Genomic DNA, 59590 nt, shown 5'->3' with positions numbered 1-59590 from the left:
TCCGCTGACACCTGTTTTCCAGCACTTTCACTATTTTCATTTCTTTGTAGCTTCTGAGGCTGTAGTGACTTTCGCCGTTCTCTCCGGCAATGTGTCCATGTGTTCTCAAAGGCTGTGCAAATGGCTGAAAAGTTGTCCTCAACTTCCTCTGATTTTGTTTGATCCTCCCCCTTTCTAGCATCAGAGTTATTTCCAGTATTATCACAATTTTCTGTGGAGGTCTCCACAACACAGTGGGATTCCTGTGACATCTTGGCTGGTTGGCTACCCTGTGGCAAGTCACAATCCTTTCCACTGTTGCATAGTCTTTTTGCTAAGGACTTTATTTCACACTTAAATCCAAATTCTCTTTCTAACGTCTCTACAATAAGCACAAAAATTCCCCTGGGCGTGTCCAGGATGACACTGGACTCCAGCATGTCGCTGCAAGATGCTTGAGGACTAATTTCTTGATACTCCACAAAGAAACTATGGCAGTGTGAAATCTTTCTTTTCTTGGTAGATCTACAAACTGTGAACAGGTCAAGAAATTTGCTTGCATCATTGTTTGGGTTGTCACTGCAGCCATTCAGATCCTTACAAATCCTATGAGCAGTCTTCATTAATTCAATGATATGTTTCAGTGTTCGTACAGTAATATTCTGCGTTAAGTTGTGTACAAGTTCAAATGGGTCCTGAACACACAATGGGGACACCTTAAACTCAGTGAGCTTGCTGCTTCCTGGAATGTTTTGAGAACTGGCAGTACCAGACTTTGGTATGGCTCTCTGCTGTTCAGTGATTTTTTCTGTTGACGAAATAACTTCACCAGTAGCCTTACAGCCAGTCTTTGTTGATTGTTTTTCACATGTTGGTTCATCCTTGAATGTGACGCAGTTCGTGTCTTTTTCCATTTCTGAATATCCCACACCCTTTAACTCATCTAACACCGATGTGATACTTGTCTTTTGACCATGTCGTATGCTGACCACACAATTGGCAAAGTCAAATTCAGTTGAAAAGAAGAAAAAGAATTCCTCCAGTAACTGACCTATTGATAAAGAAATAAAATATAATAAAATAATTTAATTAATACAGTGGTTAATAAACCCTAAATTCAGTGACAGAATTTTAATTTTGACACTGAAATTTAGAAAGCTTTTTTTCTTTAGTTGTTATCATTTTTCATGATAAAAGCAAACAAGATCAATGAAATTATTGTTTTCTTAACATTTATTTATTGTGTGACTGATTCTATGGCAAAGTTCTTCTCATCATCAACAGACACATGAAATGCCTAGTGGTTGCAAATTGCTTGCGAACGAAGTGGCGTGCTTCAATATTATCAATCTCTTCAGATTTTTGGTTTGTCAGGATAGTAGGAAGCTGCTTTGTTGCTAATATTTAGCCATTTTTTCTTACACGTATTAATTTTGATCAGTAAGATTGGATTTACCAAATGGAAACTGTTTTTCAAACACAGTAACGACACTGTACCAAAAAAATCCTAGGGCTTGGAAATATTTTAACAGGAGGCTCTGCTCACCAAGCTGGTTTTCAGGGAGGTCCTGACCTGAATTAATTACCACTTTTAATTACATTTACTTACTTAGACTTTTGGTATTCTGTGACGGAGTAAGTCTGGCAACATCGGCAAAGAATGAACAGTTCCAATTATCAATCATCTTGGATTCAAGTTCCACAGCACGTTGCTCACGGCAGCCGTGATCTTTTGCGTTACATGAATCTGATGGTTCTTTGATCCACGATTCAAATCCCTGATGTAACGAGGGAACAACAGAAGGATTTTGCATCTGCAGGAAGTATAACACCATCAGGGTCAGTGCGTAGTTTGACAGCTGTCGACCAATGGTGACGGCCTTGGCTTTTGCCCAGGCTCTCACAATAAACACCAGCTGAGGGATCCTGGGATCAAGCGACATGTAGCAGCGAAGGAGATCTGAATTTGCCACACCAAGCCTGTTGAAAATGAGAGAAGCGCAGGTGTAAAACAGATAGTTTATGTGAGCTATACAACCTAAGGCTTGGGAGGTCAACATGCCTGAGTACAAATCCTGATCACGGTCACTGCACTATGTTATAATATTGATATACCGTATTTATTCGATTAAGCGCCCTGGGCGCTTATTAAATTTTTGGACCTTGAGAGTGGGCGCTTATTTGAGGTGGGCGCTTATTCGAGGCTGGGCGCTTATTAAATTTTCGCGATTTTCAGCAAAAAGTAAGTTTATTTATGTAACAAAACAAAGCAAAATTTTGACTGTTTATTGAAAGTGAAAAAAAAAATACTAAGAAAACTCGGTCATGGGGGAAGTCTTCTTAGTAGTACTTAGTCAATTTCACTAATCAATACTCCTCTTGTGCACTTCAGTTTTTTTGTGGGGTGGGGGGTGGGCGCTTATTCGAGGCTGGGCGCTTAATCGAATAAATACGGTACATTCTAATGTACTTAATTGACTTCATGGGAAATAAACATTCATTCATTCATTCATTCATTCATTAAAATAGGATTAAAACACTTAACCTTTACTTTGCCTCTCTTCACTTTAGGGGAAGGGACATAACCTGTGACAAACAAGAATTCCATCTTACATAATGCATTGTAATTACATACCGGTATGCACCACTAATCCAAAACAGACTTTACATTTAGTAAGTCAGGTTGTTTAAAGGGTACTACCGGTAGACCCAAAAACATTTTCTCAAGATCGTCTTTGTGAGAAAATTTTAACTTTGACCAGTCTGTTAATCACAACTGGAGTCAAGATAAGAACATTTATTTAATAAATACCTGTTATTTACAGATAGGTCACATGACAGGCCTGAAGGCTGATGCGTGAACTTGATAAGAGGACATTTAGCAGTCAGGACTGGTATGATGTTTGTACAACCAGGTGCGAAACTGCGTAACATGTCAATAACTAAAGAGTAATCAACACCAGTGTCATTAGACTGCGGCGGTACAACACATTCATTTGTCAGTAAACAAACATCCAAGTCGCTTCCTTTCCAGCCAACTCCACTTACTGTAGAACCAAATGGCACCACTGACGAACCTGGATAGACTTCACTGAACACTTCCTGTAACAGCTGACAAACCAGTCTTCTCAACTTGATGTCCTCATCAGTTAGACACAATTCTTGCATCAACAAGTTGACTTGTTCTTCTACCTGTAAACAAACAGTGATAAAAGCCACATGTTACCAAAGGCACTGTGTAATTCAAACCACCGAGACAATCATTTCATTTGTGTTTTGTTTCCATCTTTAAACTTAAAGTCAGTGCATTGCAAATAGCAAAATTTATGTTTTACTATCATAACCAATTATTGCCCCCGATGTTTCACAATTTGTTTTCTACTAGTAGTCAAATACACAGTTATGATACAAGAATAGCCAAGTGTTATCGACCACATCACTGTCGTACAAATCTAAAGCAGTTTACAATACTTTTCCAGGGTCCTAAAATTTGGAATTCTCTACCAGAATCGATCACTGGTTTGAGTAGCTTCTCTTCTTTTAAGAAAAAAATGATTAAATTTCTAATAAAATGAGTCTGAAATTGGCCTAGCTGCACATTCACAGCGAAATTACTAACTTATTACTAACCCGAGGTGGCCTCCCCCATAAGCCTTGTGCTTTCTTGGAGGTCTCTTCGCGCTATCTTTTTAATTTATTTGTATTTGTAATTCTGAAGTGGCAAATAAATAAAATGATGATGATGATGATATATTGCATGTGATATTTAGCAGTTATTCCACAAGCGTGCAGTGGATATATGAGATTGTAGATAGCCATTGAGGCACATAGCACTGAGTTGGCTATAACTATCTCATATCCAACAAGTGGGAGTGAAACAATTGCTTTATTAAAAACACCCAAAGAATTGCAGCTATATTTTATTTTTTTCTGTTCTCCCTGACGCGTTCACCTACCATATTTGTGGTCCATGGTACATGACCTGTAAACCAGACAAATCTCAGGAATTGTAATACACCTTGGCTAGTTTTCAATAAAATTAATATGGCATATATATACTAATAGCTACAACTTCCACCTACCGTTAGACATGACTTCAGTTTGACAATTAATTCTTCAGTCAAAAATGGAGCCATCTCTTTGGTTTCCAAGTGTGGATCTTGGTTGTATTGTGAGTCGTCATGTTTGCGCTTCCTTGATTTCTGTGTCTTAAACTGAGGAGCTGCTTTATTAACAGTTCTTTCTTTCACTGTTAGTCGTTTTCCATTTAAAAGTGGTAATGACTCTTGAGTCAGTACTGTAGTAACACTCTCTTCATAACTGAACTCCACTATAGCAAAAACACCCTAAAAATAAAAGCAAACAAAAATATTAAGTACCTTTAGGTGGTTTTGGTTCCTAGCATAAGCCCATGCATTACTCTTTTAATATCTCTCTGGGAGGCGTGGTGGCCTAATGGTTAGTGCACTAGACTTTGGAGATCTCGAGCAGTCCAAATTCAAGCCGTGGCTGGGGCACTGTGTTGTGTTCTTGAGCAATAGACTTAACTCTCATAGTGCCTCTCTACCCAGGTGTATAAAATTATGGGTACTAGCAAATTTAATGCTGGGGGTTAGCCCTTCAATGAACTAGCATCCCATCCAGGGAGAAGTGGAAATACTCCTCTAGAGTCACTTCATGCTACTGAAAAAAGGATGAGCTCCAGCCTGTTGGGCCACTAGGCTCACACAGAGGTTCAGTGAGGTGTTTGTTTGTGTTTGTTAGTGCTAGAAATCTGCTGTGCAAGGTGAGTGCAGGGGTGGAAGTTAAAATAATTGGGCGACAGAAATCTCACCACTGTTTGCCATGTTGTCTTACACCTGCACTCACATTTATACTCAGTGGAATCTCCCCACACGAAAACCCCCTTTGAGCCTCCATGAACCCATTAAAGAACCTAAATAGCCTTACTTCCCTGAAACACCCATTACAGTGTATATAAAAACCAAAAGAGGCTTACTTGAAAAATTGCAGATTCTTATATGCAGGTTTTAATGAAAGTGGAATGAAGCTTATGCAGGTTTTCCAGGAGGGCTGGGTGGGGAGTTCAAACTTGAATCATCCATGCAAGGGGTATGAAAATCTCTTAGAATGACACATTATGTATTTGAAGTGCTGAAAAATTATATGACAAAGTGATTATCTACAAGACAGTATGATATTTGAAATACCTTGTCTTTGTCCAAGAAAACATTTGTGACCTTTCCATAAACACTGAAGTATTCAGTCAACTCTTCTTCAATGGATCCAGAGTTTCGAAACCCCCGAACATAAATGCTCTTTCTAGAGGAGTTTGTTCTCTCCTGTTTTAAGCTCAACAATCTTTGGTGCTTTTTCCCTTTATTGTGGGTTGGCAATAAAGAAGCTGCAAAACAAATTGAACAAAAAGCTACATAAAGAAAATTATTTCAGCTTTCAGGGGTTTCAAAATGTTTTGAATTAGGCGTCAGAAACTGAAAGAGTAGGTGGTTGTGACAATGCCAAGCTTGTTTGTAGTGAGCTGATTGCTAAGACCAGAGCAGAGTAACAGGCGACATATACTCAAGAAGCCAGCAGAACTTTGGTGGTTGCCAGCATATACCTGCCAACTCTCACGCCTTGGGCGTGAGTCTCACGCCTACGAGTTGAAAACTTCGATCTCACGCCAACTCACGCTTACGAACCAATTTCTCACGCCTAGTCAAAAAATGTGAGTTTTTACAATCAAAAACGACACATTTTCCAAAAAATGTAATCTCAAACCAGTGTTGGAAAATAAAACTCCATGTAAAATGAGTCAATGGCGATACCTTCCCCGAAATGACAGAGTTTTGACGAAAAAAAAGCATTGGGAACGAGGTCGTGTTTAGCAAAACCATCAACGCACTGGGATCGGGAGATGTTCGGAACGTCTTCGGGATACTTCGGACGTCATCGGAAAACTTCATTCAGATATTGTTGTATCGTCTTCGGAAATCCTGGCACTCTCAGGATAAAAATCTCACGCCTTTGACCAAGAAAAAGTTGGCAGGTATACCAGCATGTTTTGAAAACCCTGAGCTCATATGACAGTGCTTGGCTTGTTTGTACTTTGGAACCTTAATATAGTTAACAAAACTCTATCTTTTGAAGCCCCTGGTGCAATGAAGGTTATTCTTCAATCCCACCAAAGTGTTTCTAACAGTTACTTGTATGGAAACAGAATCTAGTCTAAGGAACCTCCATTATAACAAACACATTTTCCAAGTCCCTTGCAACTTCATAGTAATGAGGTTTCACCCATGGTGCAATCATGTACAAGCCGCGCCAAAGATATGCCAAGATTTTTTTATAGGTCTACACCCCAGGGGGGGTACTCCGGGGTCCAAGTGATGGGGATGTGCGAAGGATTTTTTTGGGGTCGAAATTTTCGATTCCGGGATTTTTTTGGGTAAGAGAATTTGGCAAGTATTTTTTTGGGTGACTTGATTTAAATAGGGGATTTTTGGGGGTATTAAAATCAAACTAAAGTGCCTTAGTGCGGCCTTGGCAATTTAGGGGTAATTTGACTAGGGATTTTTTTGGGTTTTTTTTTTTTTTTTGGTCCAGGGATTTTTTTTGGGTAATGTCGGAAGACTTAGGGATTTTTTGGGGTCCTGAGTTTTGCCTCCATTCGATCATCCCCGTCACTTTGATCCCGGGGTACCCCCACTGGGGTCTACACCAAAGTCCTTTATTATAATTCATATCTAAAATAAGTCATCTGTACACCAGTTCAAAGGTGCCGACTACAATCGTAGGCCAGTAAGCTGGGCAAATTCAAAGTCCACGCTGAAGATCTTTGGCATAACCTACGTAGAAAAATTTACAGGCTGGGGTTCACAACACAGTACTTTGCACCGATTACCTACTATGCAACCCCATTAATGTGACTGCCGAGAGACCACAAAAACTTGGTTACATCAAGGTATGTGACATTAATTTGTAGACTACAGACTGCAGATTTGCAGACTTTTCACTCCAGTTAGCCTACTAGACACTCCTGTACTCCATCCCGGCGATATCAATCAATGAAAATCGATAATCAATAAAATCAATAATAATCAATAATAATTAATTGATTGGTATTGGAAATCAATAAAAATCAATGCCTAAAAGTTGAGTGAGTATTGATTTTTATTGATTATCATTGATTGTTATTGATTATGAAATTTGTTATTTATTTGCAATAAAATGCACTGTATTAATTAACAAACCATTCAGTTAACTTTATTTCCTGTGACAAATCAAATGTTTCAAGTGTAGCATTTTTACTGCAGTTTATCATATTAAAGTGAACTAAAGCATTTGATTTTTTTGAAACAAGAACATGTATATTTTACTGTTAATTTCTACTTTCTTCAGTCCCGGTGGGAATGCAAGGAAAAACGTGTGCAATTGAATCATCCTAGACGCATTAATATGTCCGTGATTTGTGACGCACGTCCAACGTCCAAGCTACTATGCACCATAAAGTTGCATAATCAGTTATTGATTATCTATGAAAATCAGTAATAATCAATAGCAATTACAGTGCGGACACTCGAACCGTGAACACCAAGGCCTTTTTTCGCGCTTTTTTGCCATCATCCAATCACGAAGTGACTTCATAACGAGGCTCGTACATTTATTGAGAGTGAAACATACCGATCATGGCTGACAAGAGTGAAATTTATATATGGCTCAAATCATTATCTCCAAGCATGAAATTAGAAAGACTTTCGCTCCAGTTCGAAAACAGAGGGTTCCGCTCAAGAAGGTCACTGGCTTTAATACATGAAATCTGAGGATTTGGACTCGTTCTTCCGTCTCCTGATAAGCTGTTTTAAAATACTTGCAGAAAGACGCGTATTAGAGGCCGAACTCAACAACATCAAAAAGAAAAGCCCTTGTAAAGATGTCAACTCTTGTAAGCTAAAGGAAAAAACACCCAGAATTGATTATCGATATTCGCACCGTACAGCGTGAACTAAAGGAAGTTGAATAATAGTATACAAAAGCAAAGAGCGACTACGACGTATTTAGCGCTTCCCGCCAACGAACTAAATCAAGGTTCTTTGCTATTTATGCGACCACGTCAATCTAAAGAAACAGAACCCAGCGAAATATTTGGATCGTTCTGCCTTGGATAGAGAACCTGTTAGAGACTTGATGATTCTTCAGCGACGGGTTCAGCGAGCGCTGCGAAATAAACTTCTATTAGAGGAAAATTATGACTGGAGATTGCCAAGTGTTATCGAAGAGTATAAACATGGAATTGTTGACCCTCTCCGAGTGCAGTGAGCGGAAAAAAGGAATGCATGCAAATGGTAAAATTGTACTTTACTCATGTTCTGCTGCAGTAAACTGTGTTTGATATGTTCCCGGTTGTGTTTTTATTTTTGCGTGTTTTCATTTCGGCATCAAATAATGTGCCGGTACACTGTAATTAGTTCAGACATTAGTTCATGCATTTCCGGTTGTGATTGTGCTGTACAAAAATAAAGTTTGACTTTTAGACTACTAGAACGTGACAATAAGGTTGAATCAGAACAGAATCTATTTAATAAAGTTTAGTTTGTAACATACATTCTGTGTCTTATTGAGCTTGTAGGAAACTTACATTTGTGTAGCAACAAGAGCGAGTTTATTTGTTCCCACGGATAAGATAAAAATAGCAACAGAATCAGACATATCCGTGTTTTCTAAAGTATGCTATTTGCTGGACTTATTTTGAATCAGAACAATTTCTATTCTATTCAATAAAGTTTTGTTTTATCTTGTCTAATCTGCGCCTGCATTTGAAGAAAATCTACGTTGTTTAGCCATGTTAGCGGCAAGAGTGAGTTTATTTGTTTTCATGTGTAAGATAAAAATCTGAGTTGTCAGTCACGTAGCCGCATTTTCTGAAGTATGCGATTGAATTTGCTGGACTTACTTTGGACACAGCTTCGCTAATCTAACAACAACCGCTGTTGAATCTCACTTGTATACACGCTAGGTTTACATAATTTCTCTGATACCACATATTCGACAACATCTGTTGACATTTTATTTCGAACCGGTGTTTTTCGCGGCCCAGCCAGAGATGAGTTGCTGTCTTCGTAAGATTGAACAACTTTATTTACACATCCGACGCTAACTCGCATATTTTGTGAAATTCGTCTTTACGAAAACCCTTGATGATGTAGATCAAGCATTCTTTCCCGATAAACTTGAGGCAGAGCTTTACCATTGTCGTAGCGGTAGATCCCTTGCTGTCGATGAACACCGAGTTTGCATTCACCTTTGCCGAACAGGAATAAAAAAGTCTCCGACGGTGGCGATAAAATCTTGAAAGATAACTTGATTCTAGCGAAAAATATGTACTTTCCAGCGTAGTTAGCAGGCGCGTAGGCCATGTAACATTCGAAATATTGCCGAGTCGCTGACATAAAAAAAACTCACATTATATTTTCCCGCAACCGCTGTGATTGGACGGAGCTTAAAAAAATGTTAATCCTTTTGTTTATAAGAAGAGCTCTCATTGGCTAACCGTCAAAAAAGGCCCAAAAAAATGTCCAAGTGTTCATGGTTCGAGTGTCCGCACTGTAAGACATGTCCAATGATTGATTTTCATTGATTGGTATCGCCGGGACTCCAGTTAGCCTACTATTCACTCCGGTTAGCCTAAATAGCACTTCGGCTAGCCTGTTTATGATTAGCTTTCAATAATGGTAATGGTAACACGATATATTCTCTAAGTCTGCAAATGTCAGACACCAGTTGCATCAAAGGTCAGATGTCACCAGGCTGTTCTTTAAATATTATTACAATATAATTTGGTAGTAATCGTGTACAAGTACAATTATTCGTAAATTGTATTCACAGCCTGCTTACCTGAAGGCAACGTGACTTCACAAACGTCGCAAAAGACTTGCTTTCCACGAACAGTTCCTTGATCCGCCATCTTTCTTCTTTGAATGACGCGGGCTCTGGGAACGAGAAAATAAAAAATCAGCGCCAGTCTCTTCTCTTCATCTTTGGCTTGTGCCGCCTGGTTGTTTTGGATTTTGTGTCAAAAATATGGATGCCTCAGCGAAATATCCAAAACACCGCAGAATTTCGAACAAATCTCAAAAGAGCAAGCGATACTGGAAGGAAGTGATGTACAAAAAGAAAACAGTGAAGCGAAATGGTGTGAAAAAGGTAAATAAAATCCAAGATTTCACAAAACTCCACCAAGTAAAGCTGAAGAAACTTCTGTTCAAGAGAAACAAGAGGCAAGAAGAACGCAAACTTCAAAGGAAAACTCGCACTGTAGAGAAACCAGAAAAACTGGCTCATTTATCGATGTGTCAGGCATTGAATCGGTTTGAGAGACAATGTAAAACAAAGGTTATGGAAAAGAGCAACTTTTGTAAAATTCATCAATTTAATGACAGCACTTCTGGGCTGGTTCAGTGCATGGGGACGAACAAACTAATGAAACGGTGTATTAAAAGTGTTCCAAAGGATGAACAATATTGTAATTATCACAAGAATAAGAAGACGTGATTATTAAAAAAATATTCAGTAGAAAAGGTCAGCTGATTTTGAATTAAAATTTCATTTACTTTTAATTATAATGGAAGAGTTAGTTTAAGAAACTAATGGCCAACAATTTCCGTATAATTAGAATTAGGATCGACACTGGAATTACAGTATTGAAAGACAGTATAAAAGCGTAACAATTCCAGCGGATTTCGAGCCTCGCAGATTTGGACCTCCCGCTACATTTCCGCCAGCGGATTTAGACCCCCGGACGTTGTCCGCTAACGGATATGTACCCCAGGGGGTAAAAACCGCTAGCTGATTTGGACCCCCAAGGGGTATGACCATAATTAAAAGATGCATTTGAAGAGTTTCTGTTTTGTTTTGCTTTTTGAGGATGAAATAAAGAACGTATGAAGAGTCAAATAAACTGATTATGTTGATTCTTTTATTATACCGCTTGGAAATTTTTACCCTTTGTTAACTGTACTCCATGACAGGGTCAGCCTGTTCGTGACAAACAGTGTAAAGGAAATGCTCTCCTGGGGATTGTTTCTCTACCCGCACAAAACAGCTTTATTTTAAAATCTCTTCTTTTGTTTAAATTATGTGCTGCATTACCATTTCCACTTTCATCCGCTAAAGAAACGACGAAGCTTCTTTAAGTCTGTGACCCGGGGGGGGGTACTCCAAAAAGTTTTGTACGGGGAGGCTCCGCCCCAAGTTCTAACCCCTTACCCTTTTATATACCATTTTTGACAGAAATTGTACCCCTTTCGTATACCTTTAACTGAAAAAAAGGTACCCCTTTCATATACCTAAGAGACATAACATGGCCTTAAAATAGGACGTTTTCTTGTAATTTTTATGTAGCGCTTAATAAATTAAAATAATACAGCCATAAATTGCGTCTGTTTGAAATATTTTAATTAAAGGCCCTTTTAAATAGCCAAATGACATATTTCCATACCCTTTCATATACTTAAACGCGTGAAATCCCTACCCTTTTATATACCCGAAGCCTGAAAAAGGTACCCCTTTCGGGCGGAGCCTCCCCGTATAGGCCATTATAGGGAGTACCCCCCCCCGGGGTCTGTGAACGCACCCTCAGCGATGTCTGAAACTAACGCGCACGACGAAATCTTTTACTATCTCCGAGATAGCCGATACCCTAATGATTTTACTAAAGACCAAAAGAGAAACTTACGAAAAAAGGCACAAAAGTTCGCCTTGTTCGAAGACGCGTTGTTTTTTATTGGACATGACAGAAGTAAACAACCAAAAAGATGGATACACGACATTGATGAACAACAAAAAATCTTAACTGCCTGTCATCAGAACGACAAAATCGATGGTGATCTCGTTGGCCGTGACAGGACAAGAAGAAAGGTAGGACACGGCAATTTGTTTGTCTTGTTAAATAAGAAAAAAGGTGTAGAAGACAGGGCCACTTTTGAAGACGGTGTATCTGGTGACTTGTTTGGCTCGGCAGTGGATGTAACTGCCTGAACGATAAATTATTGTAACGGGCGCTATGTCTTCGGTGTGTGGATTTTCTGGCTCGTTTGGCTCCGCAGTGGATGTAAAGAACGAGAAGTTACTGTATTGTGCGCTAAGTCTTCAGTGTGTAGATTTAGTGGCTCGTTTGGTTTGGCAGTGGACGTCTTGAATGTAGCAGCTCTCGCAAGGTCAAACCCTTCGAGAAAACAATAATTTGAGAAAACAATGCCCCTAGCCCCAAAAATAATAGCAACTGCTACACTAGAGGACCAGTAGAATTACAAGCTCTATATGAGAGCTGCTACACTACCGGAAGTCTTGGGCGTGTAGAAATAGTGCCTCGTTTGACCCCGGGGGGGGGGGGGACTCCCACATGAAACGGACGGGGATGCTCCTCGGAAATTTTGAAAAGAACCCCTAAAAGAGGCCAATCTGGGTGTGGCTCAAGCTTTTTTTGACCCCTAGAAGATACCAAAAAACTAAGAATGGAGTTTATATTTGTATATTTCTTCGTGTGTAACCCTAAACGAGACCATTATGGCTAAATAAAATATTGGTGTTTTGGGCGTTTTGCCCGGAACACCCTAAGCGAGACCAAAAATACGAAATTTACACCCCTAAGCGAGACGACGAGCATTCCCGTCACTTTCATATGCGAGTCCTCCCCCCCACCCCGGGCGTTTGACTCGATTGTCGTCACTGCCGAGCCAAACGCGCCACCAAATATATCCGTCTATGCCAAAGGTTTACGCAAAGTTTAATGCTCCTGATATTCCTCTTGAAGTTGTTATAATCATTTCCTTACCTATAACTGTTATTTTTATTTTAGGTTAACGCACAGTATTATTGGAATGGAGTCACCAAAGACTGCGACGAAACAGTGAAGAACTGTGAGGTCTGTCAGCGCGCGAACACTCGGAAGAAATTCAGATCCTCAAACTTCGAGCAGCAACAAGTCCTGCAAGCCAGCTGTGAAAATGCATTGCAAAGATAGCGATTGTGCCCGCTACGTCAAACTTTGATCATGAGCTGGTACTCAATGCTACGGTTTTCGGCTTCGTTTACTGTTTATTTTATGCCACCAAATCTACTTCTGGTGGGAATCAGATGATGGTACATTGTAATTGCGTAACGATTAACAAAGTTGCGTGACTATCTTACAGTTCAGATAGTTGCGTGATGGAATCAATCAAACATAAAACAACTGCACTTCAGTGTATCTGTGAACTACAGGCAAATCATATTAAGAGATCTACAAAGAGAAGGTTTCAGCAATATTATTTTAAATTATTTTTAATTTTGTTTTTATTTTTATTTTATTTTAATTTGTAATATTTGTATTTTTTTTATTTGGAAGTTCGTGACAAACTTTTCAAGTTGCCATCAGTAAAGATAAAACGATGTGCATTTCAGGGGCGTGAAAAAAGCATAGTGTTCTTGCTTCAAGAAAAAAAAAAGATTCATTAAAAAGGAAAAACAGTAAATGTAATTTGATAGAGCGTCGATTCATTCCAAGATCTACATCTGTATAGCTTGACACACATGAGAGTTACCGGTTGTGGCACAACTTGCAAAAAAACCGCTCGGGCTCGCCTGGCTCGCTGGCTCGCCAGTCTCGCCTCGCTATTTTTTGCAAGTTGTGTCCACAACCGGTAACTCTCATGTGTGTGGGGGTCGCAATGCCAAAACTCTCATGTGTGTGGGGCCCGCAAGGCCAGCCCTTTTGTGTGAAAGGAGGAAAATGTGAGTGGCTTTTACATTCCTAACTTCCTGAAGCAGATTCGCCGGACCCGACAGTGTACCAATCGTTGTATGGCGCCATTGTATTAAATTACAACCAACCTTTAATTGCTGTGCCAGAAATAATTCCTATTGAACAAATGCTCTTATTGAGTAAACGAAGATGGGAAGAGGGAGAACTGGAGAAATTAACTTGAATGTAAAGAAAAACTTGAAAAGATCTCGTGGAAAAGCGTTTACAACATACAAAAAAACTAAAGAAAATGAAAAACAAATAACAATCTTTTTAACAGACGAGCTGATTGAAAAATTAAAAAAATTAGACAGCAGTGTTGTCGCAAACGTTTTAACAAGCTAAACAAAACTTGCACGCTCCGGTGAGTGCATAAATTATTGAGTAACACAGGAAGTCATTGTTTACCCTGTGTCAATTACGTGGGAAACCCCCTTGACGTAATCTAATTGTTTTTTTTTTTCATTTTGAATATTTTTAGCCGGAAAACAACTCAAACTCTTTGTATGTGTGTTTTGAGAGCTATGATTTATTCAACAACAATATTTAATTTGACTAACATGTAAATATACCGTGAAATATTGAGCTAAGAACTTTCTAGAACATAAAAGAACAATATAAGATCACGGTAAGTTTATTCACCAGGCGTCATTACTATTTTTAGTTAATAGGTTATTTCCCGATGTAATGACGTCTTTTGTGACCAATCACAGTTAAAATTATAACTTTATATTATTCACATAAGCTTTTTTGTATTACACAAGCAAGTATGGCCGATGTATAAAGACGTTTATCAAACCTTCATTGAAAAAGAAGCAAAGACACAGCTTACGGACATGAATCATTTGGAAACGACAAACGAGGATCCGATTTTAATATTTCATATCAGCTATTCGTGCCGTCGCTTCGCGAAACCTAAGCAATTACGGACAACAATTACATGCTTGGTCGTGAAGTTTGATCGCAAGGTTAAGTATATCGGATGGCTTACGCCGTAACCTGAATTGACAAAATTATTTTAGTCACAGGCCTCAAAACGTCATCACTTTGAAATTTCAAATGGGTTACGCTGTAACCCGAATTGACAAAATTAGCCAAGTTCTCAACCTTAAATATTCCGCCGTTGTCAAGGAACAATTTACCTTGGATACCGTGGCCATAGATGTCCGCCGTTGTCAAGAAACAATTTACCTTGGATACCGTGGCCATAGATGTCCGCCGTTGTCAAGAAACAATTTACCTTGGATACCGTGGCCATGAATGTCCGCCGTTGTCAAGGAACAATTTACCTTGGATACCGTGGCCATGAATGTCCGCCGTTGTCAACGAACAATTTACCTTGGATACCGCGGCCATAGATGTCCGCCGTTGTCAACGAACATTTAACTTAGCAACTGAATAAAATTATTTTACTTAACACACTTGTAATGTTTATTGATTGCTTATTATATCATTAAAAAGCTGTTGATTTGCATAAGTCTGACGCTGTGGGACATTCACCCACACACACAAAAAAAATTTGCATGCATTGTTCAGACAAGCCCTTGACTGTGGGGATTAAATCAAGTGTTTATTTTTTTTCTGATTTCGACTCGGCTGAAAGTCACTTTAAGCACGCTTTAACCTTTTATTTTGCCTCGTTCAGGCAAACAACAACCTCTCTTGTGATGTCTCGAACATTTTTTTGCAACTCGAACGACAATGCTTCCATCACAAAGTAAACGACAAGATGAGCGCAGACAATCATTCTTTTATAAAATGAAAAAATGTTTTATTGGACTGAAATTTTATTTCGAAATGTCGGTGGCACTTTCGAGAAGTTTTTTTTCCAATCTTTTGCGTTCTTCTCTCTTGATTTCTTCCCGAATTTTTCCGATGTCTGGCTGGAGTGAATTTGTTTGTTTTTTTGCAAAGTTTGAGCGTAAAGTATCTTTAAGTTGGCGATATTTTTGCATTTCTCGTGTGATCAGTTGAAACTCTTTGTCAGAAACAAGATTATCATTCAGAGCTTGTGAGACAGAGCTGTTTATCGAGTCATGTTTTGCAACAGCCAGAGCGAGGATTCTTGAGTGCTTATTAACTTTACGTTCAAGCTTTTTGTTGATAACTGACAGGCCAGTGGAAGCTGCGCCAGATATACCTGCTACTGCTGCAACAGGAACGCCGATAACAATTCCAACACCAGTAAGTGAAGTGGCAACAGCTCCAGAAGACAGAGCTGCCGTCACGGCGCCAAGACAGACCACGGAATAGTGAATAACTTTCCGGACTTTTTTATATTTTTTTAACACAAGCCTGTAATGCTCAGCTTCAGCGGATATTTCTTTTTCAATTTTACTTATTTCAGTCAGCCAAAAATTCTCGGCATTTGTTGGGAGGCTTGGATAAAGTTGTGTTTCTTCGCGATCACCATAAGCAGGGGCACTCGGGAGAACATTAGCAGATGACATGGTCTCGTATACATAAAAGTTATTTTTGTATTTAATTTAATTCAATTCCAACTCATATGTAAGATTTGTGCCGTTAAAATCGAATGGCTTTCCATTCTCATCTCTAATCGAAAGAGTCAGAGATGATACATTTTCTTCAGCAGAAACGCCGCGCAAGACGTTAAAATGTGTATTTTGGTAATAAACTTTTTCATACGGTTTTCCACGTATGTCAAAAAACGCTAAAAGGCTTGATGGCTTACCATTTAGCAAGCTTTGTTGCTTGTCGATAAGGTCACAGTTGATGAAGTAATTTTTAGGATTTGAAACATTATTTACCTCAATTGTTTCAAAATATTCCTTTTCAATACTTGCGTAATTCTCAAACCCAGGCAAATTAAAGAACTTAATAAGACTTTCGTTCAGTCCAAAAGCTTTTAAATTGGGCTCTTTTGCTTTTATTATCAATGAACGACCTGCAATGCCTTTTGTTACAGAAAACATGTTTTTCTCTGGAAATCCTTTTTCAAAAATACTCCCAATGTCATCGAGTGAGAAGTTTCCTTGCCGTATATAACGCGCCTTCTCTTCCTTGTTCACTTGTTTATAAAAAACTATTCCATCCTTTTCCAAACTATTCCAGCTGTTGTAAAGAGAACAACTTAAAAGCCGGATATAGCTTGGTTTTGGAATAGGCTGGTCAAAATAAACAGTGTTCGGATTTTCTTTTGTGGTAACAGTCAGCACAACCATTTTTATATTAAATAAAAATAAAAAATGTTTAATATAAAAGAGGACCATGGATGCAAAAACAAGAGGTTTTATGAAGTGGATGAAAACCCCAGAAGCAACTACAATTTCTAAAGCGGCAAAAGACAATGCATGGAAACCTTTTCTTGCAAAATATCCAAACGCTGACCGAACAAAATTTGTTGCACAGGTTGAGTTCGCGTACAACCACACAGCAACGGCAGACATTTATTACAAGGCAGGGCAAGGCCATTTGATAAATGTTTTTGGCTCTGACAGCAAATATTGGAGCCCAGAGATGAAAAAAGCACTGGGGGTGAATCAAATTTCAGGCGGTTTTCCACAACAGCTGTCACCAAGCGGCGCAAAAGGCTCATCTTTGCCAATTCCAGCTGTTGGATTTCACGAAGCCGCACCAAGTTTGAAAAAAATATTTAACAGCCAAATAAACATCTACGTCACACCAGACCAATATTTCACAACGAAATTAAGAGAGATTTTTCAAAAAACAAAACTGAAGCATACATCAGGAAAAGAGTCAAAAAGGTGGCTTGCTAGCCAAAATATGGCCTATTGGCCACAGCAACTTAACTTTGCGGTATGGTGCGCGACAACAGGCTGCGGTATAAGTCGAGATATTTTCGATGAAGAGCACTCAGCTCTCAGCTTGCCACCGATTGTGCGAAATTTTTACCTTTTTCACGTTTATTTCACGATAAGGCGAATATTGTTTCAGATGGGGGGAATTCAGAGCGTAAGCGCCTTGCCTGGCGACCCCACTTTTAGCCAGTTCGACAACAAGTACGACGTGGCTTCGTACAAAAGAATATGTGCTGAGTTCGGTGTCGACCCGTCAAGCGATTTCCGTTTCACAACAGGCGCAAACCACGGACTTGGTAACGTTTATATCTGGATCTCAAATATTGGTCCGAAAAATTCTGGGGCAAAATACCCCGATTACGATAAATTTTCGGATGAAGGTGGAACTGCAAGCAAAGGTAACTTGATTCAATACATCGAGCCAGACGACGCTGCATATGCACAGGCAGACTGGTTTTGTCCTACCGGCACTGAAGGGCTTACTCAGGCAGGTTTGTCGAGAGTAAACCAGTCGATAGAGGCTTTTGTCTACTGTATTCTCGGTTCGCAGGTGAACGTTCGAAGTAGCATACTTGGAACAGGCGGCCGTGCAAAGGAAGCGCAAAGTGAGTTCCTCGTGTTGGTTGAAGACGCTATAAGGCAACCTGATCTGGCAAAGTCGGTCCAAAGATACCAACTAGCCATCGACGAAGCTAAGGTTCAGCTTAACCTAACAGTCTGCCCAGGTGCCTGGCTGATGCCCGCTCGTATGGTGATAAACACAGAAAGCGTTGTTGGTTACAATAACCAGCTTAAGCAGGCTGTTGTTGGGATGAAATTAGGAGTGAATGATGAGGTTAATAAAGCTACAAAAAAAGCAGCTCTTAAACTGATGGCGGGAGGAAAATCAAAAATCAACCCACCAAACAGCCACCCTTCAAATCCTATACACAAGAGCGCCACAGCAAAAAAAAATTGGGCACCCGCCGCAAGCGCTGCTGAAACACCAGCTAGCAACGCGCAAAGCGCTAAAGCTACGAAGGCCGTAGCCAATGATTCACACGAAATAAACAAAGCAACTGTCGCTGTTGGCGCGGTTGGAGCAGCAGCTTTGCTCTACACCCTTATGCGTTAACGTCTCTTTTTGATGTATTTTTCAACAAGAAAAGCAACCACAGCAAGGATAAGCAGCCAGGTGTGCTCTGCAAGAAATCCAATTACTTGACCAGCGGTTTTGAAAAGAAATTTCGCAATCGAGCCAATGAGACCAGGCAGAGCTGATGCTACCTTTGAGCCAATATCACTTAGGCCTTTCCCCAACGCTTTGCCGGTTGCCTTCAACGCGTTTGTAATTGTTCCAATAACAGAACCAATCGTGACACCAGCAGCAAGAAGTATTGCTGTTACTGTCACGCCATATTTTTTGAAGATCTCTTTGATCCTCTCACGAAGTGGAAGCGCCCTTTCTCTTTCTGCAATCTGCGTTTGCAAGCGTCCAAGTTCCTCGGTTCTTTCCGCAACTCTTTCTTCCGCGGCTTGTTTGTCAGTGGGGGAGGCATTCTCATTCTCTATAACAGCCTGATCTTCCTCGTTTTGGCGCTTCAGCTCGGCTTCTTTCTCTTTTAGATCCTCCAAAGCTCTTGTGTCGTTGAGCCTTTCTTGCAAAGTGTTTCTTTCGCTCTCTTTGGCAGCGAGGCTTGCCCTTAGTTGGCCGACTCGTGTTTGTTCTTTTGCCTTCTGCTTTGCTTGTTTTTCAAGAGCAGAAACTTCTTTTTTTGCGTTTTCAAAATCCTTTTCAAGATTTTTTTTTAGTTGATTAAGTCTGCGCAATTCTGATTCATTTTCAACATTTGACCCAAGTTGAACCATCTTGGCATTTGTTCGCTCGATTCTTATTCTGAGATCTTCTACTTCTTGGGTGGCTTTTTCTTTCTGCATGGCAATTGTTTCTGCCTGTTGTAGTTGACTTTCAGCTTCTCTTAATCTTTGTCTGCTTTCTCTTATTTCTTCATTGTCTCTCTCAATAAGTTCTTGTGCCATTGGTCCAAGTTCTTTCCTGATTTCTTTTGTAAGACTTGGATTTAGCTGTTGGTTACCACCTGTACCCCTTTTGGTGGTGAAAAGGTTATATAATTTTTTACCAGCTCCGGCCATTTTTACTTGTAATCTGCCCTTTAGACTGTAAGAGGCTTCAAGATTTGTTGATGAGCTTTCTGGAAACACCCCTTTTAGAGCATTCCATGCCTTTTCGCTCATTGATTGCGCACTGCCAAGCAAAGGTGTTTCATCATATGATGTGTCTGGCAGCCCGCTCTGTTCGTGCTGCATCGTTTGCATTTCATGTTGTTCACCCCCATGGTAGGGTGTGGATGCCTCCCCGGGCTGAAATGGTCGGGTTGTGTCGACCTCTTGTTCCTCTTCATCATCGTTATCACTGTTGTGGTCAAGATCTTGGTCCAAATCAGGGTCCTCGTATCCAAACTCACCACCACCTTCCGCCATCACGTAATTTATATATATTTTCAAATTAAACTTTTCAATTTAACAATAAAACCAATCGAGAGATGGCTGCTGTTCAAGAAAACCTTCGACCGGGACGCACAGAGAAAATACTCGGCGCACTGAAAGCCGAGCGCGCGGTAAAACGAATCACTTTTGACCGCACAGAAGCCAATCCAGAGGAAACGTTGTATGTTTCAGTGCCCAAGCTGAACGAAAACGAGGTCATTGTGCCTGGCTCGCTGGCGCTGCGCTTCAACATCGACTTGAGCGGAGGCCATGCCAACAACTTTCTGGTTGACAACGTCAGCCGAGCTCTGGTCGACGATTTTGTTGTAAAGTACGAAGGCACCGTCGTGCAGGACACGGTTGGCTATGACATCTACAAAATATTTGAGGACTTTTTCCTTTCGCAGGAGGAGCGCGACGACAGGGTGCCAGAGGGCATTCAGAGCGAGGACCTCAACAAAATTCGCTCAAATGCTGGCGATAAGAAAACTTCAGGTGTGGACGCAGAAAAAAAGCTGAATGAGATATATGGAAATAAATACCGCATCCGCCTGGATCACCAGATTTTAACTGACCATGGGGCATTTTATCCTCAGGCACTATACAACGATCTTGTGTTCGAACTGAAGCTCGCGGCAGCCGAACATGTGGTCAGAGGCTCAGATACAACAAAACTAAAATACAAGTTGACAAACATCCAGCTGGAGTACGAGATGATAAGAAGCGAGGAAATTGCAGATGAAGCGTTCAGCGCTTATTCGGGCGGCAAAGAGTTCGCTTACGACCACATCCAGCGTGTTAAAGTGGTGACTTTTGCAAAAGGCTCCGACACACGTCTGAATCTAAGGGTCAACCCGCAGAGGAGGTCCATGAAAGGTATCTTGCTCCTATTTATTGAGCAATATAACAAAGGTGCAAGGAGCTCGGAAAAGTACATTAACCCGGACCTTACAAAAGTAAGCATCACTGTCAACGGCTCGCCAAACATGCTGTACAACAACGGCATCGAAGGAATGGACATTTGGGGAGAAGTTAAAAGATTCTACATGAAAGAAAAAAATAAAACGCAGCACATGACTCTGCAAAAGTTTTACACAGAAGACAAGTTTGGCCTTCTTATTGATCTGCGTTCCATGGCTGACCACTCGATGCACGGAAGCGGCACGCGCCTTGTGAACACAAAGGACGGTGTCCAGCTTGAGCTAGAGAGGAAAGCAAGCGGCTCAGGTAATTTGAACTGCCACATTTACGTAATCAGCGACGCCCAAATGAATATACTTGGCAGGCAGTTAGAATCTGTGCTTTTATAATTTTTTCTTTGAAAAAGTGTACCTTAGGTACATATACGAACGAAGATGGATCCTGCCAATATACCCTTCAACGCCCTCATTGTGGGACCAACGAACTCAGGAAAAACAAGATACGTAGTCAATCAGCTTTGTGGCCCTTTCCGAGGCAAGTTTGACTACATCGTGCTCATCTGCCCGACTTTCGAGCACAACAAGACTTATTATCGCTTTGCTGAGGAAGATATTCGATTTTTTGTTTTCATTTGCGAGCAGCACGAGGTGGAATCTTGGTTAAGGCTTTCAAGATTTCTTTTTGAGGGTACGAACACGCTTATCATCCTCGACGACTGTGCTGCTTCGAAAGATGTAAAAGGAAGAACAGGGGAGTTGGTGAATCTTGCTTTCTCTGCTCGCCACGCAGGCTTGAGCATATGGGTGTTAACTCAAAAATTGACAAGCATAACATCCTCATTCCGCGAAAATGTTGCGGCAATCGTTTTCTTTTACACCCCCTCTGCCAAGACCACGAAGGCAATCTTTGAGGATTACGCTGGCGAACTTGCCAATGAGGATTACAAAGAAATCATTTTAAAGCTAAAAAAAAATAAGTTTTCGCATCTTGTCATTTCTCATCGCCACCCTTACGGCACAAAATTTTCTTATTGAACATATTTTTTAGAGTAATAAATGGCTGACCCGTTCGCAACTTCTCCTCCCGAGAGCGTCAAGGGCGCTGCAAGTGAACAAGAATTAGCTTCCGTAATGGAACTGCTAGGAGCTGAACCAGAAAGTACAGAAAGCGCTATGGCACTCATTCAAGGCCCTGACATTCCTGCTTTGCGTGAACAGCTTGCAATCCTTGTTTCAACAGGAAAAGCCAAAGAAGCAATCGGTGTGCAACTGACACACGAGCAGGTGAAGCGCTTGACAGATAAAGAAGTTGAAAAGTACTTAAAGAGATATGAGGCATACGTTGGATCCAAAACAACCGACAGCTTGATCGACAGCTTTATTTTTCTTGTAACTAAAGTCGTTGGTATGGCCGTAAATATCAAGGACGTCAATGATTATCAAAAGGAACTAAAAAACGACTACATCATCAGTAAAGAGCTGTCAACTTTGGCTGGCGGTCTGGCTTTGAAATGTGGTCGCTTTCTTGCCGTTGCAAATGCTGCGCTCATCACAACAAAGCACGTTGATTTAAACGAAGCTACAAAGTCGCACACTTCGCTGTGCGAAACCAAAGGTGCTTCCAAAGATGCGGACACAAACACTACTGAAGATTTTTCTGAGCAATGCTAAGAAAATGCTAAGTAATTACTGAACAATGCTTAGCAATTGCTTAGCAAAAAATCTTGCTGAGCAATTTTCTATTTAAATATTATTTTTTTTTATTATAAATGGCCGAGCTCGAACAAACTCCGATCGCTCAAGAAGAACAGAAACAAGTTACTTCAACAACTCCAGCAACAAAGCCTGCCAAAAATCCAAAGCGAGTTGCTGCTGGCAAGCTTGCAGCTGAAAAAACAAAACAGGCTCGTGAAGCACAGAAAAAAGCTGCTGTCGAGGCTGCTGCAATAATTGCAAAAGAAAAGGAAAAGAAATCTGCTGCTGCAAAGCGAAATGTAACACCACCGGACGTAACGGAACCAGCTCCGCCCGAGGCTCAGCCACAATCAAGCGGTCTCACCACAAATCAATGGATATCTTTGCTTGGTATCGGCGTTGCAAGCGTTACAACTTATGTGAAACGCGAAGACATAAAAGCCTTTATAAACGAAAAAAGAAGTCCAACATTTAAAGCTCCGCCAACTCTTATAACTGATGACACACCAGTTACAGCAGAAAGTATTGGAAGGGTTGCAACGCGTTCTTCAGACACGCCTTCGACAATCCAAAATGCCATTAGACCTCGCAAACAAAGAGGAATCCGTCCGATGGATTAAAAAATTTCTTTTGAACATTTATTTTTCATTTATTATACCGACAATGTCCCTTGGTTTTATTCTTGACAACCTTGTTAAAGGTGCAGCTATGGCTGGTATTGCATTACTTTGGTTTGAATTTTCCAAAACTTGCGTTAAAACCGCTATTCGGGTGCAAAAGGATGAGGATACAATTTTTAAAAGAGGTATAAAAAAAACAAAAGAAGTTGAATCTGGTGAAGAAGTTGCAAACTTTGCTTCGCAAAACGGTGAAGAATAAACAAAAAAATTTTTCAATTGAATATTTTTTATTATTTTATACTGAACCGCCATGTCCGGCAACAAGCTCGTGAAAACGCTCATGGATGCCGCCACCATTACAGGTCTCGCCGCCGGAATCGGCTGGGCTGCCAAAAAAGTTGTAAAAGAAAACTTCACATCCGACCCAAGCAGCAGTTTTATGAACTATGTAAAGTTCACAGCCGTCATGGCTGGCAGCGTTGCACTTAAACAGTATCTCGAGGACCAGAAAATTCTCCCCACCAATTAAAAAAAAATATAATAATATAAGAACAAAAACACACAATGGCAAGCGTAGCGATTATGGCTGGCGGAGCTATCTTGAACGCTGCTGCTTTCATTGGCGGCAACTATCTTGCTCGAGCTTTGGGTGGCGGAGATGACGCCGCTTTGAAAGAAAAAGAAAGACACGACAAAGCTCTCGAGGCTTACCAGGCAGCTTACGCGAAGTACTCTCGCGACCGCACGAAGCTTCTCGACTGGATCGAAACCAACAATGAGATCAAACAGCAAGCGAAACAAAACTTTACGAACACAGACTACGCTTTCAAACTCTACAACCAGGCACATCCTGACAAACAAATGATTCCTCCGAAAGAACCCAAGTTCTCTGATTTTTATCAGCCAAGCGAGCAGCAGAAACAAGGTGAACTGATGTTTGTTGGCGCAGGCGCGCTTGCTCTTGGGTACGCTGCCTTTCGGTTTCTTTAAACGTTTCTTTTTTTTCTTGTATACGCATGGATGCAAAGATTTTTGCGGAGCAAAACTTTTCGAAGAAAATCTCGAAAGTCTACTATAGCCCCCAGGGCTATTGGAAGGGAATTGCTGCGATAAAAAAATTAGCCGAGGCTGCCAAGGTTTCCGAAGATGCCGCAAAAAAGTGGCTAGTTAAGCAGGCCCTTTGGCAGATCTACCTTCCGGCACCACGATACGTTCCTCGCCCAAAATTCGATGTTTCTTCTCCAAACGCGGTCCACCAGGCGGACCTTCTTTTTCTGCCACACGACAAACTGCCGCGAGGGCGAAAAGTTTACAAATACGCTCTGACTGTTGTCGACGTTGCCAGCCGTTTCAAAGAGGCCGAGCCTTTGGCCTCCAAAGATTCAACTGAGGTTGCAAAAGGTTTTCAGACAATTTACAGGCGAAGTGCACTAAAATGGCCACAGATGCTTCAAGTTGACCCTGGTCGCGAATTCATGGGAGCTGTTACTAAAGAAATGGAAAATCACAAAACCTATATTAGACGCGGGCGTGTTAACATTCACAGAGATCAAGCTATTGTTGAACGTTTTAATCAAACACTGGCAGGGCGCCTGTTTGGTTATCAGTACGGTGTCGAGATGAACCTGCCATCTGGCCAGCGGTCGACAGCGTGGGTAAAAAGGCTTCCAGAAGTTGTTGCCGCTCTAAACAACGAAGTAACCAGTCTTACTGGTAAGAAACCTGCTGCTGCAATCAAAGAAAAGGCTGTTTCGTCAAAACCGTCCTCAAAATATACAAGACCTGTTGGCAAGAAAGAAAAAAAACTCCCCTCTCTCGTTAATGTGCGCTTTCTCTACCAACCTGGCGAGCTGGAAGGCGGCGTAAAAAGGGCTACAGATCCGATTTGGTCATTAAAAGTCTACAGCATTGAAAGGTCTGTTACTAAACCTAATCAGCCAGTTCTTTATTACTTGCACGATGGTCCAAAGCGCGGCTTCGTGCGTGAAGAATTGCTTGTTATTCCTCCAAATACACAGTTACCACCAAGCACTTAGTGCTTGAGCCCCTTGGGCTCAGAAAAGCTCTAAACGTTATGTTTATGTAGGCTTTGTTTCGCAAAACTTATACCCGTAAGCATTTGTATGTATCCCATCATCCGCTATCCATCGCTTTGAGTCAAAGGAGGACAGCGATTTTTTGTTTACCACTATTGAATACATCTCGTGGGCATAGCTTATTAGCATGTGCATTTCGTGAAAGCTTTCCTTGTTTTGAAAAAGTGTATCTTTGAAGTTTTCATGATCTATCTTATTCTTTGTCACACACTCTTTTACCCCCTTTGCTTTTTTTATATTTTTTTTGTCTTCTGTCATTATTGAATACATTTTTGGCCTCAAACAAACACACTCTGAAATTAGTTTTCCTGCGCATTCGTCTTTCATTTTTCCCAACACCTTTTTGTTTTCGTTTGAATGAAGTGAATGCTCTTCTGGGTAGTCGCTTGTGTCGTACTTGTCAATGTTTTTTGCCATGTCCGCGTAAACGTCTTCTGTTTCTATCTCAAGCAAAAGGCTGTCTGTGTCTGTATACAAAAGCTCGCAACGCTCTCCGTACTCCTTTTTCAGATGGTTGTAAAAGAAGTCATACATGCATAGCTTGCTTACGTCAAGGATGGTCATGCCTGTGTAGACCGGTTTATTAAGAAAAAGCTTACTTTTTCGCATGTCTATTCCAACCAGATCGTTTGAAAACATCACATGCCTTGAATACAATGGGCTTGCAACTAATTTTCTTATTTTCTTTTTTTCGTCGCTGCGCACTATTCTTATGTCTACACGGTTTCTCAAGTTTTCCATTGTTTTTCCAAAAACTGAGTTATTCATTAGCTTGTAAAAGTTCTTTTCAAAGACGCTTTTCGCTTCTTTTCGGAATTCTGTGTTCATCCGGATGTACGGCTCCATCCACGCCTCTTGTTCAAACTCTAAGACCCTGTGCACTTTTTTGAGTTTCATTCCCTGTTTTAGATAAAACTGCAAGTTTCGGTAATGCACGACGTAATTGGTTTTGTCTTCAAGAGTTAAAACAAGCTTTTCGGTGTCTGGCGGGTGCAAATCAAGATTTTTTATTGTTTTGTTTTGGTAAGGCGAAAACATTTCTTTGTTTATTTTCTTTTTCTCTGGTGCTAATGGATAGCTGTTGTGGGCGTCATGCAGCTCTTTCGGGTATTCCAAGTCCACCTCTAAAATCCATCCAGCTTTTGCATACTCTTTTTTTGTCGTTATTTCTTTTTCTGTTGGCATAACCTTTTTCCATCTAAATCCACTTTTTGGAAGCGGCTTGCTCATTGCCCACCCGTAAAGGTTATTCGCATCGAGGTACGTTATGTATTTTTTTGGCTGGCTCGGGTCAAATCCCTCAACATAAGGGTTGTTCGCCTTTGCATACCTCTTGCTTACCATCGAAATCCCGCCTCTTATTCCCCTTTCGACAAAAAGATGCATTTCATAGTCTGTAAGTAACTCAAGCTCCACGCCTGTCTTTTTCAAGAGTGCGTCCCAAGCAAGGCCTGGCGTCGTGTAATAATTCGCGGGATCCAACCCGTACTTCTCAAGACAGAGTTTTCGGAAGCTTTCAAAGACGTCGGCTAACAGGGTCACGTCAGTCTTAACGTACAAATCGTGGTAGTCGCCCAGGGTCTGGCAGCCAAAGGTTTCCCACACGTTTTGCGCGTGTTCGTACTCTTTATCCGTTATGTTCTCATCATTAAGTTTGCTGTAAAACTTTTCTTTTTCAGGCAAACTTGTTTCGCTAAATCTTTCCCATGAGTCCATGTATTCGTAAGGATAGATTCCCTTTTTGCAAAGAAGTTCAAAACTTTCATCAGACGACTGTGTTGAATTAGATTTTGTTATATTTAATTCCTCCTTCGGCATCGCTTTTACAAGTGAATCAAGACTTCCTTTAAGAAAGTTTAAGCTGTCTATAAAACGCAGTTTGCCAAGTGAAAATGTGATGTATTTTTCCATGTTGTTTGCAACACATTTTACTTCTTTCTGTGCCTCTTTTGAAATCTTTGAAATTGACTGCATTAAATGGTGCGCATCATAACCCCTCAGGTTGTGAAATGCAACTGGTATTTGGACCTTTTTCGGATCTAATCGCATCATAAAGTTACAAATGTTGTGTGCGGCTCCTCGAAACTTGCCTGTTATGTGGCAATGGTCTTTTACCACATCCTTGTAGTTCGGCTGGATAAGCGGCTTGTGGCACGCTAAGCAGTTTTTTTGGTTTTTCGCTGCTAATTTGTGTGTTTCTTTTTCAAGCTTTTTTAGCTTATAGTGGGTTTCGGTATCCAGGTTTTTTGCCTCTTTTTCCTTTCTGTAATAACATTTTTTGTGCATCTGTCCAAAGTAATTAAGCTCCTTTTTATTTCCAATCCAAACTGGCAAAGAGTCCAAAAAGTTTTGTTTTATTAGCGTTTCTTCGCAAATGTGGCAATTGGTTGCATTTTTGAAGTTTACCCAGTCTTTTGCCGTCATCACAAGGGGTTTTTGCTTTGACAATTCATATCTTATTTTCTTTTCTTCACTTAAAAGACAGTTCAAGAATACTTCAACGGAGTTTTCTCCTCTGTACACAAATGTTTTTTCGTGTTTACCATCACTTCTTACAACTGTGTAAGCAAATCCGCATGCCTCGTGCTGTTCTGTTTTGTCTGTGTAACTCGGCTTCATGTCTTTTACTTCTTCACCAAGGTCTTTTCTTATCTGGCGCTCCTCGGGCGTTTCGCGTTTACACCCTTCTATCGGCCTTAGCAATGCCTCAAAGTCGGCGTAAATCGTATAAGGCGCTTTCATTTGTTTTTGGTAGTTTTTAAAAGAAAGAGTGTTTTTCCCCTTCTCCGGCATTTCAATCCTTGTTGGCCTGCCTTTAGCGCCATTGCAATATTTTTTGTGCTTTTCGAGCAAGTCTTCTCTTGTAAAACCTGTCAAGCACATCATGCAAAAGTGTTTTTTATGCTGATCTCCAGTTTGGTCATGTAACAAAGCACTTACTCTTTTTATAAAACAGTAGTGCTGTGTTAATCCTGACTCAATCAACATAAGGAATATACGGGGAATGCTATTTTCTTTTTCGCTTAATCTTAAAGGTATCACACATTTGTCTTCTGAGTCCCACCCAAGCACATTTATTGCAAGGTCCCTGTTTTGCGCCTCAAGCCTGTCAATCTGCTTTAGTGGAGTTGGAAAATCGATTCCATTGTAGTTAATGCCGTCGTCAACTGGGTATCTGCTTGTTCTTTGTGGATTTTTCCCATCTCTTGGAGGAAATAATGCAGCTCTCAAAGCCCATTTTAGGCATTGGTTATCTCTGTTTTGCACGTTAATAATTGCTTTCTTGTTTGCCAACTTTGGGGGCAAAGGCAAATAAGTTCCTCCTCTCAATGGCTGATAACGCGCAACGTTGATGTACGCATTTGTTATTCTTTCAATGGCCCACCCAGAGCCGTTCTCTGACCAACCCTCAATTTCTCCCTTTGCTTTGTCAATAAATTTGTCAAACTCTTTTTTTATTTGGTCTTTGTCGTTTTTTAAAAAAAGGTGTGGTTCACTTTCTCTAAAATAGTGTTCCATGTATTGCTTCTCACCGTCTCTTTGTTTCGAAAATTTGACTTCAAGTCCAAAGCTTGCTTTTAAATTTTGTAAGTCATCAATTTCGCTTACCAAAAGCTCATAAAACTTTTTTTTGTTTTTTCTTGCAAAAGTGTAAAGATCTTTGTTGTTTTCGTTAGCTTCCGGTATGTTCATTTTCCATACACGGAGCCATTCGTTAAAATCGGTGTGGGCCAATAAAAAAGTTAAATTTCTTTGGGGGTTTTCTTGAAATTCACGGAGGTTTTCCTCCATCATAGCTTGCAAAACTTCTGACGAATATCTTGCGGCAGCCATTTTTCGGTGTATATACCTTAAAAATATTTGTTCAATTGATATTTATTCCTAGCACAGGGTTGACCTTGCGAGCCCCGCACACAAGAGGGCTGGCCTTGCGGGCCCCACACACATGAGAGTTTTGGCATTGCGACCCCCACACACATGAGAGTTACCGGTTGTGGACACAACTTGCAAAAAATAGCGAGGCGAGACTGGCGAGCCAGCGAGCCAGGCGAGCCCGAGCGGTTTTTTTGCAAGTTGTGCCACAACCGGTAACTCTCATGTGTGTGCTTGCGTAGCTGGCGGTTTTGTTGGGGTTAACGCGCGTGCGAGAAAACCGTGAAACCACGACAACGAGCGGCGAAGCCGCGAAGAGGTGCCGCGGCTTTCTCGCGTGCTAGCTACACAGAACTACACAGGCTACAGATCTAGGACTGAAGGTTCTGAGATAGCTGCTCTCACCCCTCCCCCCTTCAATAAGTTCCAAAGTAGGAATGACGTAACGTTGAACGTAAACACAATTTTCCGATGACTTCCGCTTTCGAAACTGATCTGAAAACAGAAATTTTACAAATGATCTTAGCGGCAGGTTTCATTTTCACGGTATTGTTTCTGTACATCTTAGACTGTCCACAGCCTCTCTATTTTTCAACGCAGAAAAAGCGAGAGAAAAAATAGAGGGCTGTGAATAGTCTATGTACATCTTGGCCGCCGGTCTTTTTCAAAACGTCAATGCAAAATGACCCAAAACCAGATGGCCTTATTACAGTAGATGTACAATATTTTTTCCGCCGGCGGACAACTTTATCATTTGAAGTAGCCTGCGTTGCAGACGAACTAAACCCCGGAGTTTAGTTCGTCTGCACTCCAGGCGCAGGCTATCTTTGAAGACGATATTAATTTTGCTACAGTTTTTGCGATTTCTCGTAATTTTTGTTAATTAACTTATCATGTCAGTTGATCGGACATCAAAAATTCAAAACTGAAATGGTAACTTGTGATTGGGCCCAGTCGGTTTGATTCTACTGGATTTCCGTTTGCAACACGTATATTGGCCGTGCAATGACGTCATTGTAAGTAGCCACGTGACTTACGTCACGATCCGAAAAGAGCTACAACAGCACCTGGCGCTCAGCGAATCGAAGAAGTGTGCAGTACTTCCTTTTACAAGCTTCGCTGTAGATTTGTCATCTCATCCTTGATCGTGTTAACGTTGCTGAGACCTGACAAGTGGCTATGTCGACAAACACGCCGTATCCACCGGGCAATAACCAGCCGCCTTACCCAACGCAACAGCCCATGACTCAATATCCTCCAGATCCTGCCTTCAACTATGGCTCTGCGGCCGGAGGTTACCCTCCGCCTTCCAACCAAGCTGCGTATCCTCCGCCGGTTGAAACAGTACCTTACTCTAATCCAGCTTTCCCTCCTCCGCCGACGTACGAATCGGCTGTAGGGACAGGAGGCAAACCAGCGGCTCCTAATCCGTATGGAACTAATTACTCGTATCAAACACAACCTATCCCTCCGGTGGCTCCAGCTAGCTACCCTTCGTCCTACGCGTCACCTGATGTGGAATATGGGAGATCAGACGGTTCAGACTACTCAGGGATCATCGGTTTTAGCGACAAGTCTATCAGGCTTGGTAAGATTGCTTTCATCTTTGATTTATTAAAACTGTACATGTCATACATTACGTACATGTACATGAATCCTTGAAATGAAGTCTGTGTTCCTCTTTCCTTTTTCTAAAATTATCATGTTACGTCATGTAGGCCGGATAATTCTGTTTCACTGATCAGAAGTTTTGATAGTGCTTCATACAACCGTAACAATGGATACCCTAAACAAATATTTCTCAAAAAATTACAAAATAAAAACAAAATCAAGATCAATCGTAGGCTTAAGCTTATTTATATATTCTATATTTGTGATAATATCAATTACAAAATTTTCAATTTTGATTGGTTAACTGCACAATTGACTTGTCATGTTAATTGTTGGCGTGTGCAGATTAACAAAAAGATTTCATTTTGCAATGCGTCTGTTCAGTCATAGATCTATCACAGATGACGTCAAAATGTGGTATGAACAAAAAAGTGGCGCATGAGCCGCTAGGGGAGTGGGTCACTGATGTTCATGCCACATTTTGACGTCTTCTGTGATCTATGGCTGAACAGACGCACAGCAAAATGGAATCTATTTGTTTTATACAATAACGCAAGACTTCAGTACACTTCAGTGTGAGCAATGCCGCTACCGGTGAGCTAAGTTGTTTTCATTTCACGATAAAGTTTCCCTATCCACGAAGCAAGTGCTGTTAAACCAATTAAATAAACAGAAAAATGATTTGGAAAGTTGTTCAAATCTGTAAGCATTAACCGAAGCGTTCAACTGTCATTTATTTGTTTCCTGTGGCATTGTCCAACTGTACAACATCGGTCAAACACTTTCATACAGATTTCGATAATTTCTTGAATAATTCACTGTCTTCTTCAAGCTTGTTTAGCCCAGTTAAATGCTTTGAAAGGTGAATGATGCTTGGCGTATTATTTCTCACTGTAGATTTGTAATTAAGCTGAACTTTTTTGCTTTGTTATATATGGCCCTGCGAATTTGAAAAACTTTGCCGACAACTCTGATTTAAACTATGAACTCTGATCACTCGCACAAGTCACACCACCTCGTGACGTCATCTATGCGTCTGAACTCTAATAGATCATAAGTAAGAACCAATCAACGTGGGGGTAGAATTCAGGTTATTATAATGAGGCTTATACTGTCACTGTAGCCACTATTTCTATTATCTTAGGTTGAGAGCATACAGCTAATTCATGCTGGCAGAATTTTGGTCTCAGGGTTCTCAATAAGTTTTAGACGGCTGATATATAATTACTAGTAGGCGGCCAGAAAAGCATTTGTTGTTTACACCTAGAAGGCCATATCACCAACAAGAAGGCGGCTCAATACTCAAAGCAGCCGTTTTTTAGCTAGTTACCAGCACCCTTTTTTTAAGAGAACCCTGATGTCTACTTGTAGACAATAGGATTATATAGTCATGCAGAACTGACTTTTTTAGAGATAATAGAGTACAGTTAATAGCATCTTGCGGCAACATACAAAAGCCAATTTTTCTTGCCTTGCTTGTTTGTCTTGCATAGTCAGTACAACAACAATAATGTCAGTGTTAATGATGTAATTTTTTTTCTTTCACTTCTCATGGTTTGTGCCTTGATCACAGGATTTATCAGACGGGTAAGTGTATTAATCATCTGCAGCCATTACTTATTTAACAGCAATATTCATCCCCAAGAGATTTAATATATGTATTTGCTTTGGGCTTTGATTGGTTCACTGGATTGTCTGTGTCCTTTTTGATTGGCCAAAGTGATTTCTGTTTGGTGTTGATTTTATGGCACTCAATGGAAAACTGCTGTATTTGCAAATTACTGTATGTTATCTCCTTGCAGGTCTTTGCCGTTCTTATGCTACAGTTGTTGACAACTGTTGGATTTATTTGTTTGTTCTTGTTTAGGTGAGAATTTAGTACACGAATAGGCCATTTCCGAGTTATTGCCTCCATTTCAAAGCGAGTCTACGTGCGAAACCATTCATATGAAAATGAGTTATACCTTCAGGTCCATTTTCATGCAAATTAAACTCATTTTCATATGAATGGTTTCGCACGTAGACTCGTTTTGAAATGGAGGCAAAGGGTAACTCGGAAATGGCTTATTGATTTTTACCTTAGTTAATTTTAAATGTCACTTAGCTTATAGTTTTGATTTTGATGACCATATGTAGCACGACAAGTGTTTGCCAGTGCTTTATTTGATTGAAGGGCTTAAGTTCAAGAAGCTTTTGGAGTAAAATAAACTTTGTTTTTCTTAATCTGCAGTGACAAAGTAAGAGGTTTTGCACGTGAAAACTGGGGCTTGTACATTTCAGCATAGTAAGTAGAAACTTGATAGCAATCTGTTTTTAAACCTAGAAGATTGTCTGGGCATGCCTGTTTAAAGTTAGCTGATGCTAGGGAGTAAAATCATAACAATGTTAACAGTAATGTTCTCAACTTGACCGACCGAGATTTCCTTTGTTACAAACTTCTTTTGGTTTACTTTCAGTGTGGTTTTTATTGTCCTGTACTTTGTTCTGGTGTGCTGCGAGGGAGTGAGGTTAGTTTAAGATGGTTTCCGCACAACTTTAGAGCAATACAGGCAAAAATAAAGTTACCAAAAAGACCTCTTAGCATGGCAACAGTTTTAGTACAGCTAACAAAAACCTGCCAAAAATTTAGCACTCAAGCTGACCCCGCGAGAGAAAAATGGATTTGAAGTTGTCTTTATTTCAGTTAAAACGGACGTCTTGCGCCAGTTCAAAACAAAAGGGCGCGCGTTTAATACATTTTTTCGAGGTTTGACTTTAATTTTCTCGAGAATGCTTTAGAATTTAATTGCGGGGTCACTAAGACAAATGAATTTCGATGAGATCTTTTAAATAGTATACAAAATGTTGTCATGCAATGAGTAGATTTTTGGTACTTAATTTTCGCACTCATTGCTCAAACTTTCAGCGGAATCTGTCTTAATTTAGTTCTAAAAAATGACATTTGTTTATCAATGGTAACTGACATATAGCACAAGTGCTAATAGGACAGAACATTCAAACATAATTATTATAATTTTAATTAGAAACAAACATAACAAATTAAACATAACAAGGTTAAAAAAATCCCAACTGGCAGGAGGCAAACCAGTTGGTTATTTACAAGCGTGGCTGATCAGTTGAACTTGGGTCTTTTGTGAAACAACATTAGCTAGTGGTCAGAACAGGACTTGAACCTGGGACCTCTGTATGTCAAGTGTGGCACCCTTACCACTTGGCCACCCTGCCTTCTTATCACCTTATAGTTTGTTCTTGAAAGACATGCAGTTTGATTTTAATTTTCTCTTGTTTCATATGATGATAAAATCATGATAAAAGATAATAAAATTGTACTGAAATTTTTTCAAACATAATGGTTACCTTTAAAGTGTGTCTCAAGATTAACATAACATGTAAAAAACATAACCTTAAATAACAACAATAACCACGTTTGCTTGTTGTTCCACTGACTGTGTGCAGGTACAAAGCACAAATTGTTAATTATAACTGGGAAATTTGGAAGTGGAACAATGAACACACATGTCTATTATCTAAACTAGCAAGTCTGAAGTGACTTATGTCTTGGCATGTGATATATTTGTACTTTTCTTCATTCCAGGGGCGCCATTTCTCTAGCCCCCCTCCCCACTCTGAAAATCAGCTGCCACCCCATAAAATGTACACAATAATTTTTTTGCTTATTATAAGTATGCTTATCATAGATCTGTTTTTTTTGTTTCCAGGAGGAGCTATCCAACAAACATCATTATGCTGGTGTTATTTGTAAGTATAAGAAATCTGAAGCAAGAAAATAATAAATATATTATTCATATAAAATTAAACGAACAAAAAATAATAAATTTTTTTAATAACAGAATGAATGAATGAATGAATCAATCAATCAGTGGATCAATGGATCAATCAATCAATCAATCAATCAATCAATCAATCAATCAATCAATCAATCAAACAATCAATCAATCACTCAGTGAATCAAACAATCATTCAACCTTCAATCAATCAATCATTCAATCAATCAATCATTCAATCAATCATTCAATCAATCAATCAAACAATCAATCAATCAATCATTCAATCAATCATTCAATCAATCAATCATTCAATCAATCGATCATTCAATCAATCAATCATTCAATCAATCATTCAATCAATCAATCAATCAAAAAAACAATCATTCAGTCAGTTTATTAATCAATCAATAACTTAATTTAATAAGTGTCAGTGGCATCTAGCTGAGGGTAAAAACCTTTACTTATCAAATACCATAGCTTGTAAAACTTAGCAATGACTTTGTATTGCTGATTTTATTGTTCACGACTTACTGTAATTGAATAGCTTGATGCAAAACTATGCTTAGTGACTTTTAAGATGAAAAATCGTTTTTTCCTTCAAACGCGCCTGAATTTTTGCTCAAACGTGCCAGAATTTTTGCGTGTGGTCTTCGATTAAATAGAAAATCGTTGTCCTTTTGTTTGGGGGGGGGGGGGATTTATTCGCTCGCCCAAAAACGGGATCTGGAAATGAATTTCTTAAACTACTTTGTGACGTAAGCTTACGTTTGAATTATTTTGGCGCGCGAAGCCGAGGCAACAAGACTTTCAATCAGACCAGTTGAAAACTCACCTTACGCATTAGAAGTCCGCTTATTTTCGCTTATTTGACACATATTTGCGCCCGTCTGGTGGTGAAAGGACATCATTAGGTCTGGAAACCCGTAAGCCACTAGCATATCTCAAAGAAGCGAGATGTGTTGCTGCCTGAAGATTGCTAAGCCCTGCCAAGACTGGCGGTAAACTTGGCTTTCGAAGGCGCATTGAGCCAGGCGAGGTCTAGAAGCAACTTCTGTTCCAAAAAACATTATTTTCTCGAAGTTTTGGCTCATTTGCCTCGTGTTGCCGCGTTGAACGTTTGGAAATAAGGAGGTGCTTTTAGACTTATAAAAATTCTCTTAGATTTGGCGATAGGACTTCCCGTATTTCAGCTACTCAGGGATATCCCATAATAATCTTTAATGGATACGTCATTCGATACGCATTGTCACAATAAACAAAGTTCGTTCGGCACGGCAAAGACGGAAAACGCTCACTCAATCAACAGAACACAACAGAATCGACAGAAAAGGATAATTTTTACCAAGAAAAGCAACAAATTGCTTCATTTCGACAAAAAATAGCCCTAAGCTGCGATCCTTTCCAGGAATAAAAGGCCTGAATGTTTAAAAGAACGATCGTTGCTTGTGAGTCAAGATCAAATTGCGTTATGCGTGACTACGGAGAGAAACTGGGGAAAAGCGAAAACATATTATGGATTAACCTTTAGCAGCCTAAATTTGCTGACTGAAAACGAAACATTGAACATTTGGCGAGTGCATATGTGGTTAGAATCTGGCGAGAGGAAAGGGCAACGGCATAAGTCGTTTTTGTTTAAGTATTTCTCGTTCATTTTGCTGTATATTTTTTACTTCTTTTCACTGTTCAGTCGCTCAAGTTTGTCGATCGGTCAAGTTCAATGTTTATATAACATTCGTGACACTTAACCCTAACCTTAACACTAGCTGACGCTAACTTTACTTTACTGTAACTGCTAAGTTTAATCGTCTTTCTCTCTTTGCCGCGTGTTATTGTTTTAAAGTGACCATAGTTCTAGTTTTTCTCGAAGACAAGGTGCAAACCAGAAATTTTAATTCGAGGACAATGTTTTTCCATTAAATTGAAGACCACATGCAAAAATTCGGGCACGTTTGAAGGAAAAAACGATTTTTCATCCTAAAAGTCACTAAGCATAGTTTTTCATCAAGCTATTCAATTAGTTAATATTTATTTTTTGTGTCTTTTAGACTTTGTCTCTGTCTTACCTTGTTGGAATGATTTCCAGGTATGTAATGAATCAAAAAATGAGTTAAACTTTTAACAGTTGCAGATCTATAACTGGTGTTTTACATGACTTGATAAGGTGAAGTGTTGTTTTCCGCTGGCTGAGGAACGAATGAAATGGAAAATGTTTTTCTCAAAGACATGTATCTGGGAGTCTGGGTGCTAGTGTGCTGAGGGGCTAGGTCACATGGTTTGACATGGTTCTCAGTTTTCTTGTTGCCGTTCACCATTGCCAGACAGAGTCAAGCTCATGTTTGTAAACCTACCGTAAAGTTCCGTGTATAAGCCGCACCCCCGATTTGGAAGCTCAAATTTTGGAAAAAAAATATACAGACCATATTTAGTTTGAAGTTCAAGTGAAGTTCTATTGGTAAACAATCAAGGGCAAGCAAGCACGGTTTCGAAACACTGACACGGTGGTTGTTGCAATGTTTAATATAAATTAAGTGTTATGAAAACTAAATTTCACTTGTCATACCTCCTTTTTTCGACGTTTTTGCTTGTTTACAAGCTAAAAACGTAGAATAGGGGTTAGTGGACAAAATTTGGAACCACATAATTTATTTGTAAACTCTCAAGGGACTTTTTTAATTTATCAAGGGACTGTTTTAATTTCTCAAGGGATTACTTTCCGCTGTGGATGATCACTTGCGATCTCGTGAAAAAAACGTGACTTGTCACATTTAAACGTTATATAACAATTTTAAGAACGCCTTCGCGTTAATATCAACTATACTTGGAAATAGGCCAAAATGAAATTCCTTCAAACTCGGCCTGAATAAAGCCCTAGGGGCACTAGTTACAAAAATATAAGTTTAAGATCAATCGGTTAATAATTGATTTTTTAACAATTTTTTTCTTCCCAAAGGCCGAAACCGGACAAAATAGAACACAAAAGTATGGTAAATTCGAAGGCTTCTACAATCGAAAATAAAGTTTGTCATTAAAAACGAATTTCATATCGTCTTTGTACCTCCATTCTACTATCCTCAAAAATAATTAGATCGCAATTTGATAAGAAGGCAAATATTTTACAAAATTTTGAAAGTCGCTACCTCAAGACAGCTAAAAATAGCCCAAAATTTACCATATTTTCAACTGCTTTAAAAGCCTTCTGGTACATCGCTTTGCCCAAAACGGCTTAATCAGCCTGAAAGAGCATGTTTTTTACTACAAATCTGTGAAATAAAATTTTTGGGTAATTAAAATCGCGAGCGCTGAGGCGGCGAAGTAAATGCAGCTATCTTCCTAAAAACCCGACCTTTGACCTTGCCGCGACGAAACCGCTAATAACGAGTTGTGGCAATCTTTTCCTTAGTTTGCGTAGGTTTCTTGTTTTATCGGTTGAAAACACGTATTACGTGATGAATGCAATCTTACTTGATGCATGAAACGCCCAAAAGTCACATATAGACTTCTGTTTGGACAAAATAAAGCACTTCGTTTATAAATACGCATGCCGAAATTTAAACTTGAACGAATTCAATATTGAATTTGGTTTATGCGTTAAACTGCTTAAATCACGACAATACCCACCTGAATATTCATATTCACAGCGGTGCCATATCCCTGGAATAACGTTGAAAGGGAGCTGAATCAAAACTTTGCAATGTTTGCGACTGATACGAATCGAATTAATGTTAAAATTGTCACGCGCTGATTGTTCATGAGAGGTAAACGAATGTATTGTTTCCACGGGCAACCCCAAAATAGGCACTTCCGTAACATGAGCGATAAAGTTTTTTTTTTTTCATTAAAGACTGTCTTTAATATAGGATAAACAATATATTAAACCACACTTACAAATCATTTCCTTTTCAATGAACCAATTTTTATCTTTTGTAAAATAATTTGAAGTTCGTTTACGCTGGAATTTACACAGAATTATTGACAGGTGTCACCAGTTTTCCGATAAATGTTCATTTCAGTATCGAAACTTGCGAGAAAAAGAAATCTTCTTTTAGTTTTCTCATTGAACTGTGATTGCATTTTTGACATAAGAGAAAAAAAAAGGCGAAAAGTTTAAAGTAAGTAAGTAAGTACGTTAACTCGAAAAAAATTCTTGTGTTCGCCCGTTGAGCGTTTAATATTATGGCTTGCTGTGGATACGCAAAACATGTTGGCGGTGATTGTGGTTCGAGTACAGAACGACAAGCGAACGATCATGATGATGATGCTGTAAAGATATCAAAGTCCACCTAAAAACTTGCTGTGTTTCTGATTCGTCATTAAATTTAGAGGCAACACTTTTGCTGGCTAGGGCAGGTAAGTGAAACTCAAGTTAATGCAGTTTTTGCATTGTTCACATAATCAAATATATTTTATTTTGTCTCTGGACATTTTGTTTTTATCTTTCCCTGTTAAAGGTATATTTGATGAAGACGAGTCGAATTTAAATCTAACAATTTGCCCAAGACACCGCGACGCATTTGGGCTAAGGTGGCGAAAAAACAGAAAAACCTGCTCAATTCCGACTTCATGGGCAGCGCATAGAAAACCTAATGTAAAGGGGGAGCGAGGGATAACACTTGGGCAGTCCCGTCGCCTTTACAAAGTCACCACAGTCATAATCCCTGTTGGTTCAAGTACGTTTTTAGAACTTCTTGTGAGAAATGTTTCGACCTTCACTTTACCCTCACCCGTTGTTTGATTGAACGCAAATATCCTTTGGTCTCGTCACGCCTTTCTTCCCACATTGGGGAGAAAAGATTGCGTGACGAACCTGAGGATTCAACGAAGGGGCTTTCATTTATTAGTGCTTTGAAGCCAATCTGAAAAATTACTCATAGTGCCTTACAAATAACAGCCACCTACCAATCCCTTTTATTGGTGAGAAAAATGTCACGTCCCCCATTTTATTTATTGTTTTGATGTAGTATTTTCCCAATAGTGTGTTGTCATGCCCCCCCCCCCCTCCCCGAGGTTAAGCTTCCCAAAATAACATAAACCCACATATACACACACACACTTTCGCTACTCTCCTCTGTGTACCATTAAAGGGAAGCGTTTTGTTTTTAAATGCTTGAAAAGGTTCTCCGATGTGGGTGGGGCGGGGCGCGGTGGATGGAGTGTAATTTTTGTTACTCGATTAAGGAAAGTCTATTTTACACTGTATGAAACGTGTGAAATGGGTGGAATTGTAAACGGTGATCAATCAAAGCAATGTACAAAATAAATTAAATATGTTCTTCCTTACAAAAAACACCTTAAAAAAAAAACAACAGAGTGCAGTTATTATAAATATTCAATCGCGATCGCGAGGGGGTTAGTCACAATCAGAGTGAAAGCAATCTTTAGAGTCAGAGTCAGGACATGATTTCCCCTAAGGTTGTCGAACCGTCAGTCACCAACAACAGTGAAAACTGTTCTTCATACGACAGAACTATACTGTCACCCGGACGATCACACGATACGACCTTTCTGATACTCCTGGGTTCAAACCATTTACTAAAAATAAAATCCTTGTATAACATATGGTTCAAGGTCGAATGAATGAGTTTTTATTTTGACAAGACATGTACGACATGCATTCATTGTTTTATTCGCGTTCACGATCTTGCATATTACGTATGCTGAATATAATTCCACACGCACTAGCTTACAAATATCTCTTGCAAGAAAACGAAAGTCCCGAAAGTATGAAAATGTCAGTTGTCCTAAGTTTCAGAAAAAAAAAATTATTATCTTAAGTGGATAAATAACTATCTCTTCTTTAATTTCAGCCGCAACAAGTTTCAATTACACGTTTCAACGAAATTTTTCGCCGGGCGAGTTTCAAGATGTCAGCAAAGAAGGTCGCAAGACGAATCCTCAGACGTCTTCCGATGAACAGACTCTTCCTGAGGTGTCAGAAACGACAGATGCAGAAGAAGGCGCAGGGGTTTTCCACTGTCCAAATGAAGGGTGTATCAAGGTTTACCAAAGGCACTGGGCACTTGAAAAACACATGTCGTACGGAAAGTGTGAATTGCGCCCAGAAAGAGCCACACTACTTGACAAAGCGAAACAAATATACCATGTTAAGTTAACAGAGGGAACGAGCGGAGGAGTAACAAGCCATGATGAAGAGGCCGCTGCCCGGGGAATAGCCGAAATTTCCAATCAGAGGGTGGGCGTTAAAGCAAACAAAAAAAGCTGGGCGATTCAGTGAAGCGCAGAGGAAGTACCTTGACGATAAGTTTAACATCGGCCAGCAAACGGGTCACAAAATGGATCCAGGGTCAGTAGCTTGTGACATGCGCTATGCCAAAACTTCAGAGGGTACCCGGCTTTTTACCAGAGATCAATTCCTAACTGCACAACAAGTACAATCTTACTTTTCACGCAACGCAGCCAAGCTACGTCATCAGCACACAGAGGATGACGGTGTGAGTGATCACGAGGCTGCTCTCGAGCAACAGCAATACTGGGACACTCGTGAACAAGTTCTTCGAGAGGTCCAGCTTCAGCATCCTGTCATTTATGACAACTTTGATCTTTGCGCCATGTATGATGCAAACAGGCTGAATAAGCTCAGTGTTGACATGTTAAAGTATATTTGTGAATACTTTGACGTAAACAAGGAACAACTTGCAGTACGAAGGAAAAAAAAAAAGTAAAGTCTGTCTCCGAGCCATGAGGCCCATACAGCCGGAGCTTATCCCGGTTTCCGTAGCATTAAGCGACTAGGAGTATTGCTGGATGGGATGCTAGTCCATCGCAGGGTTACCCCCCAGCAGTAAATTCGCCGGTACCCATTTATACACCTGGGTGGAGAGAGGCAATGTGAGAGTAAAGTGTCTTGCCCAAGAACACAACGCAGCGCCCCGGCCAGGCCTCGAACCCGCGCGCTAGCCATTAGGCCACCGCGCCACCATTAGGCCACCGCGCCTCCCACAGTACGAAACAGTACGAAGGAAGCCGCGATATACTGCGCTAATAGGCAAACTTATAGAGTCATGTTCCTGCCATGAGCAGCAGTAGCAGTTATGCAGAGAAATGAAAGCATCCGAGGGTCCCTTGCTACTACAGTATTTTTTTCCATCCATACTCCTTCTGGCCTAACAGACTGTAAATAGTTCATGTATTTTGTAGTTTTTTTCCCGCTCAGATTGAATTGGAGCAGTGTCGCTAGTTTATGTGAAGTGAGCTTTATATAAACAAACATTCTGTGTAAATTCCAGCGTAAACCAATTTCAAATTAATTTACTTTAGATAAAAAAAAGGTCCCTTAAAAAGAAAATAATTTGTAAGTGTGGTTTTATATTGTTTATCCTATAAGACAGCCTATAATGAAAAAAAAAAAACTTTATCGCTCATGTAACGGAAGTGCCTATTTTGGGGTTGCCCGTGGAAACAATACATTCGTTTTCCTCTGATGAACAATCGGCGCGTGACAATTTTAACATTAATTCGATTCGTATCAGTCGCAAACATTGCAAAGTTTTGATTCAGCTCCCTTTCAACGTTATTCCAGGGATATGGCACCGCTGTGAATATGAATATTCAGGTGGGTATTGTCGTGATTTAAGCAGTTTAACGCATAAACCAAATTCAATATTGAATTCGTTCAAGTTTAAATTTCGGCATGCGTATTTATAAACGAAGTGCTTTATTTTGTCCAAACAGAAGTCTATATGTGACTTTTGGGCGTTTCATGCATCAAGTAAGATTGCATTCATCACGTAATACGTGTTTTCAACCGATAAAACAAGAAACCTACGCAAACTAAGGAAAAGATTGCCACAACTCGTTATTAGCGGTTTCGTCGCGGCAAGGTCAAAGGTCGGGTTTTTAGGAAGATAGCTGCATTTACTTCGCCGCCTCAGCGCTCGCGATTTTAATTACCCAAAAATTTTATTTCACAGATTTGTAGTAAAAAACATGCTCTTTCAGGCTGATTAAGCCGTTTTGGGCAAAGCGATGTACCAGAAGGCTTTTAAAGCAGTTGAAAATATGGTAAATTTTGGCCTATTTTTAGCTGTCTTGAGGTAGCGACTTTCAAAATTTTGTAAAATATTTGCCTTCTTATCAAATTGCGATCTAATTATTTTTGAAGATAGTAGAATGGAGGTACAAAGACGATATGAAATTCGTTTTTAATGACAAACTTTATTTTCGATTGTAGAAGCCTTCGAATTTACCATACTTTTGTGTTCGATTTTGTCCTGTTTCGGGCTTTGGGAAGAAAAAAATTGTTAAAAAATCAATTATTTAACGATTGATCTTAAACTTATATTTTTGTAACTAGTGCCCCTAGGGCTTTATTCAGGCCGAGTTTGAAGGAATTTCATTTTGGCCTATTTCCAAGTATAGTTGATATTAACGCGAAGGCGTTCTTAAAAGTGACATGTCAGCTTTCTTATCTCAACGCACGTGTGTCTGAAAGGCGATCTATAAAAAGCGTCGTACAAACAATGGATTGCGTAATAATCACTAGCACTTACATCGTTTAAAAATTACAAACGTCAAAAATAAACCATACCAAAAAACTCGCTCTTTTCAAAGATATTATTGAAGTTAAAACAAATGCAAGAGATGGGGGCTTCTTTTAGCTTAGCAGCGGTTAAAAATTAGGCCAAATTTGGTCGCTACATGTAAGCGCAACTCTATTTCGTCATCAGCCTAGGTCGTTAGGGACGTGACCTCGTGTTGACAGGGAATGACAGCAATGTTGCATGAATCGGCTTTAAAACATGCGATCGTATCTACGCAGTTCGAGTGGAATTTCAGTCAAAGACAGCAAAATTCTTAAGTATTTCATCTTCAACTATAATTCGAAAGCATTCACTGTATATATGGCTTTTGTTTAATCCTGGGTCTTGATATCCGACCCTTGCAGAGCCTAGACAAAACGCAGCTTGAGTGTAACGATTTGTTTACGCCCCAATTATATGCGCAATGTTTTCTCCGACAGTAGTCGGAAATATCCGTATTTTTTTCGTGTTTTTTCGTGGAGCAATCGTAACAATACGGCCTTGAACACATTAAACAGTGGTCTACCCGGCTATAACAATTCAAATACGGTGTCGCAAAAACAAAGCGTCGAACGCATATTTTGCTGTTTCATTTGCTAATTTCGCTGCCGTAATCGACTGCCTCGAAAGGTCCTTGCAATTTTAAAGTTTAGAATTGTCAGATCTCAGTGAAATTTGCACTGTTTATTTGTGTAATGTTAAGGAATATGTGTATAAATACCCGGCGCGGACGAGCCATTTTTGACAAAATTATATGGCTGCATTTCCTCCGCGAAGATAGGAAATTGTTAAACTAAACTACAAAGAAACTGTAATGATAAGTTCGAAGAACAATGCACAGGATAAACATTTGACTCATACTTCATGCAAAAACGTCGACATCTCGAAGAGACTTTGATTAGTTTGAGTTCACAATATCTTAAACTTGGATGCTCTCTTGATATCATTTTTTCGAGATTATCACTTCTTAACACTCCTGAAACACTTGTAATTCGTTTGAATCTCCAACCAGAGATGTTTCCGTAGATAAGCCGCACCCCCGATTTTTGACTTGAATTTAGAGGAAAAAGGTGTGGCTTATACACAGAACTTTACGTTATTACAATAGATGCGTGGAAAGTAAAAGGCAAGCTCCTTTTATAGTGCACCCATGCATTTTACTTTTTATTTCTTCACCCACAGCTTCCATGAGACAAACATTGTGCTAATCATGATGGGAGTCACCACTGTAAGTAGCACTAGCATACTGTAAAATTCCGGTCATAAGCCCCCCCGCTTACAGGCCCATCTACCTGGAAACAAAAAAAATACATCCAATTATAAGCCCCCCGGATATAAGCCCCCCTCTGCTGGATGACAGCACTGAACAGGGCTAAATGTTGCTTTATTATGCATTTTTAACTTAAAATGTATTTCGATCAACACTCTAGCCTGCGTGGCCGGCGTTCAAAGGGGAAGGAGAAGGGGAGTTCGAGCGTGAGGTGCGAAGAGAGAGCGCGAAGCGCGATCGGAGAAGGGAGAAGGGGAACGCCTGCCCTGACGCTATTGTTTTTTTCATACCGCCCCCAAAGTACTTGTCATCTGCTTGCCCTCTGTTTTACGTCTGGCTGTCAAAATTATCCAATCTGATTGGTGTCGATTTTCGCGGAAAATAAAACCCTTCACCATTCGAATGCCTATATAATTTCTTTTCTTCTCGTCTTCTTGTCAGAAATATGGCAAAACAAAATCTTTTCATGGTAGATCATCTCAGATATATGTAAATGTAAATGTAAATACAATTTTAAAGTCCATACGCAGGACGAGGTTACCCTCAGTGTCCGAGCCAGAAGCTCATGTATAAGACGTAGGACTGATACAGATCGAATTGGAATTTAGTAGTGTTGATTTTTGCGGAGGGAGGAAAACCGGAGAACCCGGAGAAAAACCCTCGGAGCGAGGACGAGAACCAACAACAAACTCGACCCACATATGACGCCGGGTCCGGGAATCGAACCCGGGCCACATTGGTGGGAGGCGAGTGCTCTCACCACTGCGCCATCCCCGCTCCCCCTTCAACTGCGGATTTGTTACGAAAGTTGCCGTTCTGAGACTGAAAGAACGTTTATTTCAATCAAGCAGCGTTTCCGGTGTTCGAGTTTATGGCGTCGGGTTGCAACCGGCCGTGACCAAAACAACTTTATAATTCACAGCGTGTAGCGCTTACCGGCTGCTATAACTTGTTATAATTTCTTCGCGAATTCAGTAGTTTGATACCAAATCCTACAACGGCCGATTTCTTTCAAAGAATCAACCGCTTCGCAGAGAAATCGCTCATAACATGCGCCATTGGATTCATCTGCATTGAATGAAAGTTGAGAACAGACCACAGCCATCAAATTAATCGATTAAATGACATACATCTGACTGATCAGAACAATCAATTTTCACACTCTATAAATTCTGACCAATCACGATTTTTGCGTCCAGAATCTGGACGTAAAAAACGACAAAAACAATAGCGTCAGGGCAGGCGTTCCCCTTCCCCCCTTCCCCGATCGCGCTTCGCGCTCTCTCTTCGTACCTCACGCTCGAACGCCCCTTATCCTTCCCCTTTGAACGCCGGCCACGCAGGCTATCAACACTCCTGTGGCCTGTTTGGAAACGTTTTTTTTATTCCACTTATAAGCCCTCCCGGATATAAGCCCCTCCACTTTTAAACCCACTAAAAACCCTAATGAAGTTGTATAAGCCCAGGGCTAAATACGGTAGCCATTATAGTAAGGTTAAGTCTGTATTGGGCCAAATTATCTCGTAGCCATAAAAGATTACCGGTATCCCAGTTTCTGTAGTATTAAGCGACTAGGGAGCCCCTCTATGGGTATTGCCGAAGAAATCAAAGAAATGGCAATTGCCGTGGAAAAAACAAAGATTTTAAGATTGAAGCAAAGATTTAAGCTTCGAGCTTGTGGGGTCGTATATGAGCAAACTTGAAAATTTCATAAATAACATCAAACGCTGAACAAACAGAACAATATTGGCAACAAATCTGAACAAATCCAAACAATCGTTAATTTTTCTTGCTGTATTCTTTTTGTTTTCAATTGTTGCTGAAGTGAGATATTTATTCAGCTGTGAATTACACTGACTACACTATCACAATACCCATAGAAGGAGGCAGCGTGGCCTAGTGGTTAGAGCGCCGGACTTGAAATCTGGAGTTCCCGGGTACAAGTCCCGTTCTGACCACTATCTGGATTTGTTCTCGGTTGCCCCAAGCTCAAATCCTTGGTCATGCTTGTAAATAGCCAACTGTTCTGCCTCCTGCCAGTTGGGATTTTTAACCATGTTATGTTTATTTAATATATTATATTTGTTTCATATACACGGCCCCACAAGCTTTTAGCTTTAAACACAAACCGTGTATAAATAAAGTTGCTTTACCTTTTTTTTTACACAGTTTCAATCCATAAAACGAAGATCTGTTTAAAAAAATCAAAGATTTGCACAAAAAGTGCGACGAAAACAAAGTCTGCAGGTACCCAGAGAAAGGCTCACTAGGAGTATTTCCCCCCCCCCCCCCCAAATGGGATGCTGGTCTATTGCTGGGCTACTAATCCCCCCTCCCACCCTACCACACCTCCAAACATTAAACTTTCTGGTACCCATTTATATAGCTGGGTGGCAAGAGGAGAGTAAACTCGCTCACCCAGGAACACAATGACTGTAGCAAGGACTTGAACCTGGACTGCTGGATCTGGAGTTCAGAGCAAGGCACCTCCAGTCTTTATATATTTTAGCTTACAATTTTAGCTAAAAATCCTCATTTTTACATTGTTGTGGTGGCAATTAGGTTCAAAGTGACCTGACTTTTTTGCATTTTTTTTCAGCTTGTTTGTGCGTCTGTCATGATCTTTGCTTGTCAGACCAAGGTGAGGTTTTTTCTTGATAAAAATTAAACCTTGTATAATAAGTTGGTTCTAACTTTTACATTTGCAGATGAAACCCTAGTGTGTGACCATTCAAATGAACGCTATTGAGTAGAATTTTCACATAGTATAGCTTGTTTAAAGAAATGGTCAAGACTATTGTACTCAGACAGGACCCACAACTCTGCAAAAATACAGGTGGTTTCTTCATGTACCCACCTTAAAAGATGGTATAAAGTTTTACACAGCCCCACTCTATCAGGAGTAGAAATCAAGAAAAAGATTCAAACCTCCTTGTGCCATTTCTCCAGCAATGCAAGCTTCTGCACACCTAATATGAAAGCATTAACTCAAATTTTGAAGCCAATAAATTTTGTCCATTTGGCTTATCAGACAGGTGGTATCTTGCATAGCCCCCCTACCCCTACACAAGGTGGGTCCTCATCGAGTACACTTGTTATGATTTGATATTGTTTCAGTTTCTGCAGAGTGAAAGTATTTAATGGTAGTGCTTTTCTTCAACAGTATGATTTCACCACATGGGGTGGAGTTCTGTTCTGTGCAGCCCTGGCCATATTTTTCCTCAGTATCTTCACTCCCCTTTGGTTGGCTCTATCAACCACGGTATGTGTGACTTTGCGTAACTTTTTATACTACAATACAAAGTTCATTGCTTTTTTAACAACTGGACCCAGAAATGTGGATTTTAGAATTTCGATACCAAATCTGAAAGGATTGTTTGTGTGGCAAGCATTTGATTAGACTGTGAAAAGTCCTTCAATTGTTACAGCAAATAAGGTCTTAATGGGTCTAGCTGAATGAAGTCTCTCTAAATAAGCAATAATGTTCCCCACTATATTAAGGAATTTAGTTATTGAAAATTGCTCACTTCTGTTGTTTTGCTATTTTATTTTGTAACAGGCTGGAAAAATTGTCATTGGGGGCTTGTTGGCCTTGGTGTTTGTTGCAGTAAGTTCTTAAAAATTCCTCACCAGTTAAGCTTTCTATAGTCCTTAAAATTAAGTGTGTACTATGCAGTGAGCAAAATGTTCGCTCGTATAATATGTGTAACCATCGAACAAGGGATTTATTACTAATTTTCCACTATTATTTCAAGGCAAAAGGACGTAAACAAGTCAAAGTTTGGATCGTTTTGTCCGGCCATTTTGTTGCACCTCTTTCCGTCCATATCTTTGCCCTGTTCTACAGTGTATTACCCGCTTACATTTTGCGCGTTCTCTTGACCTATATGGTGTTTAAAATGGGGTAATAGTGGAATAATAATGCTTGGTATTGCTTGAAAATCTTTGACATGACTCAAACATTGTTTCTTGTCTGTCCTCAGTTCCTTGCCTACGATGTACAGCTGGTTATGGGAGGTAGGAAATACGAGTTGAGTCCCGAGGAATACATCTTTGCATCACTGATTCTGTACATGGACATCATTCGCATCTTCTTATTGCTTTTGGCGATATTTGGCCGTGGCAGCAACTGAACTATGTAAAATATTTAAAACCATCCCTCATGCGTCAAATGAAGGCATAAATCTTTTACTCGCATGAGTACTGTGTAGTCAATCTCGTTCCCGGAGCTTGCATTCCCCTTGACCAGCAGTCGGGAAACTCAATGGGCTAATCCAAAACTGGAACCAGGAAATCCTGGTTCCGGTTTGTATGTGCGCATGCGCCAGAGATTGTGGTGAAACGAACAAGTTTTCAACAGCCAATCAAATTCAGTCATCTTTTTGGCGGGTTTTCAGATTGGCCCAGAGGTCCCAATCCCTGCTGCAAACCCGAAGGATCGCGGCCTCTGGGGACGAGATTGCTGTGTAGTAGAAATAAAAAAAATCACAATCTATTTTAGATTCTTGCATGGACTTAAAAAAGAACGTCTAAGTTGGAGTCGTAGACGTGTCTTCTTGTAGCATCAAAATTTCAAAACTTAACTTTAAAGGAAAGTTTACGGATGAAAAGGTTTATGAAACCGAGTACGCGTACCTATTTATCCTGGACAGCCATGGCATTATTGACTGTTTTAATAAGGCTCTATTTAGTTGCTTTCCTTTCAAATATAATTAATGTTAAAGAAAAGAGCAGCTGGAGAGAAATTTTGTCAAACGTTTCAACTGAATAGTCAGGGTAGGCCTGGTTGTTTTGTGGTGAAAATTGAACTTGCCTATCACTAAAAGGGCCAATCCCTGTTTCATTTATTGAAGCTAGGGGCATCTGCTTATAATTCTACTTGATAGTATAACAAAATAATCTCGTATAAAATATATTTTTTTGAAGGTTTTTTCAAACTGAGTTTTTTTCTTCAAGGTCACTACTTACATTTCAAATCAATGCAATCATAATCTAAAGTTCAGAGATTTAAGGGACTCAACTATTTTCTCAGCAATTTCACTGGGGTCACTGATTATATCCCATTTAACAACCACATAAAAAAAAAAAAAACATTTGAAGCAGGCAGCTTTTAAATGCTTAGCACATGCTCCACAGAAAGCCATTGTAGCACGGGGTCATGGATGGTTTACGGCTTAAAAAATTAAATAATAGTTATCTGTCATAATAGTATGCCTGACTCAGGGTTATTATATCTATTTAACTGTTCTTCAGTGGATGGTAACTGTACACTGTACTAAGGTAATATCCGTTACTTATAATATTAAGTACTGAGTGATATTGTTTGTATACCAGTTTGGTTATGTTAGGCAGGTTTAAGTTGTAAAGGTTTACATAACCGACCTAACGTCTGAGAGGTTTTTAACTTTAGTAAAGTAACTTTAAAGAAGAGTTTATAAATGTCAGAATTCGTAATGTAAGATAAAATGTAGTCAAAAGTTTAAGATAATGTATCCAGTTGCCTGCATTGTGAAGCTTTTTGAATACTTCAATGTTCAATTAAACTCAAATGTACAATGCACACCTCAACTTGTACAACCACCCCCCCCCCCCCCCCCCCCCATCCGTCCCAATCACACACGGGCCACAAAAACACCCCGCTCCCACAAAAGTATACCTGATTTTTTATTATCATTTACCCCACATTACTCTGCCCTCCCCTCACAGCGTTCTTCTCTACAATCACGTGATTAAAGAAGTCACATGATTATGGCAGTTTAATTCGGTCTGAGCCTAAGTGAAAAAAAAATTCGCTTCGTACCTTTTTTACCCGTAGTTCTCGGAACTGTTACAGAGTGTCCTAGAGTATCATTAAGCTCGCTACTGGACTCGTATTAAACAACTTTCAAGAAATGAATTCGTTCCTCCTCGGCGCGGGCTTGTAGTGAGCAACGACAGAAAAGCTCTGCGACCGAGGATCATGATATTCAAGCCAAGAACTAACGATCGACTAGCAAGCTGTCAGATATTTTGGCAGCCGAATTTTAAACTGCAAAAGGACTTGCGTGTGTGCTTTCAAAAACTATTAGGTACATCCAGGCATTTTAATTATGTCTCAGACGCTCAGTGCGTTCTATCGCGCCCTGAGAACTATTTTCAGTACAGAGTGCACTTTTGTGATGGTTTAAGAACATTAAACCGCCAAAGCGCAGCTAAGCGCTATAGTGTAAACTTTTAATCGTCAATTAAGTAATAGTCAGGTGTTTCCCATACCCTACGCCCTTCACAGGAACAATTAACTAATCAATTGACAAGTTAACGTTTACACTATAGCGCTTAAGCGGTTTAGGGCCCGGTTTAGTGAGTTAGCAGACTACAGCCCATTAAACCATCACGAAAGTGCATTCTGCACTAAAAATTACACATTTCACCTTTGTCCCGTTTATTTTGCAATAATCGAAATAAAAATAAAACGAACGGATAGGGCCGGGGGGCCGGGGTTTCAATTGACTGATGCAGAAGCAGATGAGGATTCTCTAATGATACTTTCCATGGTTTCTTTGTGGGTCCAAAATTTATCTAAATTAGGCAATAATTGTTCTGTGAAAGGTTCAGCTGATTCAATGGTGCACGTTGATTCGTGCTTTGGGGTGTTGAAGTACTTCCAATGTCAAATCATTTGCTCTGTGTTTGAAAGTCATAATTTAAATACATTGAGCTTTGACACAGTCTCACGACATTGAGTTCTATGAATTTTGTGAACTTGAAAAACACTACAAGATTTAATCCATTTCTAATGGCGATAAAAGCTGCAAAAACCTGTATAAAGCTTATTTCTGTTGATAAAATGAAGTTTTATTGAAGACGCACGTTTCGTTCAGTATGTTCTGCGCGCTCTTGTTAATAATGTAACTTACAAAAACTTTACCAACGAACTAAAACAGGGTGTCTGCTTCAATGAAAATAAACCATGCCTTCTCAATGCAAAATCCCAGAAATTGCTGTTCCAACATACGAATACCCGAACGCACTTTTTAATCTATGATGACTGCTAGTAATAAAACGTAGTACGGGTGTCTGAGAGAAAACATCCGCGCACTGCACGTGATTTCAACGTTCAAATGATTGACAGCAGCTTCCTGTTCAGGCTTCCTACTCAGTCAACAAACAATGTGGATCTCGACACGAAATAATATTCTCCACCTTTGAAAAAATTAAAAACCTCGAATTAGAAAGAACAATTCTGGAACAAAAAGACATTGAATAACTTGTATTTTATTTTTATGACCTGCAATAAAGAAGAAAAAGTGACCGACAGAACAAGTATTTAATAAACGGTCGACACACACAAATGTGTTATGAGTTTACGCAGACGGCAGACTTCGTCATTCTATTTTCGGTTTGATGATTAACATTTCAGGCACGGCAGAGCAATTTTCCAAGTTGTGGGGGGGGGGGGGGGGCTAACTAGTGACTTGAAGTGGGGGGCTTAAAAGACTCTTCTCTTAGTAAGTCTTATTTTTTTCGGAAATTCTGGGGGGTGGTAAAGCCCCCCCCCCCAGCCCCCCGGCTCCGCCGTCCCTGCATTTGCAAGTTAGTCTTCCAAGAAAGAGACTCCTAGCATATAAACTCATGCATAGCATATGACTTGTAAGGGCGATTGTATTCAAAATCAGGCTCAGGCACGGCGAGTTAATAAACGTGGTGGTTTGTTTAGAGGGGCAGTATCACGTCAAATCTTTATTATACGCTTTGGTGTTATCCATGATAGAATTATAAGGGTGCACTCGGTGATCAACAAAAAGCCTTTGAACGTACAACAAAGAAAGGCATAATCCATTTTAAAAGATGTGAATAAATCGAATGAATGGTTCATAAGCGATTTTTCCAAGTAGGTACTGTCGAAATTTAAAACGTCTGCCAGACGTTTTCAAAGTCTTAGACCACTACTGCCATATCCGTCCGTAGCCAAACCACCTTTGAAGAGAGTCTTATCCATCTGTGGATTATAAATAACTCAGTGTTGAGTCAAACAATGGGTAGCTAATGGGTAGAGAACAGTGGCGATAAAAGAGAGAAAGTGCAGAGTAAGATGGCGTTTAATTTGTGGGGGTTATTTGTCTCGGTTGTAACTAAGAGGGAAGTTATAAAAGGCCGGGGCACTAGAAAGAATGGCTGTAGAAAGGGAACCAATTTACTCTAATGTGCTTTTATTTTGCGCATTTTGTTGCTTCCTAATTTAAGAAAATTACAAATCGAGGGTTTACAAGACAACTACAATACAAAGCTGTTTTGAAAAAAGTTTCAGGTCGGCAGAAATTGCCTGAATGTACAATTCAATTGAGTACTATGTACAGAGTTCACAAGAATTACAAAACGGCGAATTGCAAAGCCAGTGTCCAAAGAACAGCGTCGGTTATAATAAACAACCGTTCTACAAAGTTTCTAAGTGCAATTGACTCAAATAAATAAATTAAACTGAAGCACATTGAAACAAATATTATTTACAAGTTACGGGTTGACAGTGAGTACTAAAGATTAGATATAACTATAAAATGCCGGACTGTAAAGCCAGTGTCCAAAGAACGGTTAAAAAGCGTTCTGTAAAGGTTTTCGAAGTGTATATTGAATCAAATACATAGCAGTTTTGAAATAAATGCAAGTTTCAGGTCGACTATACAGAAGTATCATCGCTTCAAAGAAAGATCTTACTTGATCTTCTTGTTTTCAATGAAAAGCTGTTGACTAAGGGCGCGTTCGTTTGGGATCAATCCGGAATAAAAATAATTGGAAAAATGCGAGTTAGCGTTCGTTTAACCTGAGTATCAGGCCGGAATATATTCTTATTTTTATTCCTGAATATTCCCAAACGAACGCGCCCTAAAAGATTTTCTTTTAATCTACGCGCCGGTCTATGTTATTATGATCTTTTTTTTTTTTGCATTTAATGCTGCTCGGTGATGTCTGGTAAATTATGGAAAAAAAGCGCCTTGTAATACAACTGTTTTAGTCGAAACGAGAAAAGAGTTTCTCTTGCCTTATTCAAGTTAAACTTGTGACCATTTAGTGCAACAATCACAATTCACGTGTTGGGTAAGGCTATCCGCGTTTCTATCATTTGAAAATCAAAGTCACGAATGGCATATCTTTTTGGCCATCTTAAGAAATCACGTTTAACCTACGAGCACTATATATAGAAAGTCGATTTTTAGTTAATTGTTGTAACGAACTACTCCTTAAATGTTGACTCGGTGTGGCCTGATTATGCGGTCTAGAGCGCTTAACAGCATCTAAGAAGATTCTTTAATGCTTGGCGGTAATTTGTACTGAAAATAAAACAGATGCAAGGGTTTACAGCACAACTTGCTATACCGATAAAACGGGCAACAAGCCAGAAGTAATGGAAGCCACAAGACCATATGTCCGATACAAAGAAGAACAGAATCCACCAGATATTCTGGGGCAGCCAGCATATTGCTGAGCTTAACACAATAGCAATGGCCATCTTTAACACATTTCGTTCCCTTTTCTCGCGTTGCTCTCCAGCGTTGACCGATTGCTCGCCTGGAATCGTCTGTGATTTAAGCTTTGTATAGATTATAGTGTAAAGTATGGCTATCAACACTAGCGGGGTGTACAGGAACACAACAAATATTGCTAACATGTAATCTGCATAAGATGAGGACCCGCCAAAGACTTCATTCCACTGCACTACACACATCAGCCCTTCTGGATATTCAACAAGTTTATTGGCGAAAAGATATGGAGACCAGATAGCCATCGCGACGATCCAAGTGGCTAGAATAAAGAACGGGCACAGCTTTGAACTGATGAGTGGAGAACGTAGGGGAAATACCACAGCTCCAAGTCGATCCACTGCTATCAGAACCAGGCTCTGAAGAGACACAGTTAGAGAGACGTATGACAAAAAGAAAACCAGCTTACATGAGGCCTGGCCAAGAGGACCACTGATCATCCAGGAGTCGACGTACAACTGTGTTATTATCCATGGGATCAGGAAAATCGGCCACAGGAGATCGGACATTGCCATGTTTACGATTAAAAAGTTGATGGGTTTTCTCATGGTTTTCGTCCTGTGGACAATTATTCCGATTAAAGTGTTTCCAGCTAGCGAAACCACAAGGATCAGGCAGTAAGCAAAGGTTTCTCCGATTTTTAAGGCTGTAGGTTTGTAGCTACAGCTCGATTGTTGTGTTCCATTCGTCGTTGTGCTCACGTTTGCCGACATTCTCGTAATTCAGGTTCTTTTTCACTGAGCTATTTTTCTCATAAATTGATTTTCTTCTTGTTTGCTAACGAGGAAGCAACACTTAGATGCTTTGGGCGCGGTGACGTCGAACACGCAATTAGGATAGGTAATAGCATGAGTTGCAGTGGTATTTAGAAATAATATCGGCTCGTAACATTTAAAAATTGTTCAAAATATCACTCGCCGCTTTGCGGTTTGTGATATTTTAAACAATTTTGAAAAATTACGAGCCAGTATTATTTCCAAATACTACGTAAAATTCATGCTACACTTTCTATATTTGGGAGACAGTAATATTTCAAGTCCTAGAAATACCTTTCTGTTCCAAATATGGCAAGTATTTTAGATAAAAACAGCTCGTTTTAACAAATCAGCATTCATAAATTTCTCAGCCTGTATTGAACGAATCAAAAAAGCCTACGAACGCAGACATACTTCCGACAGCCGGAAATACCTCATCGTTTGCAAGCTAAAAATAAAGTGGTCAGCTGTTTATTTCTGATCTGCTTACGACGTAGGAAATTTCGACAATTTTGAAAGAAGGAGTATTTTCCTGTTTTACCTCAGGTAGCCAAAGCTTGAGATACGACTGAAAAAAAAAATGATCTAAAATTATTAAATGTTTATTGATTTATCAATCTTTATATATTACATTTCTGTGCTAGCTTCGTTCTACAAGTGAAAATTGGCATATTTCTAAAATTGCTCTCAGCCATCAAAGCGAAGCGAAAGGTCGCACACTCTGTCCACCAGGCTGCCGACCCGTGTTCGTGAAAAGACAAAAATGAGCTGTAATTCTCAAAGTTTACCATTTTTCCCTAAAACGCCTCATATTTGAAGGCCACGATAGTCACTCTAAAAATACATACCGAAAAAGTGCCCAATTTTACATCCTTTCCCCGGTAAAACGACAATATTCCGGTGGTAAACCTCTACGAACCATCCGCGGCCCGAGCGCCTCTGTAATTAATCATATGCGATTTGGAAGATTTAAACACAGTTGCGCGTGCATCACATAAGGCCACTTTCTAGGGGAGGTGTATGGAATGTCGCGTGCGACACATGATAAAGGCCCGGCAAAACGACGAAAACATGTTTCTTTTAATAATTTCTCGTTTTGCCGTGGTTCCATGCCGCGCGGGAACACGGAATGTTTCTACAATGTAAATTGTAGCCGGCAGAAGGAAAATTTTGCTTCTTCTATTTTCGGCTTGATGTTTTGCAAGTCAGTCTTCCAAGAAAGACTCCTAGCATATTAAACTCATAGCACATGACTTGTAAGGGCGATTGTATTGAGAATCAGGCTCAGACACGGCGAGTTAATTTACCTGGCGGTTTGTTTAAGAAGTAATTTTTATGCACCTGTGGATAATAAGTACTGTTGAGTCAAACATAAAGAGCAATGGCGATAAAAAAAGAGAAACGGAGGGCGTTTACGGTAATTTGTTTCGGTTACAACTGAAAGTGAAGTTATAAAAGGCCGGGTCATTTGATAGAATGGCTGTGGACACAAAAATCAATTTACTCTAATGTTCTTTTAATTTTCGCAGTTTGTTGCTTCCTAATTTACGAAAATTGCAAACTGAGTTTACAAAATAACTACAAAATTATTGTAAAGCCAGTCTCCAATTGAACGGTTATAATTTTTACCACTTTGCAAATTTTTTAAGTGTTAATTGAAGCAAATACAAACATGTTTTGAAATAAAAATAATTGAAAGTTCCAGGTCGACAGAAACTTCCTGAATATAATAAAATTATGTATAGAGTTTACAAGAACTACAAAATGGCGAAATGTAAAGCCATTGTCGAAAGTTCTGCAAAGTTGCTAGTAAATAAACTGAAGCACTTTGAATTAAATGTTATTTACAAGTTTTAGGTGGACTGAAACTTCCTACGAAAATTACATATAAAGTTTACAATAAAATTACGAAATGACTGTAAAGCATAGTGTCCAAAGAACAGTTAAAAACCGTTCTGCAAGTGTTTCTGATGTGTACATTGAATTAAATACAAAGCAGGTCTGAAATAAAGGTTATTTACAAGTTTCAGGTCGCGCGACTATACAGAAGTATCGTCGCTTCAGAGAAAGATCTTACTTGATTTTCCTGTTTTCAATGGAGAGCTGTTAACCAACGATTTTCTTTTTATCTACGCGCCGGTCATGTTATTTCAATCTTAATTTTTTTCTACATTTATCCGTGATGTCCGGTAAATTATGGAAAAGCGAAATATAACTGTTGTAGTCGAAACGGTATAAGCTTTTCTTTTTGCCTCATTCAAGTTTAATTTGCGCACAATTACAATTCACGTCTTGGGTTAGGCTATCCGTTTCTATCATTTAAAAATTTAAGTCATGAATCTCAAATCTTTTTGGCCATTTTAAAAAAATCATCCGTTTAACCAAGAGAAAAAATTAACCAAGAGAAAATAAAGGGTCCTTAGTTTAACCTACTGGTACTATAGCGAAGACTCGATTTAAGTTAGTTCTTGCTACGAACTACTCCTTAAATTTGACTCGGTGTGGCCTGATTATGCGGTCTATAAAAGCATCTTAGAAGATTCTTTAATGCTTGGCGGTAATTTGTACTGAAAATAAAACAGATGCAAGGGTTTATAGCACAATTTGCTGTAGCCATAACAAAGGCAACAAAATGAAAGTATCGGAAGCCACAAGACCATATGTCCAGATGTCGGATACAAAGAGGAACAAAATCCACATGATACTGTAGGGTAGCCAGCATACTGCAAACTAGGGCTTTCCACAAGTTGCTCGAGATTTCTCAAAAAGTTGCCCGTAATTTCTCAAAAAGTTGCTCAAAAGTTGCTCCAAAAATCCCAAAAAGTTGCTTCTGATAATAAAAGTTGCTTGAAAGTTGCTCCAAAAAATCCAAAACGCTGCTTCTAATCAAGAGAATTTCTTTAAATATATGCTTATTTCCTTTTGAGGATAACATTTCTAAGAAGTTTTATGCAATTTTACAGCAAAAGAAGTATCTAAATAAAATATTAAGGGGAAAATTTGTTAAATAACAAGGATTTCTTTAACTGAGAAAAATCGTGAAGATATCGATGACGTCATGTTTGATGACGAGTTCTGTAATGGTTTAATGCAGAATGAGCCGAACGTTGAAACGTCTTCAGATGTTTCTAGAAAATCTTCGGCAAACTTCGTAAATCTTCGGAAACGTTCGTATTGTCTTCGAACGACACTCGGATAATCTTCGGAAATCTTCGGTCTGGAAATTGCTCAAAATGCAACAAGTTGCTCGAGAGGAAAAAAGTTGCTCGAAAGGGAAAAAGTTGCTCGAAACATGAAAAGTTGCCAAAAAGTTGCCGAGCAACTTGTGGAAAGCCCTACTGCAAACCCTAGGACAACAGCAATGGCCATCTTCAGCACATTTCGTTCCCTTTTCTTGCGTTGCTCTCCAGAGTTTTTCGCCTGGAATCGTCTGTGATTTAAGCTTTATATACACTATAGTATAAAGTATGGCTATCAGCACTAAAGGAGTATAAATGCCTACAACAAATATTGTGCACGCCCGTGAAATTTTTTGTAAACAATCGTGCCTGCAGACAAAAAAACCCAACCAAATTCACTGCATTTAGTGGGTTTCTTGTCTGGTTTTCTTTCGTTTGTTAAATTTCGGCTTTCAATTGAGTTTTTTATGCTAAAAAGTAAAAAATAATTCACGATGCTCGTTTTTGAATGGGCGCACGGAAGTGTTTCAGTCTCGGAACCATCAGTCTGATAGTTGCCCCTTGGAAATTTGATGTTCTTAAAACTAGCATATTAGCCCTCGAAGCTTCGCTTCTCGGGCTAATATTTGTTTTAAGAACATCAAATTTCCGCGGGGCAACTATCAGCCAATATAGTCCAGGCATTTTGTAATCAGACCTGCTACTAATTGCAACAGAAGCTTTCTCAACGTAAACTAGTTAGGAATGACCTATACAATAACATACTAAAAGTCTTAAAAGATTCAAGCTTGGGAACACCTCCAAATACGATCAACGTCTAACTCGCTTTCTGCTGCAACATGAAAACGAGGCTATAAACAGGAAGTTGCTGTTTACGGCTGTTTTATTGGTATAAATCATGCCTTTTCTTTAAAATTAAGATCATACTCTTAATACAATGTTTCCCTGGCCTTAATCTTAAAATAAAGACCCATAAAAGAGCGATTTTTAAAATGCTAAGTTATTCGAAAGTTTACATTGTTTAAGACACGTTTATCACTTATCTTCAAGCGATAGTAGTCATTCTTGAATTGTAATCTACACAGTCATGCTATTCAAGGAAGTCTTCCGAATCTTCACTTTCGTATTCCAGAGCGTTGGTAAAGTTAGTGCACGCGGACCCTTTGCACTGGCCGCAGGCTGGAGAGCACTGCATGCCATTCTTACGGCAGATGCACCTGTAAAAGCGAGTCTGGCGTAGGTGGAAGGTCCGTCGCACAGGAAACAATTGACAGCGAGTTGCTCATCCACTTCATAAACTTTAGGTAATTTCCTCTTTGTGCGGAAGTTTACACTGCAGGTCTGGTGGTAAACTGCGTCAACAGCAGGCAAATCATGCACATTTAGAAGTCTAGCTCTTATCGTGTCAGACCCCTCGTCCACTCTCTCTGAACAAATTTTCAATATCGTGCCTTTCGTTTCAATTGTTGTAACCCTGAACGCTTCCCCCAGTCTTATTCCCTGTTTCCCGAACTCAACTTTGGTACCACAAAAGAAACAGTCAGTTTTGAATGAGAAATATTGTTCTACTTGGCGAGTTAGAGAGCGACGATTACTAGTTGTTTCAGAAGTAAGAATTTTCTTGGCTCGCTTGATGTTACTTGGTAGACAATATTCTCGCCGACAGTTCTGATGATCCTGCTGCACAGGAACCGTAGTGATAGAAT

The 59590-nt window shown here is 39.7% G+C and overlaps 2 protein-coding genes, 1 long non-coding RNA gene and 1 pseudogene across 4 annotated transcripts in view; 2 read left to right on the top strand and 2 right to left on the bottom strand.

The window, feature by feature from the left end:
- The window catches only part of LOC144661706 (speckle targeted PIP5K1A-regulated poly(A) polymerase-like), an 11390-nt gene extending 1447 nt beyond the window's left edge, over nucleotides 1-9943 (bottom strand). The window contains exons 1-6 of the mRNA XM_078522518.1: nucleotides 9874-9943; nucleotides 5190-5383; nucleotides 4062-4325; nucleotides 2792-3171; nucleotides 1589-1959; nucleotides 1-1030 (exon numbers count right to left, since the gene is read on the bottom strand). The exon at nucleotides 1-1030 is cut by the window's left edge and continues 1447 nt beyond it. Of these exons, the coding sequence (XP_078378644.1) occupies nucleotides 1-1030; nucleotides 1589-1959; nucleotides 2792-3171; nucleotides 4062-4325; nucleotides 5190-5383; nucleotides 9874-9943 (2309 nt within the window). The remainder of the gene's footprint in view (nucleotides 1031-1588; nucleotides 1960-2791; nucleotides 3172-4061; nucleotides 4326-5189; nucleotides 5384-9873) is intronic.
- Nucleotides 9944-10061: 118 nt separating this feature from the next.
- Nucleotides 10062-13096, top strand: LOC144661728 (uncharacterized). The gene is made up of 2 exons (XR_013572338.1): nucleotides 10062-10182; nucleotides 12836-13096. It is a non-coding gene; the product is annotated as an uncharacterized LOC144661728 (long non-coding RNA).
- Nucleotides 13097-30264: 17168 nt separating this feature from the next.
- Nucleotides 30265-49995, top strand: LOC144661721 (protein lifeguard 2-like). 2 transcript variants are annotated; one of them, XR_013572337.1, is made up of 13 exons: nucleotides 30265-30817; nucleotides 32414-32427; nucleotides 32643-32707; nucleotides 33071-33124; nucleotides 33297-33347; nucleotides 34560-34599; nucleotides 36674-36711; nucleotides 44348-44393; nucleotides 47035-47076; nucleotides 47599-47697; nucleotides 47995-48042; nucleotides 48419-48686; nucleotides 48845-49995. XR_013572337.1 is itself a non-coding variant. In XM_078522541.1 (12 exons), exons 1-12 carry the CDS (start codon nucleotides 30409-30411, stop codon nucleotides 48566-48568), a joined length of 1056 nt encoding a protein of 351 aa, XP_078378667.1. In that variant the 5' UTR covers nucleotides 30265-30408; the 3' UTR covers nucleotides 48569-49995. The 2 variants fall into 2 exon arrangements, 1 of the variants encoding a protein (XP_078378667.1); XM_078522541.1 differs by having other exon boundaries at nucleotides 48419-49995.
- A 2628-nt stretch (nucleotides 49996-52623) lies between these two features.
- Nucleotides 52624-54773, bottom strand: LOC144661722 (QRFP-like peptide receptor; annotated as a pseudogene).
- Nucleotides 54774-59590: the final 4817 nt, after the last annotated feature.

Source organism: Oculina patagonica, chromosome 7, assembly GCF_052425735.1.
Source record: "Oculina patagonica isolate OP01 chromosome 7, crgOcupat, whole genome shotgun sequence".
In the NCBI taxonomy this organism is placed as follows: domain Eukaryota; kingdom Metazoa; phylum Cnidaria; class Anthozoa; order Scleractinia; family Oculinidae; genus Oculina; species Oculina patagonica.
The sequence above is the reverse complement of the archived record's forward strand: the minus strand, read 5'-3'. Positions and strand labels throughout refer to the sequence as shown.

Bases quoted from the DNA above. Each gene is read 5' to 3' on its own strand.
- LOC144661721 (XM_078522541.1), top strand. From the start codon at position 30,409: ATGTCGACAAACACGCCGTATCCACCGGGCAATAACCAGCCGCCTTAC. The intron at 44,394-47,034 runs GTAAGTAGCACT...ATTTTTTTTCAG, and splicing joins TCATGATGGGAGTCACCACT to CTTGTTTGTGCGTCTGTCAT. The intron at 48,043-48,418 runs GTAAGTTCTTAA...GTCTGTCCTCAG, and splicing joins TGGCCTTGGTGTTTGTTGCA to TTCCTTGCCTACGATGTACA.